The 72,089-nt window shown below is 40.6% G+C and overlaps 2 protein-coding genes and 1 long non-coding RNA gene across 5 annotated transcripts in view; all 3 read left to right on the top strand.

Moving 5' to 3' along the window:
• LOC117753150 overlaps positions 1–347 on the top strand; it is a 1,359-nt gene extending 1,012 nt beyond the window's left edge. Inside the window, exons 2-3 of the long non-coding RNA XR_004612214.1 lie at positions 135–136; positions 337–347. This is a non-coding gene — a long non-coding RNA (uncharacterized LOC117753150). The remainder of the gene's footprint in view (positions 1–134; positions 137–336) is intronic.
• Positions 348–397: 50 nt separating this feature from the next.
• LOC117753295 (tripartite motif-containing protein 16-like) lies at positions 398–3,356 on the top strand. Of its 2 annotated transcripts, XM_034571274.1 has the most exons (2): positions 398–2,043; positions 3,350–3,356. In XM_034571274.1, the coding sequence occupies exons 1-2, from the start codon at positions 398–400 to the stop codon at positions 3,354–3,356; spliced, it is 1,653 nt and encodes a 550-aa protein (XP_034427165.1). The 2 variants fall into 2 exon arrangements, with proteins under 2 accessions (XP_034427165.1, XP_034427164.1); XM_034571273.1 differs by lacking the exon at positions 3,350–3,356 and having other exon boundaries at positions 398–2,088.
• A 20,801-nt stretch (positions 3,357–24,157) lies between these two features.
• LOC117753349 (urotensin-2 receptor) lies at positions 24,158–69,711 on the top strand. 2 transcript variants are annotated; one of them, XM_034571410.1, is made up of 4 exons: positions 24,158–24,729; positions 25,879–26,594; positions 30,087–30,465; positions 69,251–69,711. In XM_034571410.1, exons 2-3 carry the CDS (start codon positions 25,881–25,883, stop codon positions 30,462–30,464), a joined length of 1,092 nt encoding a protein of 363 aa, XP_034427301.1. In that variant the 5' UTR covers positions 24,158–24,729; positions 25,879–25,880; the 3' UTR covers position 30,465; positions 69,251–69,711. The 2 variants fall into 2 exon arrangements, with proteins under 2 accessions (XP_034427301.1, XP_034427300.1); XM_034571409.1 differs by lacking the exon at positions 69,251–69,711 and having other exon boundaries at positions 30,087–31,565.
• Positions 69,712–72,089: the final 2,378 nt, after the last annotated feature.

The following is a 72,089-nucleotide window of genomic DNA, read 5'->3' as shown; positions in this document are numbered from 1 at the left end:
GCCCCCCAAAGGGAAATAATAATAATAATAATAATAATAATAATAATAAAAATTCTTTCAATTTCAATAGGGCCTCATTGTCTCACTGTCTCCCACTCTGTTCGGTGCTTGGGCACATATTATGTGTGCCTTAGTGGTATATAAAAACACAACTTTACTCTTTAATAATATAATATAATAAGAGAACGCAAACGCCTTTAAACAGTGTGGCAACAAAGGCAGCCGCATTTAAACAGTGTGGCAACACTGGTGAGGAGAGGTAAGACCATACTGTTGCTCTTTTCAATAGTGTGTTAAAACGTGGTAAAAAGACGAAGTGAAGGAGAGAGGGAGCAGCAGAGATCTGTTTCTGTTCAGAGGAAGTGAAACTATTCTACAGTCACTGGCACCAGCTGAAATGGAGCAGAAAGAAAATCAACTGGACAGAGAAAGATTCTGCTGTTGGATCTGTCTGGATCCACTGAAGGATCCGGTGACTACTGGCTGTGGACACAGCTACTGTCTGAGCTGTATTAACACCCACTGGGACAAAGAGGAGGAGAGAGGAAGCTACAGCTGCCCTCAGTGTGGACAGACCTTCACACCGAGGCCTGTCCTGGGGAAAAACACCATGTTAGCTGATTTAGTGGAGGAGCTGAAGAAGACTGGACTCCAAGCTGCTCCTGCTGGACCTGAAGATGTGGCCTGTGATGTCTGCACTGGGAGAAAACTGAAAGCTCTCAAGTCCTGTTTGGTTTGTTTGGCCTCTTATTGTGAAAAACACCTCCAGCCTCATCTTCAGTCAGCTCCATTGAAGAAGCACAAGCTGGTGGAGCCCTCGGAGAAGCTCCAGGAGAACATCTGCTCTCGTCACGATGAGGTGATGAAGATGTTCTGCCGCACTGATCAGCAGTGTATCTGTCATCTCTGCTCTGTGGATGAACATAAAGACCACGACACAGTGTCAGCTGCAGCAGAAAGGACTGAGAGGCAGAGAGAGCTCGGGCTGAGGAGACAAACAATCCAGCAGAGAGTCCGGGACAGAGAGAAAGATGTGAAGCTGCTTCCACAGGAGGAGGAGGCCGTCAATGGCTCTGCCGATAAAGCAGTGGAGGACAGTGAGAAGATCTTCACTGAGCTGATCCGTCTGCTGGAGAAAAGAAGCTCTGACGCGAAGCAGCAGATCAGATCCCAGCAGGAAACTGAAGTGAGTCGAGTCAGAGAGCTTCAGGAGAGACTGGAGCAGGAGATCACTGAGCTGAAGAGGAAAGACCATGAAGTGAAGCAGCTCTCAGACACAGAGGATCACAACCAGTTTCTACACAACTACCCCTCACTGTCACCACTCAGTGAATCTACACACTCATCCAGCATCAGGATCCGTCCTCTGAGGAACTTTGAGGACGTGACAGCAGCTGTGTCACAGGTCAGAGGTCGACTACAGGACATTCTGAGTGAGACAGAGACAGAGATTTTACAGATTGTGTCTCAAGTGGATGTTTTACTGCCACAACCAGAGCCAGAGACCAGAGCTGACTTCTTAAAATATTCACAGGAAATCACATTGGATCCAAACACAGCACACAAAGAGCTGTTATTATCTGAGGGAAACAGAAAAGTAACACATATGATAGAAGAACAGTCTTATTCTGATCACCCAGACAGATTCACTTACTGGCCTCAGGTCCTGAGTAGAGAGAGTCTGACTGGACGTTGTTACTGGGAGGTGAAGATGAGGAGAGGAGGAAGAGTTGGTGTAGCAGTCACATACAAGAATATCAGAAGAGCAGGAAACTCAGATGAATGTGGATTTGGATTAAATGACAAATCTTGGTTATTATCTTGTATTGGAAAAAGTTACAACTTTTCTTACAACAGCATCCACACTCCAGTGTCAGATCCTCTGTCCTCCAGAGTAGGAGTGTACCTGGATCACAGTGCAGGTGTTCTGTCCTTCTACAGCGTCTCTGACACCATGACTCTCCTCCTCAGAGTCCAGACCACATTCACTCAGCCTCTCCATGCTGGAGTTGGGGTTTATTGGGATGGAGAAACAGCTGAGTTGTTTAAACTCAAATAGACTCGAGTCATTAAAAGCAGTGATTTAGATTCTGTGTTTAAATCTTTAACTTCTTTTGTCTCCATGTTTGTTGATCAAAGTTCGCCGTGGTGACGTTTCTGCTCCGCGCAGAGATCAGCTATCAATCAAACACTGACCTTCCTTTATCACACATATTTAGTTCTCACTTTGTAAAGACAGAAATCTATAAATACACTGACATGAATGTGTTTGAAAGAACTAATGTTGCTGCTGTTTTCTAAATCAATGTAGAAATCAGGTTCTGTGATGTTTTAGAACCTGTACTGATCCTGATCCTCATCAATGAGCTGATTATTTGTTCTTTTCTTTTCCACATGTGAGCTGGAGGTGAAACAAACTGATTGTGTGTCCATGAAATCAGTGAACAAGAGTCACTGAACAGACTTTACTGATGAAATGATCAATGAACTCAGAGCGTCAACATGTCCAACAGACCAACGACACTCTGGTTGGATTTACAGAGCATCAGTGTTATGGGATGTTTGGTCACAGATCTGCAGCTGAGGATCGTTCAGTGTTGCAGAGCAGCTGCAGAACAAGCCGAGAGGAAACCTGAGGAACATCTGAGCCGCCTTGCTCCTGCTGCGCCCCCTGGTGGCTCAACCCCACTGAATACAGTAAAGAGATTCTGCTCAATGTGTTAATTGAGATGTAAATAAACCATATGAGGGCCTCCCACTGTCTCCTACTGTTCGGTGCTCGGGCCCTAATAATACCTTCACACAATATAAAAATGTATGTTGTAGCCAAAATGCAGTTTATTTAATGTTTTGATGATTATTGTTGCGTGAGCTCATGTGTAAATTGTTTCTTTGCAAACTGGAGGGACTGTTTATGTTTGCAGTTCATATTTGTACAAAAAATAGGATGATGTTTCGGCTATACTCAGGCTCCCTCTAGAGGTGGGATGCTTAATTTTGCCGTAATTTATGAGTCGTGGTCTCGGCTTCCCCATACACACAGCTGTACACGTGTGCATTTGTTGACAAGCTGACAACTTCACTTACGCAGCCCAACATCAAGCAAAACAGCACAAGACATAGAAAACAAGCAAAGGTTGTGGCGTACTTGTCCAATAACAACAAGAATGCCAGGTCGGCATCTGTCCTGCATCTTTTGTCTTAAGTTATTCACTCTTGTTCTGTTTCTAATTCTAGTCACTTTCTCTTTTCTTCTTCCTTGTTTCAACAATGCCCTCTTCTGTTTCTTAAGTGGCTCTTCGATGATATCCAAACTGAGAATGGCAAGCTAGTCGTCTCTTAAAGCTAGCTGCTAGCTCAGGCTCTGGCTGTTGGTGTGTGACGTACGCCATAAAGCAACTTGCACAGTTCCAGCACGGTACACCAGAGCTACATAGTGCAGTTCTAGGCCTCCAGGGAGCGCTGTGGCAATGACAGACATGCCATTCTCCCTGTTTATACGTTTGTGTACCTTTAAAAATGATTTTGAAGCTGCTATTTTAAAAAGGTAAAAAAACTAGGTAGTGTTTTTTATAAGAATGTATATATTCTCATCTGTATTACATTTGTCTGTAGAAGTATGTTTCAATGACTTCAACAGTCTTCTTAGTGACTGTGGAACTTTAATTGCCTTCATACTTTAAGAGCTTAAGTCGTTAGAGGGGAGTCGTTAGAGCGTCACACCAAAGGTTCATTCATTGGAAACTTACCACTTGTTTGCTCAAAATAAAAATAAAGATCTTTCAGATCTTTCTTTCTTTTCTTTACTGGATTAAGAGATCACACAACGGTGCCTGATTTATCCTGATGTACTACTGCTACTAAGTAAGATTAGAAGTTCAAGCTTGCTGATTCTCAATCAAGCTTGATGCCTAAAAAGTTAATAAGAATTTCATAGTTGACAGTCTTTGTGTATTGTTTCTACCTCAGTTTTTAACATTCTTTCATTATTTCCTTAGTGTAAGACCATTATTTTTTAAAGGAAGGGGTCCTTGTTAAAAACTAGAATGGCACTCAGTAGAGCGAATATCCGCCAAAGTCCTACAGTCCCCTAACATTCAATTAAGCTGCACCAAATTTCACTCATAGATATCGGTTCCCTTTATGTGCCTGATATTTTACATAAAGATCCATTCCCTGGAGAAGTGGTGAAAATGCTGAAAAATGCAATGTCTCGCGATGTAAAAGAAAATGAAACAGAAATGGGTTCTTTCCGGCATCACATCCTTCTAATACACAGGAGAGTAGGTCGTCTGTTAAGGAGTGTTTGTGTATTCTTGCTTATAAACAAACAAACGGGGTGAAATCCTCAGCAGAGGGAACGAGGTTATGATCAATCATTTGAGCTTCTATTGTGCTCACCAGTCATACTCCTGCATGAATCTGTATAATTTGTCTTTTCAAGGACACATGCACAAAGCACAGGACAGATGGTGGCGGTTGCTTGTCACCACGGGCCCGGCGCTCGTCTTCTGCCCAGGGTGGGATAACAGTCATGAGCAGTCTTGGGCTACAGTAGCAGGCTTGGGATGTCGTGCATCGATTCTGGGCCAAACAACACCATCCGAGAAACGCTGTGACTGTTTCCTCCACAATTATCCCTTCTGGGACAACTCGAGTCCCCCTGCTGACTCAGTTGTCTACCCCAACACACATACACACGCATACGCAAATACAAGCTTTGCACATAAATAGACCCACACAGCACAACCAAGCTGTCATGAATTCCCATGCTCTTCCAGCTTATTGCTCATGGATTGTCTTTACATAGCATTAAAAGGATTCCTGTCTGTGCGCCTGACTTCACTGCTGAGGAGAAAGGGTCAGAGAGAGGTCAAGGAGGGATGAGACTCAACATGGACTGGATGTACAGCTGAGCCACAATCTACTGCAGAGGAGTCTTTTAATGGTTATAAATTAAGCAGATTCACCTTAAAACAGCCAGGACCGAAAGCAGGAATCACTTCCAACTAATTATAATGATTTACTCAAATTTATGTTTCTTCCTCGATATCTATAAACAATATATCCTCATGATTCATGATTTTTTGCATTATACATTTTCGTAGCCCTGCAAGGCAGGGTTTGGAATAATACATAAAAATAAAGGCTTAATTTATCACTTTTTAATCACTTAATCAAGATAAAAGATTTGCATTAAACATTAGCAAAGATTTTCTAGACAAAAGTATCAGTCCATGGGGACACTGTAGAGGGAATATAGGGGGGGGGAAGAGAAAAGACAATTATTTAAACACGGCGCGTTTGTCACCGCATGTTCAGTGCACGTCTCCCTGCCGAGAAAATTTTCTTCACACTGTCCCCAGGTTCCAATTCCTGTGAAGAAGCATAATTATCCTTAATTATCGCAGTTAAGAGTCCCTGGATCTGCAGCTAAATTTACACAACACCTGTAGCTAGTTCACAACAGAAAATCTGTCAGGTATTTAGCAGGAGATGCGCTCTCTGCCAGCTGTCCCTCTCAAACAGAGAGGACACCTTTTTCAAGGAACTGATTGCTTTTGTTTCTTTGTTTAAGGATTGTGATGTTTGTCTGAATCAAGGAACAGATGGATTGTTTGACCAGATTCTTGTAAATACAAAGCACTAATACCTACATATGTGAGGGTTAAAAGGGCAAAAGAGTGACACAGATGTCATGCATTACTGAACAGTATCCTGCATGTGCAATTAATGGTAGGTGGGATGTGTGGACTCCTCAAACAAGGAGATATACTCTTTGCAGCACCTTCATACTTGTCTTAACCCTCTTTAACATTATCCACTTACAAACCAACATTCAGAAAAGTGTGTTTTTTACAGCGGATTTTTGGATTATGGAAACCAGATGTTAAGAATACTAAGCTATTACCAGACACCCAGATCTCCTGTAATAACAGTGGTCTCTTGCGGAAGGTAACTCAGGATCAAAAAGTCACAACGAGCTCAAAGAGAAACTGAACCAAAGTCAAAGAGGCACCAACATTGTACAAATATTGCTTTGTTATATTGTTTAGCCTTCAATTACAATACAAGGCCTGTAGTAGTTACTCTTGTATGGAAATCCCTTTAGAGCTGAGGCCACAATTCGGTGTAAGAAACATTTCCATGGGATATGGGGGACTATAATAATAATCAGATTTACCACAATGTACTGTTTAATTTGTCAGAGCTGTGTTGAGACTGAGCTCAGGACAGACCTAAACAAACTGATAGTAGTGTGGAAAGATCCTCCCATGGGTGGTACAGTGTGTTTTAAAAAGCTAATGACTCGTGTCCCTGTAAGGATGGTGGGACAGTGCTGGCAACATGACAAGGCCCTGAAACTGAAGCAGCTAAATATAATTCAGCCATTAATCATTTTAGTATTTATCACAATGAATACTTTGCGCTTTATGTCCATGTCTGTCAAGATTCATAATAAACATAGTGAAGACTTTGTAAAATGTGTGCATTGTCAAATTAAGCACATTTATTCTTGAGATTGGCCAAAAATGTGAGTTGTGGGTTCATAGTGACTTTGACCTTTGAGCACAAAAATCAGTCAAAGCGAACATTTGTACAAAATTTGATGGGATTCCCTCAATATGGTTCTGTCTTGTCCTGCAGTGGATGAGCAACCTGAAAACATGAGTCATTGCCGTGGTGGCAGTTTTCAACAGGACTTGTGGAGAACTACATGCAGTAAGCAGGATTAATCTAATGTGAGTTCCTCCACACCTTCATGGTGTGGTTTTCTGTGTGGTTTCACGTTTTCTTTTCAATGAGGAATAGGCAATAAATAATTGATGTCACTTTAAAAGTCACCTGCTGGCTAAGGACAAAATTAAGCCCCAAAATCCCTGGAACCAATTAGTCCTCAGAGGAAATTACAGATGGACTGAACTTTTTTTATGTCATTTTGATGTAATTAAGTTAGTTGATGCTTTAAAAACGGGGTGAAACATTACGATTGAAAGCTGAGTCTGACTCACCCATGTACCAGTGGGACCTTGATACTGTGGCTCCACTCCACGATCACCACTGTGCTGCCGCTGGCTCCAAATGACGGTAAAAGCGTCAGATGCCAGCATTTGTAGCCGGGAGATTTCACTTTCCCTCTCATTTCTCTGAGTTCACGGCAGCGTTCCACGTGCTATTATTAGCATCACGTTAGTGTGCTCCAATACCGATCTCTACCTGACGCAGCAGCTTCATCGTAATGAGGCACCATGAATACTACAGCCTCGCTGCTGCACTTTTAAAACCTCTGGTGTTCTATAAATCTACTATTGTGTTCTGTGCCTTGTGTGTCACATACATGCTTAAGTTGATGGATTGTCCATCAATCCACTATAATGAACAGACTTTATATTTCTATTTTCACATGGCTAAATTCATATCTGATCATAAATTAGGTAGTGCAAGGCAGACAGAGATGAAGAGAGACTGAGGATTTAAACATATATAAATAGGTATTCATATATAATGTGAATCAAATGGCCTGTCAAAATAACCTTTTTGATTCATGAGTCATTTATGTTCCTTGTGAATGCATTTAATTATAACATCTTTTGTCCCACACCTCAAAGGACCTGAGCATCTTATAGCTAAACGGCTGAAATGTTTTGCATCTCTTAGGTCACTGTGACATGTTTTTTTTTCTCCATATCTTTAAGATTTCTGAATGAGGAGGCAGCAGTGAAAATAAAACTGTACATTGCTGCAATCTGCCGTCAGAACGTGCAGAAACACCATCTGCAGCTCGGGGGGGATTCACTGTTCCTGCCTGTACAACTCCACAGAGCTCACAGTTTGATAGATTTGTGTTAATGGGATTCATCTCTGACCTTGGACAAACTGCTGGGTGCAGGTTTGACTAAAGTGCATCATCAACTTTGCCAACTGACAAACAAATCACATCCCGGGTATTGAGAGAACGTCAGGCAGGAGGAGAGTTTTTAATTACAAGTGCAGAAATAAAACAAAATCGAATTAAGTTTCCAATTAACCTGATGTGCAGTCACAAATATTAAGCTCAGGTTATATTCGCAGCTGCTCACATTTGTGTGCCTCTGTTCGTCCACCTGTCTCCAGGCTTTTCTCTCAGGAACGCTTCCAGGGAATTTCAACACCTGCCACAAACATATGGATGTAAAATATTAGAATCTGGTGGTTAAAGGTCAAAGATCAAGATCACTGCGACGTCACATTCTTATAAAAGGCAATATATTAGGCACGTCCAGGGGGGATTTCATTACATCTGGTCCTAACGCTCACTTGGACTCAAAGATGAATTGATTAGATTTTGATGTTAAAGAAAAAATGTTTTTGGCCTTGTCAAAGAATAAGTAAAGGATGACATTTTATGCCCATAAGGTCAAAGGTCAATTCAAAGTGGCACTGTGAGTTTTCAGGTAAATATTTCACACCATAACTCAGGAGCAGACGGGGGGGGGCTGTGACCTGTGACAATATTTCTCACTGTGAGGCAGTACTTCTAGTTCAGCAATGAAACAGCTCATCTTCTCATCATGATGATAAATGAGCTGTTTCACCACTGTCATGTTAGAGCGCTTCATGAGGTCATGCAAGAAGCTGGAGCTGGAAATTGTTTTTGGATTTTCACTGGGCTGAGATGTGGACCTACCTGCCTTCTTTTCCACAGCAGTCATCCGCCTGTCTGCACCAGAAATGGAGCGTGTTGGCTCGTATCCGCTGCTCGTGACTGCTCCTTGTGGCTGCACTTGGACTTTGACTAATATAACAATATATGGAGCGATGCTTGCGAGCTCGTTCAGGAAGCCGACTCGAGCTGCGCTGCTCCAGTCATGTGACATACCTCTCCCTTCACAATCTGTAATACACACCCACTCAATTTGGCCGTCTACTTAAGCTGCAAACATTTCCCATCACTCCCTCTGCTTGTCCTGCTGCTGCGTCAGAATTGCTGCCAGTTACTTCAGCCCCTCCACCACCCCTGCATCCACCTGTAGGCTCCGAGGGGGGGTTATAGATATCTGCTCATCACTCCCAGTATATCTATGTAATAATATCTGGGGGAATGATTAAGTCGGAGTCTAGATACCAAACACTAACATGTTCTGCTGTTGCAATAAAAAATAAAAATAAAAACTGCTGATTTAAAGGTAATATAAATTATTGTTTTCTTAGGAAAGATATAGTAGAATTATGGCGTCTTGAGCACAGCATGAAGTCACATTTTGTTTTTGTGAGCGGTCATGTTCGTGTTGGTGCATGTGTGTCACTACCTGTGAATCCATTGGCCCTCTCCTTGTCTACAAAGAGAAATGGCTCTTTGATCGGCACGGATGTAAACATGACACCCGAGTAAACTATTACATCTGGAAGTATGTGAGTGGGAGTTCAGGGACACAAATGGAGACCGAACCAACATGAAAAAATGGGAAAAATAATTCGAAAGTATTTTTCTAACTTCAGTTTTTCCATTTCAATCTTTTCTTTGAACAATATCATCAATGTCAATGAACAATTATCTCTGGATAATTTAACAACCCTATCGGACCATGTTAGAACCGTCAGCCTTCATTACCATCCCTCATTTCAGAGGGATCGTGCTTTGTCTGTCATTGCGTAATGGCGGGCGCCTCATTAGATCGTAAATAAAATTGAGCCTTGACCACGATCGCTACGGAGAAGAAGCCAGTCGGGTGCAGTAATGAAATCAAAATGCTTCGCTGCTGCGGTGACGAGCAAAAGACGTCAACGTAGCTGCTGAGTTCATTCAAACCAGAATATTAAAGTTTGTTTGTTTTTCATCTGAGTAATCCCAAGAGAATGTTTAGCTTGCTGATTAGATGCACAAAAACACCTCAGGAGGAATCATATTTCACTTCAACCTTGCAAGTATTTACGTGCACGAGCTTGCACCTTTTATTAAATGTATTAACGAAGCAGATATACATTAAGCAGCTGACCAATTGACAGTGGGCTGGGAATAGTGTCTGTAACACCCAGATCCATTAATGAGCCGGAATTACTAAAAGATTTTAATTTCTGATAACAGCTTTTCCCATTAACATTTTTTGCAGACTAACTGTAGACTTGCCTCGTCTTTCATTCCTCATTCATCTCCCATTTTCACTTCCACCGGCCGAGGCTTGCATCCAAAGTTCTCTTTAAAAAATACATTCCCCTTATCAGGGCTAAATCACAAATGAACAGGAGCTCTGTGGGAAAATTCATGCAAAGTACCAAAGATAAAATCAGGTTCTTGCATGTCCTCTGTCCACATTTCACCATCTGTCGCTGCTGCTCTCTGCCGCTCTCACACAGAGCGTCTGGTTGTTTTGTCTGGCTGGAGGTTCTCGTGAAAGACAGGACTTTAAAGTTTCCAGACCACTTCCCTCTAGCTCCCACAAACCAGACTTCCCTGTCAGGGACCTGGCAGCGCGCATCTGACAGCCCTCAAACCAAAGACATTATTGCCATTATGCAGAGTAACAACAACTAAGAGAGCTTGAATAATATTTAGAGTTCACTGACCGGTTGATAAGTAGGTGACGTCAAATAAATTAAAAGCACAAAATTGAGTTTCAGTAAGATTACACAAGAAATAATAAAAACCTTAGTGACCCCCGCCCTCTCCACCAACTGGAAATACCAGAGGAAACTAATGAGGCTGACAAGATGGAGGTTTTGTCTTGACTTTCATTTTGTTATTTCAGTAATAAATCCAACAATGCTCCTTGAAATAAATTCAAAAATGTGGAGTTATTGCAGAGCTGCTGACAGACAGTGATCCGTATCTCATCCCAGCTCCACCACACTCTTTCAGTTCATCTGTGATGCTATGGTCTAATGTAAATGAATGCTAATGTCAGCGTGTTAACATAGTCGCAATGTCAATATGCTGATCTTTATCAATGACATTTTAGCATGTGTTGGATTACTGAATCTCCGCAGTAAATCTCATGCCATACCATCCAATAGTTTTCAATCCATCTAACCTAAAACCACAATAGTAAACCTAAGGGTGGCATTAGAGGAAAAATTGGGGCATTTAAAAAAATCATTAGGATACAGCATCTAAGGACAATGACTGCCTGTGTCAGATTTTGTGAAGATGGTGAGATGTTTCACTGGATAGATACAAATATTTGCTGTCAGATGTAAATTAAAATTCAGGGTATCACCAAACTCCTCATGGTTCATCCTCTTGTGACCATGGATATCCAACGTCCCTACCTTGTACTACTACCACTACTCCACTCTTATTTTAACAGACTTTTATATTCTCAAGAGGATGAATTTTGGGGAGTTTTGATGCCCTGACTTTTTATTTACAGCCAACAGCAGAACTTATCCTCACAAGGATCCATTCTCTTAGGACCATGAATGTCTGTAGCCTCCCCACCTGGTAATATCCTCCTTTCAAATTCAACATCTTCCCTGGTCCCAAGAAGATAAATCAAAGTGAGTTTTGGTGATGCCCTGAATTTTCATTACAGCGACTAGCAGCCACTCTTTTTTTAGAGTGCATCAAATCCACAACCGCTTGAGTGGCCTTTTAAAAATGTCTGTGTTCCTTCAGACCAATTATCAAAGAATTATTGTATAAAGCTTTTGGAGAGTGTTCTCATAAGTGATGAGATCCATAAAGTCAACCAGATATCCCCATGTTTTTTTTAATTTATAAAGGATTATTAGGACTTCACCATCAACGGAAGGTTTATTTGCCAGTAGGATCACTTCTAGAGGTTTTTGTTACACCACCTGCACATTGTCTTCTGTCTGGTTCCAAGACACAAGACAATGTGTTTATGAGCCCCAGATGTTCCACCTGTAAAGGAATACTGATGCGTACGCCAAGGCAGATGTCAAGTTACTGAACTGAAACAGAAAACAAAAAAATTAAAGGCAATGTCAATTTAACAGTGAATATTAATGGGTTTATCAGAAATAAAAATCACTCGGACAAAATCTGCTTAATCTTGATTAGTTCACAATGCTATGACTAGCGTAATGGCTGGACTCAAATTGCAGACACAGATTACAGAAACACAATCTGACTGAAAGTATTTAATGATAATAGCCAATATGCTGTATAGAAGAATGTGCAAAGCGCAGGACTGACCTTTACTCTATTTACCCATACCTATAGTAAACTATAAAACCAAGTCTGAGGAAGGAACGGGGGGAATCCAGAGTCTGGGGGGATGCATACGGAGTGTGTCCAAAGGGATTGAGGGGATTTTCAGAGAAACCAGTGTGGTAGTGTGGCAGAGGAGCTGGCTCAGCATGACAGGAAGTGAGTGTGAGTAGGTGATCCTGGCAGAAGGAGAAGGCCGGCCTAGTTGGCAAGGAGGCAGGCCAACAAGACACTCCACCAAGGTCCAAAAGGCTCCTTAAATTCAATCGAGCACTCTGACTTATTTGCACAAAAGCATATGTATCAGTTTCATAAATCTGTCTGATCTCATTAAGTTCCATGAATGATTCTCTGGGAAATTGATGAAAAAGTCCCCAAAGTCCCTTTCTTGCAATGCATTCCTTTGTTCCTTTGATGTTTCATGGCCCGTGTCCCATCTTTCCACTAAATTTTGCGGAAAACTGTTTAGTAATTTTTTTGCAGTCCTGATCCAAACTAATTAACTAATGGACAGGGGCAGAAACTTAACGTCCTTGGGGGAGGTAATCAGACTAGCGAGCAGGGGTCAGCCAAAGAGTCAATTCCACGAGGTAACACAACATTCTGGCAAGGAGGTAAAGAGCCGACTGGATGTCGTCAGGTGTGGAGTTGATTACTAAATGAATATGAGAGGTGTGGAAGAGGAGTGTAGGGAGGAGACTGAACAGGAGGTCACACCCGGCCATCAGCACACACAACCAGGAAGTGTCTAAGAATCAGCCAGCAGTGAGAGAGAGAGAGCAGAGGAGCAGGAGAGGATGGTTCAGGGGTTTAGTTTCAGCATAGATTTGAAAATGAGTGCAACAGTCCAGATATCCCCTCACGAGCACTAGGCCACCTTTAATTAAAGGGCGCTAACAGATTTCAGCTTTGGTTTGATTTCCTAAACTCTCTATACTTTGAGTCCTTTTCTGTTCAAATCTCTCTTGCACAGTTTATTAAACTTTGATCCTATACTACTTTATTTATATCCTAATGCATGACACAGCACTTAAAGGCTTTCACACTTACAGTCACAGAAGTTTGCACTAAAGTGCGATGTCTGCAGATGAAACGCAGCTCCACCAGAGAGGTCGTTTGTCTTCCAGAAGAAACCTGGGTTTGAAACTGGTTCTTTGTTTGTTTACGTTGACCACGAACAGCCTGTGTCCTCAATCACTCCATGTACAGCCTCAGGATGTCATTGTGTGTGTGTTTGTGTGTAAATGTGAGACATGCAGCTAGTGAGCGGTTGACAGAGGAAAGAAACAGAAAAAAATGCAAAGGAGGCTTCTCTCACGACGCTGTTTGTTTCCATTTCAAATGAAATTGTGGTCGTCACCAGCTGTGAGGTCTATTGTCAACTGTCTGCACACACACACACACACACACACACACACACACACACACAGCGAGGAAGACCTGTGCTGTATGTAATGTAAGCTCAGCGTGAAATCACACAAAAATCAATGACATCTCTCTCTCACTCACAAACATACGCACTCGAGCAGCCTCACCGTGCACCAGTTTAACTCATCAAGACCAGTGGATCCCTGCCAGCTCCTCCCCCGCCTCATGTTTCCTCAACAGGACTCTGAGCGTTGTTTGTTGATAAATACAACAAACAACGCTCAGATTGTCCTCTTAAATATGTCAGTTTTTAACATTTTAAAGTGTCAAGCAAAGTCAGCCATTTGTCTCTTAACATGCTATACATGTCAGTAAGTTTAATTTAATAACAAGTGGACCGCAGATCGTCATCATGAACGCTATCGGTCGACATGCATGTCGATGTGCTTTTCTCTGTGGTCTGACAAACTCAGAAAGTATATTTTGAATTGCTTAACACGGCCTTTGTTATTCAATCAAAAGAAAAAAACATGTTGCTAAACAGATGAGATAATTGATCTAGAGTTTTAAACATTCAGGTGATGAGATCTTCAAACAGAGACTATTGGCATAAACTGATCACCATAAAACTTAATGAGAAACATGTTGAAGAATCTCAGTTTTTATTATTACCCCAACTGGGCCTGCTATCATTAATTACACAATTACACAACTGTTTCTGGTCTCCCTCCTCCCTCCTCCCTCCACCCGACTCCTGTATCCCCCATTTCTCTCCGCTCACCCCGATTGGTCAAGGCAGATAGCAGCTCATCTTGAGGACGCTTTCAAACCTACCCTGTTTTGTCTGAACCTTTGAACTTTTCAGTTTATTCCAAACAGAAATAACAAGTGTGGAAGGTGCCTTGGAACCACGGCCCGGATCAACGGACAGAAATTCAGTCTGACCAAGAGAGGTGGTCTCGGTCCAGATCAAACTGAACCACGGTTTGGATCGTTTGCAGTGTGAAAACATTTTTTGGGGATAGTTTTCAGAGCAGTTGCAGGAAGCTGAGACTGCATTAAACAACTGAACAAACACAAGCTGTAGTTTCTCACAGGAGTGTTTGTAATTTTCGCCTCTGGTAGTATAAAGTTTGAATAATAAGGATGATCATTTTGCTGGTAGTAAAACCATAATAATAATAATACAGTGGCATAGACATTAACAAAATGAGCCCCTTCATTTGTTTTCTCTATTCAAATAGACTACTTTTTTGAATGCACTTACTCCAAAGAGTTGGCGAATACAAAAGCCGTACATGCCGAGCTGAAGACGCGCCAAATTACATATTGCATTATAAGATATCAGTTTCCTTAATATGCCTGATTAAAAAAAATAGAGATCCATGAATTATTCCCTGGGAAAATGTTGAAAATGTCCAAAAATACGGCACCATTTTAAGAAAGTGAAAACAAAATTCCTGGATCCACCTCCTGACCCGGAGCTGCACCAATATTTAATGGGACCCATACTGCATCTGTGGTTGCCTTGCTCACAAACAAACCAACCAGCACAAAAACAGACAGAAGTGAAAATAGAACCTCTTTGTTGAAGGTATAAAGTGATGTGAATTGTTGGAAATTGATCTTTTCTTGGGTACAGCATGATCCATTCCTTTTGAATAAAATGTTGACTTAATAACACAGCATGGATTCATCAGACACAGAGTTTTCATTTCAATAGTGTAATAAAAACATTGGTATTATATTTTGATGCTAGATTTTTACGTTTAACTTCGGATTGTGCCGTGACTGCACAGATTGTGAGAAATATGAGCAATATGGGATGTTTCTGTTTGACCAAACCCATCTCTGAACTCATCCTGGCATTATGGGCTAATACAAGCTGCACTGATATGACGTAGAACAGATAAAATGATCGGTGAATCTACCTGCACCTGCATTATGACTTCCCCTGACTTTCCATATCAATGGGGCCTCCTGATGTTCTGCTTTTATATGGAGGAGTAATGAATTGCAATGTGATTGGCTGCAGATGTGAATTCAGACCCAGAGGAGAACAAAACAATCTGTTGTGCTGACCTCAAATCCTGTCTCAGTCTGGAGGGATGATTCAGAAACAAACCATGACAGCGGTGTCTTGTGTGTGTGTGTGTGTGTGTGTGTGTGTGTGTGTGTGTGTGTGTGTCTTTATTGAGACTGATCCATCTCTGAGGATGACAGTGTAATGAACATCTTCACTGTTCTCTTTCCTGTTTTCAACTTTCCGTCCTGAAAGCAGCTTTGATGTGGCCAATAAGTCCGATCCAGTAATGAAGCACTTGGCGTTATTCACACTGGACGGAGAAAAGCCTCATTTGGATGTAATAACCCAACCACAAAGAAAAGTAGAGCGGCCTGAAGTCAGGCTTTCACTAACTTGTCATGAAGTTCACACTTTGGATAGAGTATAAAAAGACCTGTTCTCATTTCACTGCTAATAATAGCAGATTTAATAAAACTGTGGTCCTATAGTTTGATATGCTGTCCATCATGTCGATGTTCTGAATTCTTTCATTAAACCATTTTAAGATAACTCCTGATTTTCAAATCTCGACTGATTTGTATTATACAACACATACATTATGATGAGCGTATAAAATATGGCCATGTTCATACCAGGCATTAAAATGCATCTTCAGCTCTAAGTAGGTCAGTTGACATCTGGCATCAGAATGCGTCTCCACCTGCATCTCAAGTGACCACTTATAATTGGATATCACGTCCCTGCACAATATGCAAATAAACACGGAGGCCACATTATTGCTGGTTGATAACACCAAGTCCGACAATGACAGACAGGTCTGCTGTCTGTGTGTGTGTGTGTGGGAGAGACAGAGAGAGAGTGTGGTGACGAACTCTGGGGAGAGGGTGTAAATCTTGCACCAGCCCCTACTCGTATCAAAAAAACCAAACAGAAAATCAATATGTGGTGGTCAATGTTCATATTGTGGCCACAAATAAATCAATGCATGTGAAACACTGAGATGTAAAAAAAATATGTTCAGTCTATTGTCAAACTGCATCAGATCAGAGGACGTGAGTTGAACATGGCCCAGGACGGACAGGCTTGGGTCGGGTATCCGCACTCTAATTCACATGAAACAACTATAGTGTAATTTAGAGTTGATGCCTCATTTAGCTCAACAAATTGACTTTGCCATAAAAGTCCATAAAAATCAATGTTTAAGTGATTTAATGGATAAACAGGGATTCAGTAGAAAGTGATTTATTGTTAATAACAGCAACGTTTAAGCAAGGAGATGGAAAAGTTCAGATTCAGACAATTGTAGCTCTTATAACATCCTGGTTATCACTGATTAGGAAAAGGCCATGAGTTTGGGAGTGAATGGAAGATACTCTGGGACTTGGCAGCTATCATTGGGAGTTTTATTATTTCAATAAGTTGAACTGACCAGGAGCCAGCAGGGAGCCTCTCTATCAAGAGATGTTGTTAAGGGTCTTGCTGAGATTGGCGTCAGAAGAAGTAAAAAGCTGATAAATGTAGCTGATACAATTTGTTATCAGTTTCCTGGTCCCTTTCCAATGGAAAATAATATAACCTGTGGTTGTACTCAGGTTTTGAAGCCATCAATAGAGGTTGAAACCTTCAGATCCACTTTAGTGGGAATTGTACCAGATGGACCAGTGTTTACCCTGTCAATAGTTAATGGCAAATATTGCTGTTCCAGCCATACTATAAATGGTTAAATGGTATATGAACTGCATTTACAAAGTGCTTTTCTAGTCATATTGACTACTCAAAAAACTTTGCACTATATACTGTATTCATCCATTCCCACAGTGGTTCAGCTTTATACCCAAGGACACGTCAACATCTTGTCTGGCGGAGCCGGAGATGAACCTCTGGCCTTCTGATTACTGTGCTGCTAACTGTCAAAAGAGCTCACCCCAACCCCCAAGGTCCTGGCCACCTACAATGACTGCAAAAGGTCCTTGAGGTCCATTGAGAGAAAAACTGCTATTGTTGATTCCTTCTTTCCATGAACTCAAGTAGTCAACAGCTCTAAGTAAACACTGTCCATGTATGTCAGAACTGAAGTATGATAAGAAAAATAGTTTGCAGGCTTCACTCCAGTCCACAGTCGTTCTCTGATCTTCTAAACCCATTACCCTTATATTTTCTGTAGCAATTGTAAACTTAACTCAAATATACCACTTCTGTCGACACAGAAGCCCCTGTTACATCTTGTATGTGCACTATTTACTTGTGTTAAAAGGCATTCTAGAGTAACTGGTTCAATGCACCTATTTTTTTTCTCTTTCTCAGTCATTTCCCCGACATTTTTGATGATTCGACCGCCAAGAAGGGTTTTAGAAGATCAGAGATTGGCTGGGGACTGGAGTGTTCAAAGGGACCAATCAAAAAAAGGAAGCATCGGCCAGTTGCGAGCTTGCAATTGCGGAACTGCAATTGTGCTAGTGCAACAGAAAGGCGAGTACAATTCTCTGATTGCAGATACTGATCTGTGCTCTCGTATCACATGCAAAGGCGTGGTTTTTTACTTGTGAAACTTTTGAGACTAAATAAACGCTATAATCAAGCTTGTGCCTCTAGAGGTGCACAGGGCTTGAGGTACTTAATGGATTGCCGCTCTGGATGCATGCTCTGTTGTGATAGTGTACTTTTACACTGTGATGGTGTTACTTTCACCGTGGCCGGGATCTGAACTCTTCCAGCACAGGAATCTACAGATGTGACTTCCATTTTCTTTCTTTTTTTAACTGCTGTTGACATTGTTTTTGTCCTCACTTATATTTTGGGGATTTTTCTTTACTGTTTTGATTTGCATTAAGTTGTGAATTTTACCTTATTTGTATTCCTCCACTGCTCTATCATCTCCTCTCCTCCTCCTCTGTCTGCTGCAGTGACAAACTTCATCCTTTCATCCATAGAACAAAAGTAGAGTGGACAGCAGTCACCGTAGCGCTGCTGCTCATCACCTCGGAACGAGGATGCATTATGTATGTTGTGAGCTCTTACAACATCAAATGGCACACCTGTCATTACACACACACACACACACAAACTGAATCCGAGGCCAACACAAATGTTGATTACTGCACTTTGAGAATGTATTCATGCATTCAGGGAAATTTCTATTCACCACACGCTCAAGGCAAATATGAAGAAGTGTATGTTTTTCTGAGCAGCTGAATGATGCAACTGCCACATGGCAGCTGGTATGATAGTACTATTATAGTGGGCTAAAAGAGGATAAACACAGTAACACATGTGCGCACACACACACACACACACACACACACACACACACACACACACACACACACACACACACACACACACACACACACACACACACACACACACACACACACACACACACACACACACACACACGTATGTAACAGCTGCCAGTTTTGTGGAGAAAATAATGTGGATGTGTGTGTTTGTGTGTGTGTGGGTGGGTTGGTGGGTGGATGAACTTATATCTTTGTGAGGACCACTTTGAGCATAGACCCTATGGAGTGAGGACATTTTTAGGACAAGGGTTAGAATTAGGGAACGATATACTCAAATGCCTGCAGGTGTTGAGTAGGTACAGGCACAGATTTATATATTTGTCCCTCTGATATGTGAAGAACCCCAAAGGTTACGGTAAGGGAACAGGGCAGGGGGTTAGGATATGAAAATAAAAACATAGAAAGGAGGAAGTGAATTAGTAGGTTCATATGCAAATTGGGTGGGGTTAGAGAGAGTAAGGGTTAGGCATTTAGACCAGAGTTAGGGTAGGGGGCTGGGGAATACATTATGCTGATGAGTGTTTTCCCTAAGATAGAAGTTCAAGTGTGTGTGGGTGAATTTGTGTGTGTACGTGTGCTGCTTAATGAGGTGGGTGCCATTATGTAAAGTTATGTATAGTCTCTTCTCTGGCAGTGGCCTGTCTGTGGCCGGCAGTTGTGCTGCATCATTTACTGGGAAAGCTGCGGAGATCCAGCTCTGGTCTGATGGTAATAGCTGCTCATCAGTGCTCCCTCAGTCCCTTTACGCATCGCCCCTAATTGTACGAGGATGACCTCTAAACACACACACACACACATACACAATGCAGAAGGAATTTGACCCCTGCTGTGATAAGATCCCACAGACATCCCTTATAAACTCTAACTACATTCCACATAAAAAACTTTGGACTCACACACACACACACACACACACTCATTACAGGAGAACAGTCCATTACATACCTGCCGATAATTTATTTGCTATTGTTTGTAAAGAACGTGCAGAGAGAAGGCCTGTTTGCCTTTCAACTGACATGTTTACATCCAGTTACAGCTGCTTCGTTCTGATAGGAATACTTTGACATTTAATTCCGTCATTAAAGCAAGTGCATGCTGTCAGAAAGATTTGTGCCTCGCTCGTGCATTTTAAGTGTTTCTACCGGCAACCGTTCATCACGTCAATCCTACCAGTTTGTTGTAGTATTAGGAATACTGCACGGGCACAGGTTGAGAGTGGTGGCAGTTTATTGGCTTAGTTGTGTGGGCTGGATGGATTGACTTGAAACAAAAAGAGGCTTTATTGTTCTGACTGACATTCTGACCTGTGAGGTCAGAAGGTTACAGCAGTAAATACAGGAGCATAAAAGGCCTGTCTGGGGGTCTGTTTCTGTCGGAAAGCTATCTACGTGGAGGCCGGCTCTGATTAGATAAGCAGTAAGTGACAGAATGTGGGATAAAGCTGCATCACATCAGGCTGAATTGACTAATCACAAGCTGCCCACTGGGAGAGGCTGTTCATGTTAGACTCTCACTGGTAATAAGAAATGAGAGCGTTTGACAATCATATTTTTCTCCAACTTTACATCATGTCTGGTGATGAATAATCCTTTTTTGCTTTTTAAATAAACACCAACTTAATCCATCAACAGATGAAGATGACCAAATGTTTTCTCTCAAAGAGATTAAAGTTTTATCTGAGTACGGAATTTTAGCTGCTTCACTTTCTTAGCATTTGATTTGAAATGAATAGAATTTGGCCGTTATATTAAGTGGTTGCTTGGATGTTACTTGATATGGCAATATCAGCCTGCAGAGAAAAGGACAATTTGATTGACTATGATTGCATGAGTCTCCAATAACTGCAAAAAAAGGTTAGGAATGTTTGAATTGGATTTAGTTTCTACCACTTGGCATCTGTTTTGGTGTTGAGTTTTTTTAGAACAGGCATCAAACATAGCACAAGTGAACTGCAGTTTTTTTGGGTAAAAACTATAAACCACCTTTTTTTTCATGCCCAGCAACGTTTCCTGTATTGGAAGAGTTTTGAAAACGTCTGACTTTAGTGTCCAGCTGTGGTATGAAAGTAGACACTGAGAAAGACGACCATGTACTTGATATATAGGGAAGGAATTGACTCCTCACTTCTGCCGATTTTATTCATTTCATTGATTTCAGTCCATTTATCTCATTCTCATCATGAATCACCATTCAAATGCATTTCAGTATGTATATGAGTAAGTGAACCCATCACTGTTAATCCCTTGGTATTTTGTGATTCAGACTGTTTTCAGGTCAGTATGTTGCAAAACTCAGCAAACACTGTGTATTAGGTAAACACTTAGGTGACTCCTACACCTACCGTGGTTTGTCCCAGCCTTTAAACTTTTCAGTTTTTTCCAAATCAAAACAACATGTGTGAAAGATGCCTCTGACTATGGTCCAGATCAAACGAGCCATGATTCATATTATTTCCACTATTAAAAACATGTTTGGGGATAGTTTGGATTCTTGGACCAATAGCAGGAAGTTGAAACGGCATTAAACAATAGAAGAAGAAGAAGAAGAAAGCAGCGGAAGCGGCTCCCAGGATTGCTTTGACGATATAATGTTTGGATCACAAGGATGTTCTTTGTGCTCGTAGTAATAACAAAATTATATTACAGAGACAAAAAATAGTGAGGCAAACGGCTTCTTTCATTTCCTCCATTCAGAGAGAGAGAATTCTATCAGCTGAATTGAGAACATGCCGACATCAGACAAACACTCGTCTTCAATCCAATCAATGTCAAGTGCAGGTGATGACAACAGGGTGGACACAGAACACCAAAGTCTCAAGTCCCCTCCCTGAATATGAGTCCAAAACTAAGTGGATTAAACGTAAAAAATACAACACAGACTTTCAGGTGTGAAAATTGCAGTAGAGTTATCACATCAGCTTGGTTTGAGGTCGTGTGAGATGTGCATTGGTGTATGCACTTTAATCTGCTGTGTCTGTGTTGTGGATCTCTGTCCCTTTCTCTCTGCTGTGGCGCTTGTGTGTGATGTGTTGCAGGTGTGTTTGGCTCAACGGCCGACTGAGTGGATGATTGACTGAGAGTTTGTAGGTTCGTATCCAGGGAGCTGATTGGTTCCAGCCTCCAAGCTTTGCAGGTTAAGAGGCCGGCTTCCCCCCAGCTCCTGTGGTCTCTTCTCTTGCCACTGCCGACCAGAATTGTGTCTTGTAAAGTGTCTTAAGATCTGTTTGTAGGGGTGGTTAGCATTTTTGTTTAACCCTTGTTTTCTTCTGTTTTTGGATTAGGAGTTAGGTTAGTGTGTTTTTTTTTTTCTTTAATTTGAGTAGGTTAGTTTAGGTTGCTTGCCTTAAGGTTGTTTTTCTTTGTTGTTTTGCTGTTGGCCCACCCTGAAGCAAAAAGAGTTTTAATAAACCTTGAAATGGGCTGTCATAATTTGTTGCTGGTAGTTCTTGGGAGCTGAGAAGAGGGGAGACTCATTCATCATGTTGCGACTGGGTTAGGGTTAGGGGTCAGTGATGATGACGATTAAGAATATTTAGCTCATTTTAAAGTTTCATTCATTCTAATACCACACAAGCAGTTAAAAACAACTGGAAAACACTGAGTTTAAAGTCTTTATAACAAGAGGCTGCACCATAAGTTTGTTACTTTCTTCTAAACTTGTCAGACTGAATTTGAAGCACATTCTTCTTTGCACACATTTGACAGCAGTGAACCTCTGTCCACATGGTATCTGCAGCTCGGTGGAAACACTGACCAGCCATGTGTTGCAGATCTGTTCCACGAGTCAGTCTCGCCCTAAAAGTTAGCAGGTACTTTCTGCTATTCTCCTCCAGACCACTCTCTTTTCTTCAGGTGCTGATACTAAAAAAATCTTAATGGTTCAGATTAAGAATGTGAACCAGTATAAATTGTATGGTTTGAAAAGTTGGAGTGTTCTTTATAAATCACTGCAGCTGTAATTTCATGAGTTCTGTCTTCAAAACTATGGCTTCAACAAATTGCTGGTCTTGGGTAGAATCAAAATTGGATTTGATCAAATTTTATTTGTATGGCTCCATATTCACAAATAACAGTTTGTCACATAGGCCTTAACAATCTGTAGAAGGTGCGACATCCTGCACTTAACCCTCCGCTCGAGTGAAGAAAAACAATTAAAAAAACAATTTAACCAATTTGAAAACCAAAACAATTTTAACGGGGTAAAAGTAAGAAGCCTTAGAGGCACAACTGAGGCATTAGAAGTGCAATAGATAAATAAAAGAGCAACATTTACAACATTTATGAGTAAAGAGGGGAGTAACAAGACTATCTTAACTCAAACCTTTATAATCATATGTATGATATTTCACCTCAGGTTGCCCAGCATCAATTTGCATCTGTCCACATCTGCACATGTCTTAACATTAGCTTGATATGCAAAATTCGTGCCACTGAAATTCACTTCATCCTCAGTGTGAACCCACTTAAAAGCCATGAGAAATAAAATTGAAATCTGTAGACACATCAATTGATTGGTGGCTGGGGCTCAGGGAGTTGAGCGGGTCGTCCACTAAACACAATGTCGCTGGTTTGATCCCTGGCTCCTTCATGCCACATGCCAAAGAGTCCTTGGGCAAGATACCGAAAGAAATTGCTAGCTGTTGACAGTGTGATAGAAAATGCCCAGCATATGAGCCTTGTACAAATGTGTGTGAGTGGGTGAATGTGTCTTGTGCTGTAAAGTGCCTTGAGGGTTAGATAGGGCTACACACACACACACACACACAGGTAAAGATATTGCTGTAGATTTTTCATTTGAAAAGGCAGGAAGAGCACTTACAGGAAAGCCTCCATTCCAGTAAATAACTTCATGAATGCATTGTATTCCTGTTGGAGCAGAAATTGAAGGCCAAAGACATTGTTGAGCGTGGATCAGCCCCCTGCAGCAGATGATGTTTGATGACTGTGCTCAGGAGGAAAGCTGCAGCGGTAGGTGACATTGACTCTGGTGCCATTTACAATAATGGATACTGGATATCCCGCGCTGGACAGAATGGGAAGAGTTAGCTGTCTTTTTGATTTATACCGCGTGTCTGTTTGTGGCAGTGGGGTCAGTGTTGCATATCAGTTTGTGGCACACGCATGCATGGAAATAGATGGCACAGGGGTTAAAGACAGAGCGCTAAACATATTCCCCCCCCCCCTTACCCGTTCTCTCCGACTTCCCCCTCCCACTTTGGTTTTCAGAGCGAGAGTGCCTCAGCAGCAGTGCACTCCTCTCTCGCTCTCTCTCTCCCTCTAGCCCTCTGTCTCCCTCTCCCCTTTCTTGCTCTACCCTCTCTACCACCAGCACTCTCTTACTCACTCAGTCAAAGGGGGGGATTCTCCGTTAGCAGCTGTAGCTCAGTGTGAGCCTCACTTCTCATCATCATTTCATTGATGTCCTCTTGTTTTTTTTTCTCTCTCTCTCTCTTCTGAATTAAATTTCTCAGCTGCCGATGTCACAGCTGACATCCAGTGTCTGGATGCTACCGAGGTGCACAAAGGGTGGAGGGAATGGAAGGGAACTTTAAGGTTGTGAAGAGTGCACCTTTCTCTTGAATCCAGACACTTTGGACAGGTTTATTCACTGTTGTACTCAACAAAGGAAGGATTTCTGTTGTAGTGGACGTCTCATATTGGTTATCTTCTCCCCCTCGAGACTCCTGGATATAGATTTCTTTTCTTCGCCTTTGGTTCCACCTGCCTGTTTCCCCTCTGAGATACTCTGCAGAGTCTCTTGTTACTTTTATGGAGTGTGAAATATTTGCAGTAAGTGTGAAGTTTTGGAGGAGCAAAGTGAGACAAATCATGGCTGATGGAAGTGCAGCTGAGTTGTGAACCCTTCTGTTTGCCCAGGCAGCCCAGGTAAGACCATATGTTCTGATTCTAATGCATGCCCAGATAGAGGTGTAATTGTTCACATAAATATATGACATGCATAGGGGGGTGTTGGGCTTATCTGAGCATACCAGACAGGTCTATTGGCAAGAGCTGTAATGTGATATTAACCTCATCGAATTTCATCTCTGCCCTTGATGATTTGGAAACAACTGAAGTTGCAAAGGAAGACTGCACTTTTTTTAGGGATTTCTGTCTTAGCAGCTTGTGGACAAATTGTGACTGATTAAGCAGACTAAGCAGTTCCCTGTGTTCCTCGAACAGTTGCATCAACTTTGCGTGCATCACAATAACTTGCACCATTCTGCCTGTGTACTCTCACAGAGTGACGGTGCATTTCGTCATCAACCCCCTTAGACATTCTGCTGACGTAATAATAATGCTTAGAACATCAACTATATCTAAACCACAAATTTGTTGACAACATTTTTCAGCATTAAGCAATCACAAGCTTCAGAATATCTCTTTCTGTTTTGTTTCAGTATTTTTTTTGTGTTGTAAATGCTATGCAGACCTGTATTTGAATCAAACTGTGGCACCCTATGTGTCATACGCCATTTGAAACTCTGAGGTTAGACACTTACTGTTTAATGACTTGTCCAACATCCCATTTCATGAATAATCTGGGAACTTGTACTTTGTGGTGTTTTCTATTATTCTAAATAAAACATTACATTGAATTTTGCATGAGCTGGAAGATTTGTTTTGCACAGCTGCTCTCTGAGTCATGAAATTAAGGATTTAATGCTCAATATGAGTGAGCTGGTCATCAGGTTTAGACCTCTGCCATCATGCAAGGTTCTTCAACTGACAGACAATGATTCTGCAAACGATCAGTCCTGATGGAGTCTGATGGAGCTTTGCATTGAAAGCAAGCAGATTAATGTCTTCCCTAAAGGCTCCATCTCTCACAAATGCAGAATATGATTAAAGACAAACATGCTAGTACACCTTAGTTGCTCCGCCTATAATATTACCCATATATGCAAGATTCACTTAAGTGACATAAAAGTTGAAGGACTAGTCCAATTTAGAAGACAAGAGCTGATAACCAATCGGTATTTTTCTGCAATGTCACCACGTTCACCACTAACATTTCTGTTCTCAACCATCCAGAGATGACCACAGTGTCAATGGAGCCTGTCGGAGTCCTCGTTGAAAGGGGCGCAAACGCCACCGACCCCCCTCTGAACTCGCATGAGGACGCAGCAGCCACCTTTACCATTGGCACCATTCTCTCCATCATGTGCCTCGTTGGAGTGTCAGGGAACATCTACACCCTAGTGGTCATGTGCCACTCCATGAGGACTTCAGCCTCTATGTACATTTACATCATTAATTTAGCTTTGGCAGATCTGCTGTATCTTCTCACCATTCCCTTCGTGGTCTGCACGCACTTCCTGAAGGGGTGGTACTTCGGGAACACCGGGTGTCGCATTCTGATCAGCATGGACTTCCTGACCATGCATGCCAGCATCTTCACACTGACGATCATGAGCACAGAACGCTACTTCGCAGTGCTCAAGCCGCTCGACACGGTCAAGCGGTCTAAAAGTTACCGGAAGGCCATCGCTCTGCTGGTGTGGGTAGCTTCTCTAATCCTGGCCCTACCAATGATCGTGAGCATTCAGCTAATGACAGTGGGAAAGAAAGCCATGTGTCAGCCCACCTTGTCCCCACTCTCCTACAAGGCCTACATCTCCGTCCTGTTTTGCACAAGCATCGTCGCTCCGGGACTGATCATTGGCTACCTCTACACCCAGCTTGCGCGCACGTATTGGGTTTCACAGACAGAGACCTTCAAACAGACCAAGAAACTACCCAACCAAAAGGTGAGTGCATCACAAGATAGTGTATTTTATGAGATATAAGTGGACATAATTTACACACTTTATAATGGTCACTTTATTTCCCACTCATTTTCAACGATGTATGCTTTGCATATGTGCATGTATGTGTTCAGCCATTTATGTATTTGTAGATACCCTTGATACAGAACGATGACATCATGTGTTCCGAAACCACTACGACCATTAAAAGTTTCCCAGCCTGATACCACGGTTGTTAAGATATAGGTTTAGGCAAAATGAGAACTTGGTTAGGGTTAGTGAAAGAGGATGGTTTGTGTAAAAAGGAATTAAGACTTAAGAATGAAACCAAAAAAATTGGCACAAAAGAGGAAATAAACATACTCCTGTATGAGAGTTTAACATATTATTTTACCCGTCCAACCATCGCAAACTCACCACTGTGTTACATATGTATAAGTAGGATATTCACTCCAAACCAGTCTGGAACCCTGTTGTTATTTGTTATTTGTGGGCAGCATCCCACTTGACCTCTTCCTCCACATCTTACCCTCTCTGGATCTCAGCGGGAGATGGATCCAAACACATCCATCAAGTCAAACCTAATATATTTGTTGGAGGTTTTTTCGTGACTCGTGCTGTACAAACCCCCACAGACATTTGTCTCACGAAGGCTGACTCAGTTGCTCACCTTATGGAAAGTGTATGACTCCTTAGGGCGGGGGCCTATCCTGTAGCTCATGGGTTTGTGACATCCTTTCTTAGAGTTATTGCATGTGCTTCTGCTTGGGCCTAGTTTTGCCAACAACCCTGTCATCATTTCTAATAAAAACAGGTGCTATTAAAGTGTGTGAGCGTCACAGCATCCTTTTGGCTCTCTGCTAGAAGGGTTCCATTATCAATCCTCTCCCTGCTGTTGTCGGTTTTGTATTTTCCATTCTCCTCTTGCTATTTGCTCTTTGCTCATGCTGAGACAAAAACATTTCCAGTTTTCTTCATACCAGGGCTTAAAGCCGGTCAGTTTCGTCTGATCAATGCGATGAACAATGTGGCGAATGCTGCTCTGCAGTTGCATTAAACGGATATCCATAGGGTTCACTTGTACCTTGGAGCTAAAGAAAATGCAGGCTGTCCAACTTGTAAGAGCATCGCTTCTTGCTACAGGAATAATTTATCCTGTGCTGTGTGTTACGTAGAGTCCATTGCTGTCATCATGTGAGTTTGATAATGCACCCTTGGTGTGCATAGCACTGACTGGTAGGGCGGCTTAACCCCTAACTAGAGCCAGATATCAGAGATCTGAAAAGGTTCAACTGGATTTGCTGACAATAAGATGCCGCTTACCAAGAAATTGCAGTGTATGAGTAACAAAAACATAAAGACCTGGGAAAATTACATGTATGTCCACAGCACTGAGGTTATGATATGTTAAACATAGAAGGCGGTGTTATTTGTTGCATTTGACCAGTAGCTAGTGCTGGCAATTGTAAATACAAGTCTTAGTTCCGATTAGTTCATAAAATCTACAATGAATTTACAACCCTATAAGTAAATAAGGTAAAAGTAAATACATTTTCAATAATAATAATACTTCTTTTCCATTCAGTTTATTGGCGGGTGGCAACCAACTTCAAAGCACATATACCACCGTCCACTGTGTGTTTCAATATCCTACTTCCTATTCCCTATTCGGTACTGTATCTCTTATTACCCTTGATATTTGATTTGATTCTTTGTTTGGTCTACTGGTAGGGGGCAACCTGCAGTGCTGGCGCGTAAATCTGAGTTATCTAGGCCATATTATATTCTTCTGTCCCCCCTCGGATAAAGGAGCATACTCCCTATTCCAATGGTAAATACTATTTATCAATCTCAGTTCTTCTACTCCATGCTTTGCAATTTCCCTCTTTAGCTTTTCTCGTTCTCTAACATACTTATTGCAGTGAAGCATTACATGTATTTCGCAGGATTCACATAATCCTGTTTATGAAGTGCAGTGTATTATAGAGTCTAGTATGTCTGTGGCAATTGACCATGCCACCAGGGTCTCCCACACACAGCCAGAGACGAAAGTGTTGCTTTGCAGCATCTTTACTGATCACTTAAAACACGTGAGGAAACATGAAGTCCAAACCAAACTTAAAATCAGTAGAAACTGAGAGGAACAGCCAAGGTGTTGTTACTGACAACAGGACAGTAGGGATATGACTTTTCTGACTTAATGACATGTCTCTCGCTACTTTTATACTGCTCCAAGGTAGGGATGTCACAATATAACATTTTGGTGCCATGATTAGGAAATGTCAGTGTTTTCAAGGTTTTCACGATTATCAGTACTATAGAAGGAAAACGATATGGCAACCAATATATAGCTAATAATATATCGAATTAACTAAAATATTTATTACTATCCAGTTTTATAGTGTAACGTTTGGCTATTTAAAAATTATTTCTGGAAGTTTTTTTTATTTAGTTGCCTTATTGTGGAAGATTTCCTGTCATTATAAGCAGTTCTGTTTTGGGAGCGAAGTGTTGACTAGTTGGGAAAAAATAAACGGCCATACTGTCCTGGTTCAAGAACACATTCTTTTTGCTCTTTATACTATTACCTCAAATGTAAAGGTGAATTAAGCTCTCGGCTATATTTATAATGGTTAATAGGAAGGGGGGGGGGGTCAGCATGTCAGCCGCTCATTCGAAGCTGGTCAGAAACGAGGATTTCTCGTACCATTTTCCACCATATACCTTCCTGATAATGCTTTCCCAATCCTTGCTTGAATAAACCTATCAAATAAAAAGTCTCTGATCCAATTATATGTCCTACCTGCTATCCCATCATGTTTAATTCAATCATTAAACCCCAAATCATCTGCCTTTTGTACATTGAAAACACTTTAGCCATTACAGACTCTTAAGTCTCTTAATTTGTGCTTTCCTGACCTGTTTCCAAGAATATGACCGGGTCGATGGTCCCTCTCCCCCTCCCAAATCCACTCATGGCGAGATAAGATTCCTGCGGCTGGGTTTTCCGCAGGTTCCACTTAAAGTCGCCTTATCTTTGACGATCAGCTCGCAGAGGAAGAAAACTCACTGACGGCGAATGTACCTGAGATGGCATGGAGGGTCATTAGATTATAAAAAACATAAATCATTCCCAATTGGCTGTAAATACAAGTGGGAGTGTCTGGGGCGCAGAGCGCTGCACCCTGTGGAAAATCGGGCAACAATTAATTAATGAGCAGCCTCAGGTCCAGTGGTTGCCAAAACTTTAAGCACTTACATTCATTAGTTAGACAGAAATTAACCAAATACAATTTGAAAACAAAAATCTATTCAGTGGAGCTTCCAGTCTACTGGGATAATTGTAAAAGTAAAATATTATTATCTAATTAAATTATGTTTAACATGTTTTAAGTAGGCTTTTTTGTTCTCAGGATGTTGGAGGGGTGGCGCCCTAGCACCCCGTACTAAGGAGTTTCATTAATGGTTCCACCCTCTGGTTCTTTCTCCCTAAAGGTTCTGTACCTGATCTTCACCATCGTCCTTCTCTTCTGGGCATGCTTCCTGCCATTCTGGATCTGGCAGCTGCTGGGTCAGTTCCACCCGTCACTGACCCTCTCCACCAAAGCCAAACGCAACATCAACTACCTGACCACGTGTCTGACGTACTCTAACAGTTGCATTAACCCTTTCCTCTACACGCTGCTCACCAAGAACTACAAGGAGTACCTGAGGAAGCACAAGCGCTCCTGGACGGCCGGCAGCTACTTCAACCGGAGGAGCCGTTTTCAGCGCTCTCCTCGCAGGTCGCCATCTTCCAGCAGTCAGCAGTGTACTGAGAGCTTCATGCTCTCACATACAGCCTCCCTGCGAGCTCATAACAGCAGTTTGTGAGGTAGGAGCAGCTTTCACTCACTGACATTTGAGATTTTCTGAGGTCATGTGAAAATTTTAAGAATTCATCCTGAGTATTTCCTGAAACATACCTTAGTTCTGCACCAATTTCCTGTATTTTTCCATCCTTGTACTAACAATTATGCATCAGAAGCCGATGAGCCAGTGATATTGTAGGCTTGGCAGCTGTGTTAGAGGTTTCTATCAGAGGAAGGCCTGATTGTGTTGGGTTATGTGACGACAGATGGCATTGATTTCTGGCTCCCTGAAAACAGGTCTGTTTAGGATTCTAACTTCCTGGTGTGCATTGTAACACGTGGGACAAGTGCCTCTTGATGTTTATGTATGAAACTGGGCGAGCTTTGTGAAACGTGTTAAAAAATAATAAATATTCACAAGCGTGGGACATTTTGAAGGTTCGGAAAGGAAATTGCATTTTTGTGCCATTGGGTTTCTGAGATGTATGTACTTTGTCAAGTGGCACAAAGCATGAATAAGTCAAACTCCTATTGCATAAGGGCGGGTCATAGAGTTTCCACTTACATGTGCCTAGAGAGGCAAAACATTTCCATACACATATCCATTAAACTTGTTAATAAGAAATTACATATCTTCTATCTGCGTTCATACTGGCACATATAACACTGTATAAGTTGATTGAAGCTCCACTTACTGACTTTTCAGGGATTTCATTGAATAGTCTTCTTTGAGGCCCAGAACAGTAGGTGGCCGAAACATTTACAATTTCTATCATATCAAAATTGCATCAGTTGTAGTGTTGTTATATATACGTTTCAAAACACCAAAAACAAAGTCTTAGCTGTTGTGTGGTTATGCTGTCTGCCTGTAGCTAATATGACAAAATGTGGTTTTGAAGAAAAATGATATACTAAATATATAAAAAAAAGCGTTTTGTATAAATATATGTGACTCAAAATCATTATTACTGCCACTGCTTAAGGATCATGGCTGCCGGAGGGTCCTCTCATCCTGTTTACTGAGCTGGTAAACGTTTTATTTATTTAGGATGTTTAAATATTTCTTATTCCATTTCAAATGTCAGACTGAATATTCTTAAGAATAAAAATGTCATTGCTCTTTAAAAGGCTGTACTTGCATTATTTTGCTATTATATTAACATTATATCTGTGGCATAAAATGGTCTACAAATGATAATGGTTTCTCGCCATAATTTCTGAAACAGTATATCATCCAACAAAAATAGATAACATGATAGGCCTGTGACAAAATATGTTTTTGAGGAATCATATTAAAAAAAGGCAGATATCCTGTCAATTTTAATACAATAGACTGCCACAAAGCTCGGTTCTTGTCAAGTGTAAATATCTAATGAGTTTTTGAAATGTACCAGTTAAATGTTTCATTACAGTAAAAGCTTTGCGATGAGGATTCTGAGTGTCTGAATGTTGCACATCAGCTTAAATATCAGTTTAGTCAGCCGTTAACGACAGAGTGTGAGAAAGAGTTCAAATAAGAAGCGAGCAGAGAAGTTTAAATGATTAAAAAGAAAACCCCTGCAAGTCATGCATAAATGGTTGGAATATGTGGCTAAAAGTTATGGATAAGTGGTATTGAAATAGCCATAACAGTTAATGTTTTCTCACTCTTTTTTTCTATAATAAAACTACATCACAGGTGGAACCTCAGCAATGAGAGATTGCACTATTTTGTCTAATTAATTCATGACAAACATTTTGAAAATATTTACAATGTTAGATTATAAGCATTGACCTCTTGTTCAATTACTAGAAAATGAATTTTTCTCAAATGAATTTTTCTCAAATCATTAAGGACCTCTTAACCTCAAAGCATCAATTACTTTTTTAAGTGCATCTTCTGTCTTGTTGAATGATTTTTCTCTGGGTACACATTTCAGAAGATTACTATTTACAAAGATAAGAAAATGCATTATTCATGGGGCGCTTCATTCTACATGCAAAGTATCATAATTTGCAATTATTTAGCAAATCCTTTTTCTAGCTTTACTCTCAATTATGTTGTGTATTACCTCTATTGGACTTTCCTGAAGCGAGCTATAAATGTACCTTATGCCTAAAATATTCTCCTTCATTTATTTTATTTGATATCGCATCAAGGACCCGTCTTAAGTTTTTTTTTTTTCTGTTCATATTACAATGTGATTTTTTTTTTTTTTCCCACATGATTCTTTCTTATTTCGGTCTTTCACTGACTGAGTTACACTTTCAATAACCCTGTTTCTTTAAACTTCAAGGACTGATCCATGGCTCTTTTTTGGAACCTGTATCAAGTTTGAATATTTCTCAGCAATATATCATCACCAGGTGTCCCACTTTTTGCAATATCATTTTTTTTGGGGTATATTTATGTACGTGTGACAGTCTGCATAACTCACACATACATCTCACACATTCGATGTTGGTCACAAATTTTCTTTGCAGAGAAACTTACAGCACTAAATCATAGTGGAGCAGATGGGGAGGGAGGGAGGGAGAAGAGTAGGGTGAAGGGTGAAGGGCGGGTTGGGTGACAGGATACACACACACACACACACACACACTTGCCACCCAGTTTGGTAGCATAGCCGTATAAATAACATATAGTTAGAAGCCAGCTGAGACACACAACACATTTGATCCATAGTTCTTCTTCAGATGCCAACATCTGCTCAACTAATATCTAGCTAAATATTTTTACAATGTGGAACATAACTAAATCCAGAATGGAAGTTTACTGCAGTTTACTTTGAGTATTTATTTCTCAGGGAAATTGTACATCTGTAGTTTTCAACTGTAAGCACAGGCCAGGTGTATGCTTGGCGGAGCTAAAGTCAAGAAACATGTTTAATACAATAATTAAAATGTAAAATATGTCAATTACAATAAATGCAGAGCAGAACACAGACATAGTCAGCAAAATAAAACAGAAACAGACCATGATATGACCAAAATGGACAAACTAAAAACTAGAACAGCACTCAGTAGAGCACATGCCTCCACCAGGCCCAACAGTCCCATTAAAGTCAATCAGGCTGCACCAAATTACACATTCCTTATATTTTTCATCAAGATCCTTAAAGCATTTCCCTGGGAAAAAGATGAAAATGTTTCAAAACAACCACCTCCTCCCAATGTCCGCCCCCTGATACGGATCCACACACAAAATTGAACTGATCCTTCCCTGACCATACGTCATCCTTCCACCAAATTCCGTGGAAATCGGTTTTGCAGTTTTTGTGTAATCTTGCTTATGAACAAACCAACCAACAAAAAATGGATAGGGGTGAAAACATATCCTCATTGACAGAGGTAACAAATATAACAGGACAACAGAAGCATCGAGGGTAAGTCAAGCAGCGGAGCAGTGTAGCAACATGCACATAGTTTATTGACGGACATTTTTGGACGATGAGAGTTTGGAAATTATAGTGCTGACAAATTAAGTGCTCGGTTTAGCAATGTTCTTATCTGACTGTGATTGCCGAAGTCCCTGATGTGCACTGGTTCAGCAATCCATTCATGTGCGCCTTTTAGATGAAAAGGCAGATTGATCGAAAGCAGCAGGAGAACGCCATTTCCTATTGTGACACCTCTTGTCATCTGATTTGTATTTATTTGTTCCCTCACAAAGAATCTCAGCTCGGCGGGAGCACGCCAGCAACAAAATTAACACATATCAGGTTCTCTCACCTTAAAAAAAAAAAAAGAAATATTTCCAGATGTTACAGTGCTGAGAACTATTCGATATCCTACCATTGGTTTTTATGGTTTATTGAAATAAGGATTCAAGTGGCCTGTTAAAGGTGACCAGCTTGTTAAACAGTGGGTTGGGTGCAATAGGATCCTCAAAGAAATGTTCATTCTACCAGCGATACAATATTTTATGAATCTGAAACTGATTGTGATTTGTAAATTCGCTAAATTATACTTGACCATTGAGAGGTGAAGCAATTACAGACCAAAATAATTCTTTGACAATTTCTAAAATGTGTCCAAGAGCAAGTACGTGTGCCAAAACAGTAATGCTAGTGTGTTTACTTTCTTTCCTCATAAACTATTAAATCAATCTAGACAATTTTATTTTCCACTATAACAACATTTTTCATTCCAATTCATCCCACAAGAGAATAAAAATCCAATCCCGTTCATAACTTTGCACAGAGCTTCAGCTGTATTGGTAGTGCTTTACCCTTGATCACAGGGTGGTGTATGTCCAGGCTGTTTGCACAGAGAGTAGCAGCGAGTCATATATTACCACTGTCTGCCTTGGAATACAATGCGCTGAGTGACACCTCCCATAATTCACAGGGGCAGGGAATATGGCTCCATATTTGCGCCAGCACACATGGAGACACACATGGAGACACAGAGGCAGGAGTGTCTCCGATACACTCATCACCAACACCGCTGCCAAACTCAGTCCAGCACATAGTGTGTGTTTCATCGACAATCTTTATTTTTCAAGTGTTGGTCAGCGACGTACAGTGTAGCCGTGTTCATCAAAAATATAATGCAAATGGTTTCTAATTGAGTAAAAAATAACTGACATTAATTTACATCAAAAGTACAATGACAATGTTTCTCACGTTGATTTTGTTTGGTCAACATGTCTTCCACCTTTTATTGAGCACGTGTTATAGAAACAAGACATTGTGCTTTAACAAGAAGCAGCGCTCGAGTTTGAAAGCATTTACTGACCATCCAAAGCTAGCTTTATATCGGAGCCAGTCAACTTTACACATTTTTTTTCAGTAACAAGTAGTGTAAGGAATTACCTTTTGATTTTTACGCCCTTTCCACACTAATGCGAATTAAAATGTGAAATGAAACAATCAGCTTTCTCTGCGTTTTTGGCCTCTCGTCCACATGCAAAGACATTTTAAGTCACTAAAACAGAGAGTTTTACAAACACCCTTCAAAGGGTTTCTGTGTGTTTGTGTGTACATGTTAAAAGGAGCATTTTGGGAATGACATCACGGCGTACTTCGCACATTGCTCTGTTTCAGAAGCATGTGCCAGAAACAACAACGTGGCTATACCCCAGCTTCTCTACGTTTGGTTGACACTGCTGGGTCTAATTCTGCAGCTAAATTTAGCATCAGTGCATCACATTCACAGACGTCTGCCTCGCCCAATATTACTTGGACACAGCTTTGTTCTCTGGTATTTGAGACATCATTGATGTCGATTTTATTGCCACCCACTAGCCAGGCATGGTTGTTGGAGTGTCCGTAGTCATTTTTGTATTCTGATCTGGACGGAGATGTTTTATAAGATGAAAGTTGTGTGGATGGAGATTTTTGGCCTGACCACAGATCATTTTAAGATCAACATGTTCATGGGCAATAAATATATACAAAATGTAACTTTGGCCACTAGGGGTCTCTCAATGAAAACAATGACAAAAGATCTATCTTGATGACTTCGTGAAGCAGCGTGGCATCATGGGAGTTGTTGTCTTCACCACCATTTTTTGCACCATAATGTTCTTGAGCTTCAGAGACAGAACGCAAGATCCATTATGAGATGCCAACACAAACTGTGGAAGAATAAAAACAGCTGACTGCTTGCTGGCCTGCGATGTGTTTTTCCTTTCTCATGTTGTTTGCCCCAAAAGTTAAAACAGAAACGGGACAAAGCAGCGGGTGCTTATGACGCAGTTAAAAGGCAAACAAATTGCAACATCCTGTTTGAACCAACGTTCAAACCCAGAGAAATGCAATGAAGAAGTTTTATGTAATATAGCTTTATAATACGGCTGTGGCTCGGGAGGGAGCAGACATCTGCGCTATATAAATACAGACCATTTACTATTAAAGTTTGGTGTGGGTGCATTTGCTATGTAAACAACGTTGGCTGTGGGTGGGAAATAAAAAATCTGTTTGTCTGAAACTAGTAAATAGGACAGAGGCAGCATTTAAATGCACCATTGACTAAACTGGGCAGAATAACACAACAACACATATGTTACCAAGCATATAATGCAGGTAATTCAACCCCCTTTTACGGCCGAGTTATCTAATTACTCTCTGAATTGAATATACACAGTATTAATGAATACATTTTTGATTATATTTTCTAAAATGACTAATGTCTCATACAAACTGAAAATGCAGCATGACTGCAGTGGCTCTGTGAAGCTCATATGTCAGTCTGAAGGTCGTTGTTCGGCCCTGTCTCTCTGCCAAGCGATCTCAGTCTGTCCCCGATGAAGTTTGATCTAACCCAACCAGTAGGAAAACATCCCAATGCTGTTTTATTTTACCAATAACAATATACAGAATGAGCTTTTTAATTATAAGGACATATAAACAGTTATTGTGCCCAGAAGAATAACAGAGCGATTTTACTGCTATCACAAAGTTGGCGACCCACCAGCTGGAAAATCCTCCTGCTGCGAGAGGATAAATAAAAAAGTAGTTGTAATATCATACAGAGAGCGGGGATTGATTTCATATCATCCTGCTGTGGAAATTCAACTGTGAGGAACAGAAGCTCAGATCCAACCAGATTCTTTGAGCATGATGCCGTAACAACTTGTCTGCAATGACAAGATTATAGATGAATATTGAGATGACTATAATAAAAAGTATAAACCCAGGTTAAAACGTATCTATTCTGCTCTGACATTTTGTGTGTTTTTAATTTCTCCATCGTTTTATAGTCACAGCTTCCCTTCCCTTCCTATAGGCCACCTCACACTTGGCTCTGCGCTGGCTTGGAGACGCTTTAGCACAGTATGTTTGAAATAGTTTAGGAATAAGTGAGCTGTTGGAAAACTGAGATCATGAAAAGGGAGCAATATATATCTCTCTTAAAACGATTTAAAACTTACACCTTGATTTTTCTTTTTTATTTGTTTTATGGGATCCACATGTCTTTTATTGCCCTCAGTGGATTTTTTTGGGGGGGAAAAGAGAAGATTCTGAAATGGCTACTAAATGTTTCCTCAATAAAAGGTTGCAGGCTAAACTCCTGCGTCTGCAGTGACGGCTGCCTGGCAGGCCTTGTGAAAGTGCCCTCAGCTCCCAACGCACGCTGACACCATCATGTGCTTACGGCGGCGCAGGGTCAGACGAGGAAGCAGCCAGCAGGCACAGGAAATGGTAGGAAGGAGGCATTTTTAGCTGTTTATGTGGAAAACAAGTGATATATGTCCGTGTATAGCAGTTTTATAGAGCTGTGGTTTAACATTCACCGCAGCAGTAAGTCGATGTCCCCTTTGACTAGTTTAATTATTCCATACATATAAAGAATGAATATTCCCACAGCCTCAGGACTGAGATTACCCTGAAATATTGCCGTTCAAGTGTCACCAAGTAATTGACGAGGATAAGAGCGGCTGAAGACATTGTTTAAGTTGTATTGCCTTTTCCCATGAGTGGCAATTTTGCAGTCTGGAATAAAGTAACTACAGTAAAAAGCTCACACGAACAGTGTCTGGGCAAAAGAAACACACTGTGCCTGTATGATTATGAGTCACCTCCACTGCCTGTAGCATGTTCAAAAACATACAAAGTAATACATCTTGAATCTTCAGTGTTGGAGAGACATGTGAAAGTGGTTTCCCCTTTCCTCTCAGCTAGTGAGAGGAAATTACTCAGCAAAGGAAGTGGGGATTTGAATAAATAGAGATTTTAGAATAATATTTCTCTCTGCGTCAGAAGGTCAATAATTCATACAAGAGAATAGACAAATCACTTCAATAAAACCTCTAGTACATCCATATATACAGTAGTCTTCATTTCTTTAAATGCAGTCTTACAGTGTGTATATAGGAATAATTGGTGGCTATGGAAAACACAATTCTAAAGGCACAATTCTAAACAAACCCAGGAGCTCATCTAAACCACATACCATATTTACATCTACTACAGGTAAGAGCTATTTTATCTACAAAGGTGAATTCACTTAATGTCCCACCATGTTTTCCACCTGCACTTTACTGCACCAAGCACTTATAGACCTGTGTGGAGCTGGAGGCAGAGAGAAAAGTCTCTGATCCATATGTATAACGTACATACATTACATTACATTTCATTTAGCTGACGCTTTTATCCAAAGCAACTTACAATAAGTGCATTCAACCATGAGGGTACAAACCCAGAACAACAAGAATCAAGAAAGTACAATTTCTTCAAGAATGCCAAACGACAAAGTGCTATACGTAAGTGCCATTTAAAATAACATAAATAAAACAAAAGAACAATATACAAAATATTTTTGGGCCATTTGTGTAAAAGGGAGGATTTCCAGTGTAAACATGATCAGATCTATGAAGTTGAAGTTAAAAATCTATATATAAAATAACAATTCTTCAGTATTTGTAAAATTGTTAGATGTTTTCAAATCGCTCATTAATTGTTATACATTTTTGTATCTGTTTTTTCACATATCCATCATGCAACACACATTTCATGACCATTCAGAGTCTAATTTCCAGTCACAATTACGCTACGCCTGAAACTGATGTCAGGCGATGAGCTGAAGATGAATCACGTGACTGAGTTGTTGGAATTCAGAAACGGTCCACCTGTGACGTAAGAGTTTTACCCTGTTATCAATTCAGACTCAAAATATAAATTATTTAACAAGAGCTGATGTGACCTGTCATTTTTGATGGTTTTTATTTTAACTGGTGGAAGGAAGGAAGGAAGCAAGCAAGCAAGCAAGCAAGCGTGTGTGTCTTAAAGGTGCATCCAAATCACCTCCTATAAAGAATCCTTTTAGTGGACACAAACATTACAAGCAAAGACGATATTAATATAACAACCATCTTTTTCTTTGATAGCATTTTCTTTCAAGTCCAATTATTAATGTAATGTTTCAGTTTTTGGATTCAGGTGAAATGGTACGACATCATACAAGTAGCAATCAAACACTTTCATAACCAAATTTAACAAGGAGGCCACATAAACCCATCTCCTGCTTCAGTGTTGATTACAAGTAGACCAGAGGAATACAAATAAAGGGCAACAATCAGTATAGTATTATCATAGACAGAATAGGAAATGAATAAAACATTTTTTTAAAAGGGGGTTCTCATTACATCACATCCAGGCTGATATTTCCCATTACTAAGTCTCGGAGGTTGGTCTAAGAGTCACGACCTATACACAACACCACACACACAAGGCCAGCCACAAAGTCAATCACCAGCCCCCATGGGGAATATAACTTGTTAGAGGAGCCTCTGACTTTATTTTTTTCAAATTTTTCAATTTGCAAGTTCAATTTTTGATCTTAATTGTTTTTTCCTTAATATAATATATCAAAATCTTCACCATTCTCAATCTGCAGTTGACCTTTGCATGTCCAAAAATTTACAAAATGTCTAAATTGTTTGTAAAAAAATAAAATAAGGTAGTATTAACTATTTTTGTGTGCCAAAAAAGAGTAGGTATGTATAAGGTTTGTGTTTCGTGCTTATTAGCAAATCTTAGCATGCTTACCTTGCTAAATTAAGAAGGTGAACACACTCAACATTATACTTGCAAAACATCAGCATGTATTGTCATTTGAGCACGTTAGCCTGCTAATGTTAAGGTTTTGGCTCAAGCTCCAGTCCTTAAGTGCAGGCTACATGCACTTAATACTGATCTCCGTCCACACAAACGTTATGCATTAGTAATAACTCCAATCCAAGACACATTACATAAAGCAAATGCAAAAATTTGGTGGATTAGTGAAAAGTAAGATGAGGTATTTACTTTCTTGGACAAACAATGCAGTGAAACTGTTACTGACAGTAAGTGTTTCACTAACATTTTGCCGTCACTGCTGGTTGTGAAGTCATGACTGAAGAATTAATCCGGAAGTCAAATGTCTTTGATCTTGCCCGTCCAGACTACAACACAACCCTGGAGTTTTCAAATTAAAAGGGGGCTGGCAGCGTTTCCAGAATCCTCAGTTTTATACTCTGTGTAAACATAGCAGCGTTGATTTGCCCTAACCCTATGGCTTCCAGCCCTTGGTCTCGTTCAAGTCATTATAAAGTTAAATGTCAAAGTTAAAAGATTATCGAAGAAGTATAGAGGGTAGATTGTTGGCATTAATCATGCAGGCTATCAAATCATAGAGATTTGTAAAGTGTCTACAAGCAGAGACACACAAATCCTGCCCCATAAAGTCCATAAAGATTAAACGGGGGAAGCCTTGACCACTATTAGAGTTGGCTATGAAAAATTATTCCCTTCATCTTTAATTATAATTGCTTTAATCCCATGTCTCGAGCTGCACATGTCAGCGCTGCTTTCAAGCCATCCTCATCCGTCACAGCCTGTTTCTGACTTTACGCTATAGAAATATTGATGGAGGACTCATTAAGTTGGTTATCTTCTTATTGCCCTTTTCACAAAGAGCTCGCAGCGGCCCGTTGGACTGCGAGGTCACCTCTGTAAAGGTCACCCTCTTTTCTATCTGTCATGATGGTAAAAGGAATATTGATCTTCCAGCCATATATCCGAAAGCTGATTGCATTGACTCGGCTCATTTTGGGAATTGGAAACAGGAATCGCTGTTCTCCTTCCATCAGCGATGAGGAGGCTGATGAGGAGGCTTTGTGTGTAATAGCTATAGGCTACATTGCCTGGGAGAGTCTCCATTGTGATCAATAAGCACCTTGACTCACCCCCCACTGCTGTTCTACAAGATTGTATAGACTGGGATTGATGGAGTGTACCTTTTATCTTACCTGGGTTAACGTTAATGTTCCAACCTGCGCTTAGAAATCTCTTAAGCTGATGAAACACGGAACATTTACTTTTCTTTCCCTTATTCCCATGAGACAGCTCACATGAGGTAAGATTGAATGAGTTTGTGCAGAGTTTAGCAAAAAAAAGCAGGCAGGGAAGTGATGATAGGAACCTCCGGCGAGTGAAAGCTTTTCCCTTTCACTTTTTCTTTTTTTGCTGTGAGCACTCCAGCCTTGAAATAATTCAGCATTTCGTGACAAGAGCTGCACGTTTGACATTTAAATGATAGCTAAGATGTCACAGCTCAGAGACTCACACTGCAATTTTCTGCCAGCTGGTTGTAGATCCAGCACAGACCCCTTCCCCAGTGACCTCTGGATGGATCGGCTGGCAGGCAAAAGAAAAATATTGGGCCCCTACTCGTTCATCTACCTCCCACCCTGTCTGCTGACAGTGTGTCATGTCGCCCCCAACTTCCCATCAGTTACAGTGCAGGCAACACATGGCAGTTCTGTAACTTGCCCACGCACCCAGACATCAACAAAACCCTGTGCCAGAACACTATCTGGATTTTTGTGTCAGACATCTTGAGTTATTTGTCTCAACTATATGTAAAGTTAGTTCAAATAATTAGTTGTTTCTTAACTTAGGTCTTTTTTCTATCAGTTGCAGCCATTCTGAGTACATAGTATGTGTCCTACATAAAGATTCAGGAATGCTCAGGAATTTCTGGTGGGGAAAAAAAACCCCATTTGATTCTCTTTAATCCTTCCGAAGTTCAATTTTAAATAAATGATTTCCAATGCTTGTTTTTAAAAAACGACCGAGGCAGGGAAGGAGAAGAAAAAAAAAACTAAGAATTTCCAATATTAAAAGTCGCACATTTACGACTCAACTTCCAGCCTCATTAGTCCGTCTTAGGCTTTGTTCCCTGCTCAGTCCCCCGCTGACTGGCCAGTCATCCAGTCCCGCTCATAGCTCAGCCTCCCTTGGCTCCATCCTGCAAACTGCCATTCCCTCTTTGCCATCAGCCTGCGTCTGCCAGGACCTTCAGCTCCTCCTCAATAAATCTTTACTTTCTCACTGGTGGCTGCAGTCTGCATTTAGTTTCCACAATATCTAATTCTGGGCTACAATGAGGTATTTCCTTGTTGCTGAATTGAAATGCAAAGTATACAAATAAGACTAAGTGAACCACTGCAGGTGGTTCGGTGACAAAACAAGAATTTAGAAGAAAGGTTTTTCAGGCACCTTAATAGGCTGTTTGTTTTCCTGTTATTAGGCTGTTTTTGTTGGTTATCGGAGCTAACTTTATAGTGGTCTCTTAGGGCAGTTTTTGAACCTACAAACAGAACTATTTATTTGCAGTAAAAACAGTTATTACTTACAATTCCATTTTAAGCACGATTGTTTCTGATGCTTCACACAGGCACGGTTGTTCCTTAGAGCTTAATGCTGATTACAGGGCACATGCTGATGTTTAGCAGGTTTCCCACGTCCACCATGTTAAGCGTGTTAGCATGTTTAAATACACTGATTAACAACAGAAACAAACAACAGCTGGCGCCGATGGGTACATTATCTTGTGAGACTTCCTCATGCTGCCATTACTCATCAGCTTCGGTTTTTATTTTTATTCCAAAAGTTGAACATGTGAAAAAGCAATTAAATACCAAATTTACATTTAATGTCCTATAGTAATTTTGCCAAAATGTTTTGAATTTATATCTCTTTTTTTTGGTTTATGCGTTTTATTTGTATCTCTACTTTGTATCTCTACAGTATCTCCTCATGGTCGTTGTGTCTCTTTGAGATTATTTCATTGTCTTTCTGCTGGCTGCCCCTCCGGCTCCCCCCTGTTTAGGAGACTGGAGGTGCTGCTTGTCCCATAATACACTGTGTTGCCAGAGTTGGTTGAAAAAAGGTTGAAACAAATATTTTACAAGAACGAATCATATTAGGAACTTAAGCCGGACCTGTCATACTTATATTTTGTAGTTTGTGGTACAAAATCTTGACAAATCTCTTTAAATTACATACAATTCATGGACACTGAAGGATATATAGTGTACTATATAGTATATTATAGTAATCCAATACCTTGTGTGTTTGGGGGCCAACGGGGAGCTGTTAAATTTGCCCAGTTGGTAATCTAGTTTTACAGTAGGGGTATAAACACTGAACCCAGCCGGCTGTGTCACGACTGTAATGAATCTTGCTGGAAAACCACTGCGGTGTGATGGCATGGGAACAGAATGACAACCCAACACTGAAGGTAACATTTTTTATTAGGGGAAAAAAAGACTGCTTATGGACATGTGGCTAAAGTGATATGAACCATTTATTAGCACTTGAAGCCCTGGTTCTCATGGCTGATGCATAATTTCTACATGCCCATGAGCACTTCTTGAGGTGTAATGCTCTGAAGATTCCGAGCTCGGGGAAGCAGAGATAAGGCTGAGAAGAGGAATGATAGGAGGATGAGAATAAGTTACATTTTAATAGAAAGATGAGGACATGTGAGAATTGTCGTCCACCCCTTTTTTTTTTTTTTTTGTTCTGTGGTCCTGTCATGACAAAGAAGGATGCAGAAGGAATGGAGGAGGCAAAAAATAGATTCAGTGGGATGAAAAGAAAATAGATTGAGGTTCTGTGTCGGTGAATAATAGAAAAGCCGACGCGCTGTATATATGGTAGATGAGCTTAGGAGATGTTTGAGAGGTGAAGCTAAGCAGAATATGAATTAAGATTGTTAAAGAATTGATGTGTGTGTGTGTTTGTGTGTGCTGAACAATGTGACTGACCTATAGGGCAGCTGTGTGTGTTTATAGTCCTCAGGTCCACATGGTTGTAAATACTTATCCTCTGACCCTGGAAAAAGTGTCTGGCATCTGCACACAGTTTGGCAACCTGGACAAGGAGTACATTACGACACGTATGCAGGCAGCACCGTGACATGAACACTCAGTCCTGTGCTCAATTCAGGTTTAATCACTGTCTACTGTCTTGAACACCTCTACATCCTGCAGCTGGCTTGTGTTATCACAGTCTTCCCCTCCAGCTGTTTCCCTTTATGTCCCTGTTCTCCAGTAATAATGGAAATGTTTGTGTTTTCACAGAGGAGGACGGCACAGCTCTGTGTAAATAATGCCATGAACCGCGATAGAAAATTAGCATCTTAACAGTTTCTGTTCCTCTCCTTTGCAGAGTTTGTGTGTTGAAGTGTGAGGATTCTCGCTGCAGCGAGTCAATCAATGTGAATTATTACTGCGTCTCATAACTGCAGTAAATAGAACTGCAGAGCCATCAGTTTTCCGTGTGCCGGCTGGTGCTCTGCACGGACACTGACCTTGTGAAAGGGGCAATACTCTTAAGATCAGCTGAGTTCTATTGACTGAGCAAAAGTAGAGTCGCTCTGACAGTTAAAATTTGTTATGGCCGGTCACCTCTTCTCTCCCAATTCACTGACCCAAACAGAATGTGGATAGAGTGAATCAGCGTTTTTCATGACTGTGATATTACTTACATCATGGTTGTCTATATCCAGCTACAGCTTAAATTATAAAGTTCTAAACTCATCTTCCATTTATGTTCTTCTTATATTCTTACACCTAACTCAGTTACACCACCAGAGGAAGCAACAGGCATAGTATCACTCACATGCTGATTTAAAGCACCTCTGAGAAGCCTAACCTACCAAAAAATGTATTACATTTCTTTATAAAAGGAAATAATATTGTCATACGTTTGTACCATAGCCAGTCACCATGGTGACATCCCATTTGTTTTGCCACACTCCATAAATAGCACAACAGTTTCTCAGAATAGCAATACAAATATGAGATGAGATAACACTTCATTAATCCAAAGAAAAAGGCTAATGCCACCACAGAGTTATAAAAGGTATTCAAGAGTGTTTCCTGTGTTGAATTCATGCTCCATAGTTCATTTCAAAATTCTATAATAACTATGCATGAATGTTGTATCCAGGGCTTGTGTACCACTTTCAGGACATTTCATAGCTTGTATTTATTTGATTTTTGTAAAATTCAAAAGATTGTTAAAAGTCGAGCAGCATTGGCTTTGAGCAGCTCCTGTTTGCAGTGTGTCATTGGAGGTACAGACAGCGATCACTGGATTATGCAGATAAGGAAACATGATGATTCTCAGGCACCTATTTTCTATGATTTCTAAGCAGATTTGCTTATTTATAATGGACACGGGAGATAATTATATCTCCAGATATGTGTCAGTCACACTGGATCTTGGGTCTCATGTCCGTATGCTCAGATGATGCAAAAAGTACCATATTATATATTACTGAGTGTTTGTTATTGGTTTGGTAGTGAAGTGGGGATTATTTAATAATATGACTGAGCCCTTTTCAGGTAAAATACATTATGGGCAAAAAAAAGGGCTCAATTCAGAACATAAATTGTGGCTCCAAGTAATTGAATTGCCCCTTTTAGCTATATCAGGAATCTGTAACCCTATGGGAATTCAGTCATTATTGATATCACTGGTTATGCTAATGCCTTGCCTGATGTGAAAGGTCAACAAGCTGTAAAAAGCATCCTGTTGTCCTTGAAAGTGCGGATAGGACAACTTCTCAGGGAGACTTGTCTGCTTGTCCATAAGATATCACATTGTTCGGTACAAGTCCAAGATTTTAAAGTTCCACTGGAAGCACGTCACGACGGATTAAATATTTATCATGGAGGAGGATTCGTCTGAATCCTCGTGCATTCTGCTGTAATGACATCCCTGAGGCCAGGCGGGGTTAAGACCCGACACCTGGATCCCTCAGCGACAGCCTTTTTCCTGGCTGCAGGAGCATGTTTGATCCTCTGTCTGAGACCAGGGAAGCTCCAAATGAGGAGGATTCATTATTTAAAACCGACCTGAAGCAAAATGCTCCCTGTTCCCTTTCTTGTCGTCCACTGTTGAGGCTGCTCTGAATCCCGATTTACTGTTTCTGTTTTCTGTCTGTCTGTGTCTTGTGTGTCCATCTCCCTGTTTAAACACAGAAAATCAATCCGGCTGAATCAAGGACAGGTTGAACAGGGAAACCAAGAAGCTCCACTTCACGTTTGAAATCGTGTCCTCTTGCTTAACGAAGGTTGAACAGGGTTCCAAATAGAGCTTCCACTAGAGTAAACCACGATGTATCTGCATTTGTTTGTGTGTGGCTGTTTGCTGGGGTCTGCGCTGCTACATGGGGATAATCTGGTGCAATAAATCATAGCAGTGATGTGAAGTTGATTTAAGAAGTGTGGTCGTGTGCTCACACATCGGCCTGTAAGCAGAATTTAACTCTTTCTCTCTATCTTTCAAATACTTACACCACATATACACATAGTATATGGACGGCTAAAGTACTGTAAAATAAAGACAAACTATGTTCTTGAGCATAACTAAGGAGTGGAGGACTTAGACATTATTACATTAAATAGTTTCCTTGCTTTGACAACTCCTGATAACTTTCCGAGTGAAAGCAACACTGTGTAACTTTTACCGAGCAGCAACGCCCTCTGCAGCCACACGTGATGGTTGATTCTGTTGGGCTCCATGTCTTGGCGATCAAGTGGTTTTCATGTAGAGAAGAGTCAGAAATCCCCCGTATCTCCCTGATAATTTACAGACAGTCCCTGACTCACGAGTTGCCCTGTAAATCTGCTTTCTTATATTTTTTGCATCTGTGCTCCGTGTCCTTTTTCACCCCCGGCCTAATCGACCTCCATCACATCATGTGTCTATCCAAACTTGGACCATCCCCCTGTAATCCTTTAGTTTAGCGATATGCCTACAAATATAGCATCGCCCTTCTTTTGTCACCTTAAGTCAGCAAATAAAGGGATCAAGTGATCCATCACCAGGGAAACGTGTAGTTGTCATTGAGTGTATAACATTGACTCTTTGCACTGTTTAATCTGCGTTTAATAAAACCAATACACGGACATCTTGAAGTTTACCCTATCATTGGCACTAGCAGCCATTGGTCCTTGCAGTTGAGGAAACCTTGAGGCATGGGAGTGCTGGAGCTGTAGCACAGGAATACTATCAAGCCATGCTGACCCAGTATCATTGTGTAGTATTTGCTGATCATGCAAGCAACATGGTGCTCCACATCCGAGAGGCCTTTGTTGTTTTTTAAATCTGGGGATTCAAACAGGGATTTCAGGCATGAGCTTCTCTTTTGAGCAGCTTAGCCGAGATGTTCCGCTCATAATCACGTGAGAGATAAAATGAAAACTGACAGCACAGGTAATAAAATGGCAAATCTAATATGTAGACATGAAATTGAAAAGATAGGTTATCATGTAGATTGGAAAATGAATTTTGAAAGCGAATAGCAAAATATAAAGTGGTGCTCTTTGTTACTCATTCTATTGTGTGCAGTGCTGGCCTGATTTCACTGCAGAAAGCCTCCCACTGTGAAATCCGGGCATCATTACAATCACCAGGCTCCCATACAGGGAAGCAATCATGAGTCGATACAGTATAATACATACAGTCTGGTTGATTTCAAAGTTGGATGGAGGGTATGATCACCACTATTCTAAATCTAAAAGAAACCTTATCAAAAAAAGGTCACAGCTAGTCTTAAAAGGTTGTCTTTAAAACGAATTGAAATCGCCATGATTAGTGGATTCACTTGTGGGAGGAAGAAAACTTTGATTTTTAATGCCATTGATCAATAGAAGGTCGTCTTGACAGAGCTGCGAAGCTCAGAGACATCAACAGCGAACCCCTACAAAGCTTGTAAGCTTGAAGAGCTCTTCTTGTTTTGTTTTCACACGTCAACTATTTCGAATCATATGTCACCCAGAAGTGACTAATGCTGACGTAACTATAGCGAATGCTCCATTAGACTTTGACAGCTAATGTACAATGAGCTAAAAACAACTTGGAGCATCGGGAAAACACATTTATAACGTGTATTTTTTGCATTCACAAATATTTCAAGGCAGCTAAAGAAACCACTGTGGATCCAGACAAGGTTGGTGGTTAACCCTCAAACCTGCTTACCTCTATAAGGACACTGCCTGAACCAGTTCTCAGGCTTCACTTCATTCCTTTTTGTTGACAGTGCTGATGAAGTGATATCTCCTATCATTCAATTACTGTTGTTTTCCATCCTGTGGTGGGATTTGACTGATTACATTAAACAGTAATTTAATAAAAATTATTTGATGTTTAATTGAATTGTCTCTATCTTGTACTGTATTTTGTCATTGTCTTAATAGCAGCTCTGACACTCTGTTATACTTACTCAATTATACCTTTTGAAGCTTTTACACGACTTCATTCTAGTTCTCCCGCTCCCGTCTGTCCGTGTCTCTCTGCTAAACTTTTCTGAACGGGACTGTGATCTTCGCCACTCCTCGAAACTCCGATGAATCATTGACGATAATAGTTTCAGCGAACATCAGAGTTGGCCAGAGGACAGTGAAACTAAAAATGTTGCATGAGTCTTATCGTTCTTTAAGCACATCAGCCATCAGCAAAGCCATTTGGCAACAGGCCTGTAGCCCAGGGATATCAACTCCACAGTCCTGTAAGGACAAGCTCAATGTGACTAGAGGTTTATTTTTAGAATTTTTCATCTTCTAAAAGTTAGGTTTCATTGCTTTTATTTACATTACTGCGGTTTACAATGATGGTTGTTTTTGTGGGTCGTATAAGTCCGTGGCCTGATGTTTCTTTAGTTCTTCCTTAATCATCCTGTGAGCAAATTTGCAGTTGAGAGAATCAATAAATCCCATTACAATTCGTGAGCCCCTTATTTGCCAAAATCAATGGAGGCTCAAAGCCTTGTAGTGTATTTCCAGCTTCCCTCCATCTATTCACCCTGCCAGCTTTTTCCATACTCATGCCTTATTTATGCATGAGTCACTGTCTGAGGGTTTGAGCTGTTTGAATAAATTATTAGATGTGCCTAATTAGCAGATACTGAGTGTACTTTAGTGTTAACTGTACGCTTTGGTCCATTACAACATCCATTAATGCAGTGAAGCAGAGGACGTGAGGACATGGTATTTATTTCTGTTTAGGAGGCATCAGTCTGAAGAAAGACAACCAGAAGATCAATTGTTGTATTTTAAACCATAAATCAAGCACTTAAACATTATAATTGTAGCTGTAAACACCAGACTAAAATCAAATAAGGGAAAAACTGTGATTCCCAGGTTAACACTCACAATTACAAAGCTAAGACCATTTTGTTTGGCAAGAATATTCATGCTCAGTTTATCATGTTAGGGTGCTGCCATGTATACAACATGTCATGGCAATCTATCTGATAGTTGCGGTATTTCAATCTGGTGCAGCAGCGGCCACGGCAAGTTACAAAGACTATCAAACTTCTATGTTAGTCTTCCAAGGCCCATATAGAAGCTGGAGGTGGTGACATTGAACAGTATATGGTGGATATGTAAGACAAAAAACAAGGTTGAGGGCAGAGCAGTGAGCTTGGAATAAAAAATACACTCAGGGTTTATGCTTTTCTCCTGTGGCAAGTGAACCGATCCTGAAGTTGTTGAAGGTGTTGGAGGGATGTGGAAACCTTATATGTGAATGAACACACACTCAAACAGACTCTTTCACACACCCAGCTGCCTTTGACATTAGAGCCTCCAGAAAGGCCACACTGATAGATGGGGCTGTAGCCAACCGGAGAGAAGATAAATGTTGCCTGAGCAGAACGCAGTCCCATTGCACGGACCTTTTAACCTCATAAAACACACCGAACACACACACACACTCACAAAATTAGCCGGCAAAGTGGGGACTGAAAGGGTAATCGAGACATCTGAAGTGGCAAAAGGATAGAAACAGGATGTAACAGATCCTCTGCGTCCCTGTCTGTCGTGAGCGCACCCCTACACACTGCCCCACTACAGAATGAAACCCCGGCCAATCAGTCCCCAGGATTAGGGGGTGCGTCAAGTGGGAGCTAACCGCGACCTTTGTTCTATTCTATTTTTTTAATAATAACTTTATTTATAGAGAACTTACAACAGAAACAAATAGTTAAAATACTGAAGTACATAAATAGATAACACCAATAATAGCTGGCACCCCAAGTAATTCATTAAGACCCTTACTGAGAAAAGTAATGTCTGAGATGTTTCAGACAATTCAGTCCAGAGCCTTGAGGCCCTGATGTACAACACTTCTCACGTGCCGGTATCCTGCTCTGGCCGCCGGCGGCAGCCCCAGCGCCTCAAACATCTCCAGGAAGGACTGAGGGTCGTCCGCCTCCGACATTTTGTGGCGTGTTATGCCTGCCAACGGGGAGCAGGCCTCGGGGGACGGAGCTACCGTCGGCCGGGAGATGAGATGCTCCATCTGGTTCTGGAGCATCCCCAGGAACTGCCTATTAAAGGCCGCCTGCTCCCGCTGCATGGCCGCGACATCCCCCATCATCTGTCCGAGTGCTACCGCCGGCTGCATCGGGTTCTGGTCCCGCTCTTGGTCCATGACGAGTTTAGTTGGGCGCCAGTGTAACAGATCCTCTGCGTTACCGTGAGTTCCTCGTCATGAACACAAGGGGAATCAGGCAGGTGTCTTTCAATGTCTTTCTTTATTGCTCCACACACGTCAACAAACATAAACTTAAATCATACATCAAGCAACTAGCTTGGTTACTCTGAGGTTATAAGTCCGGGAGTGATCGCCTGGTTCCCGGGCCCCCCCCCTGCGCCCCGTGCTGATAAAGAGGAGAGAGTCATTAGTTGAACTGGAACACCTGTGTACAATCAGACTCTCTCCCTGGCACCGATCCCAGAACCCCATCCCCACTCCCTCCCTCCTGCAGCCGACGCTGACCACGCCCCACTACCACACAGGAATATCTGGCAAAAAGTCTCCAATCTGTAACTTGAGAAATAAATGTACAAAACAGCTAATAAACCCCCAGGAAGGAGCGGCCACAGAATTAGATAGAGATGATTAATAATGCTGAATATTTTAATGTTTAACATCCATCAGAGTGTGAGATTAAATGGGTCTCAGTAATAGTTCTTACAGACTAATTGTGCCAAGAGACTCATTTCCTTGGAGAAGACCACGGCTGCAATTAGTGTGCCATGTACACAAAAACAATTAGAAGGCTTCCCAGGGACAAGTGTAATGACTTGTATGGTCACGTGCATTTACAAGCAAACCAGAAATCCTATGTGTACGTAGGTTGATCTTGAAACCCACTGTCATTAACCCATTTGAGTAATGGGAAAACAAGGACCGGGGGGGGGAAACTGTTCATCTCAACAAGCCGTGTTTTTAGTTTTGAATTTCTAATTGTTTTTATTAAGTTACTCAGCAGGGTGAGATATGTTTTTGCTCTGTTTCCAGCACAAATACGAGACATCATGATATTTATCCTTCCAAGAAATCCAGTTTAAAACAATGTATGTGTATGAATGTGTCTCAATTGTGATGTTCGCCCTAGTGAAAATCAAAAAGTCCCGATTTGTGAGAGTATGGCCTCACTTTCCTTAAATCAATATAAACACTGGCATGGAGCTCAGAAATACGACTCCCACTAGTCGCCAGGATAAACACACGAATAAAGCTTCAAGGAATTTTCTTTTAACTTGTAGGTAATCCATTTTTAAACCACGGTACTGTAGCCTTTGAAAGGGTATTCCAAACCATTTGTTATTGGACTTCCATAAGACTGGATGTTTTTAAAAGAAAGATAAAAAACCAAGAAGCTGCTAAGACCAAAATATTCCGAATTGTAGTCTTTAGTGTTGGTTAAAGGATAGAAGTTGAGATATTTTATATTTTTCTTGATGTCATCAAATACAAGATCAAAAGCCAAAGTTAATGGTTCCCACTAACAAGGGCTGTGTGTGTATATCTAAAGCCCTCTGTGGGCTCCATTCTTGTCCAATACCTCTCTGTCATGGATTTGTGGTCTTGGAGCTCAAGCCAAGATAAGCTCCTCATGATGTCATCGGGGTTATTTTCTTTGGTTGACAAATCATCCACAGTGGACATTACACAACTGCTTTAACAGTCTGAGTGGAACTCCTAATGATGAGGAAACTGAGAAAATGACGAGTTTCTTCAACTATTTTAATATTTTGGTTTCTAGACAAATTGCACGTTACTGGTGCAATAGAACTGCTGCTTTAGAGCTCTTTTTCATGTGGATTAGCTGAGTTCATTATTAAAAACGAGTGTATTGGGTGTATTTATTAGATTCTTCAAAGACTGCTTCATTTTGTCCAAATGAGCCAGGTTTGTTTTAGAAAGTCTAGAAACACTTTTAGCCCACATGATATCTGCTCTGATGTTGTGTCTCTGTGAAGAAGCTGCAGTTAGCATCATATTTTTCTTCTAATCAACTTTATTTAAACAGTGAGCCACAGCCAAAAGCCAAATCTTCAACTCAGGCTTCGCAGGACTGAAATAAATGGCCAACTGTGAAATAGAGAACAGCACAAAGGAGCCAGAGCCCAATGAGTAATGGCTGTAAATACATTTTAGTTTGCAGCTCTGCGATAAGAGATTATAATTGGACAAAATTAAGATTGTTAAATTAAAGCCATAATTATGTATTTATCTACTTTTAGACCTTTTACTCACAGCAGCAAGTCACAGAGAGGGAAGATGACATTCAACACAGTGTGTAAAGCATAATTCAAAGGACATTTTAAGTGCCCCCCCCCCACACCCCTTTGCCTACTGAGGCAGCAGTACCCTTGGAAGTTCAAGTCTTTTGGAGATTAAAAGACTTTAAAAGGCCTGATTACATCAATAACCTCCTGTAGAGAAGTGTTACCACTTACTGGGATTCAGACTTGCACCACAGTGACGTTGTATACAGTGTTTGTTCTTACAAATGACTCTCAGCATGTTGCATTTCAATTATGAACTCCCAGATGCTACATTGTAGCTAAACATTTTCATTGTCGACACAGACATGATGAAATCTCATAAACATGCCGCCTGTATCAATCCCACCCAGGTAAATAGATTACCCATTAGAATTAAGTTGTGAATCGAAGCAGTAAGGCATGATGGGACCATATGTGAGGGGGGGGGGACCGAGCCTTCTGAAAGACAGGAGAGAGAAACGTGGAGTAAGGTGGGGATGGGTTTTTTAGACAGATGCTGATCTTATTACAATCACACCACATGGGGTGAAGGTGGGATGGACATTGCAATTTGCTTGCTGGAACATTTCCCAGCTCCACGGACAGCCTCCTTTTACACGCAGCCAAAACACACAAACAGGGACATGCAGCAGATGCTTGCCTGCCACACACACACACACACACACACACACACACACACACACACACACACACACACACACACACACTGTTTTCAGCATAAAATGATCAGTTTTTCATCCAGTCACTCCAGTGACCAGTGGACTCAACAGTAGCTGCACCTTTTGGAGAGCCACGAATCATTTCACTCAAAGGAAGGTATGAGCATTTCCACTGTAGCAGGATTGAACCATTTTGACAATGAACCACGTGTGTGTTAAAATTATCAAAAGGTAGGGCTGAATCACTCAGGAAGATGCATTAGAGACATCTCTGCAATCTTGCCTGCTCTGGTTGTCCCTTGTCCCACCTCAACAAGACCTTAACACTTCACCTCTTCTCCTGTCAGTTCAGTGCTGGTGGGTGAAAATAACACAGGAGCTACAAAGATGAAGGAACTCCTGTAAAACTACTCACTCATCTTCTAGTTCACATCACCCAGATGCATCCTTATTAGGCCCTGCATGGTCTAGCCTGTCCCTGTATTGATGAGCTTTTGAGTGGGTCATTGTAGCATCTAGTCTGCCCTCAGATCAATATGGGAGAATGAAGAAGGAGTAACTGCGAGGACAACAACGGACAACACAATTTGATACGGCCAAGTCCAAAGCAAGTCAGAACAACAAATCAACTACTGTTTCCATGGCCAAGAATAAAATGTCAGGCTCAACACATGGGCTACATTAATTTGTCACCCATGGATTAAGTTCTAACCCCTCATGCTCCTGATAAATCAAAACATTGATGTTTTTAATGACATCAGTTTGACCTGAAGCGAGGAGACACAGTCAATTCTATTCCTCCTGAATTCTAACGAGGTCATTTTAACGTTTTTCAGTAGAAGTGAATAAACTTTAGATTGCAAAATAGTCTACAAATTACAAGCTGGAGACACAAAAGGGAGATGACAGTTTCAACTCTGTCCTTTCTCCCACAGTCTGCAACAGTCGAGTGAGGAACGGCAGCTTCAAACAGTTGGGGGAGTTTTCAAACTGCCAGCAGCTTATGACAGCTATCTCATGTTCTAACACTAGACTGGATTAATCCCGCTAAGTCCTGACGTCTACAGTCAACTCTTTCCATGCAAGTCTGGTCGTTGAGAGAATAAAAGGAGGTTAAGAGTACACTTTGCACTGTGCTAAATGTCACAGGCAGTTTCTTTGGAGTGTTATTCATGAGGTCATCTGCAGTGCCTTTAAATGGATCTGGTGGCTTACCCGACCTGTTGCCTGTCAGGACAGCTTCTCCTCTATCTGTTGTCACTTGCTGAGACAGGGCATCAAAGAGCAGAGGCCTTTGAAAATCCCACGGCATGTTGTTTGCAGTCTCCTCGGCATACACCACCGTCTTCATCCGCACATTCACTTACTTCAAAGATGCCGAGCTCAATGACAGCAGAGTTGATTTAGCTTTTATGGATCTTTTAGCTTTTTGAATTAGCTTCAGTTCATTTACAAGGTGTATTATGTTATGTCACTTATGCCTTATCTCTGCATACAGCTGTATCACAAATCGCATTCATTTAAGAATAAAAGGACATTTTTATCATCTTACTTTGAAGTTCTTACCTCAAAGAGCTGAGCTGAACTATAAAGTAAACACAGATATTGTGTATAGCGTTGCATTTTCCATTTGTCATTTCCAATGTCAGCTCAGATTGGCTTCATGCCCACCTCAAAGGATTAGCAGTATAGGTATTTGATGGATTGACATTTGGGATTGAAGGTCTGGTGGCTTGACAGCGTGTGTCACGGTTTGAGGTATTATTTAGAAGCTTCTACTTTCCATGATTGGTTGGAAAGTTGTTCATCACAACGGCACAAATATTGTTATTGAGAAACATATGACGGCGTTTCTTTTCAGACAGGAGCAAGGTCATCAGTAGAGAGAAACACACACAACTTGGGGACATAATGAATTGGATACTTCAGAAATGGAAGTCTGGCATGGATACATTTTCTTGTACAACAACAAAACAATTAATCCAATGACATGCAAAACCAAAAGTAAAATATACAAACAAAGCAAGAGGAAACACTCCTGCAGAGATAAATAACGAGGACAAGGAGTCTGGAGGAATGTTTTTTTTTCCTCTCAACATCAACGTGGAATTGTAATCAATTACAGGTTTTGTTGTTCGGTTAAGTTGCGGGGTTGGGAAACTCTTAGGAATGACAGGCATTAGTTATTTTCCTTTCATTACCAAATCAAATGGTGGCTGTGTGCCCTCCGCTGGAGCTCATCGAGAGTCTGAGCTGAATCCTCTTCAACTTCTGTTCATTAGACTGTATTCAGTGCTGATAGGATTTGGTTTCCCACAACACTTGTTTGAGTATTTTTGTTTCAAAAACCCTCTCTCTTTCTTTTCCTGTAAAAACAACTTTTTTTGGGATGATCCATACTGAACTCTAACAAGGCTACATAAAGGCATCCAACGAAATGATAACTCCCCCCATCATATCAAACAGCAATTGATCAATAATGTTTAATTAACAATCAATATCATATTATAGCAATAGTAGTAGTCGGTGTGTTGTTTGATTTCAATTTCACAATGTGAGAGAAGGAGGTGTGTGTGTGTGTGTGTGTGAAAGTGACTGATTGTATGATACTGTAATGTAATATTCTGGCCTCAAGATCAATAATCAGTTTCCCTCTAGATCTGATTCAGTTTCCAACGATATCTGACAAAAATGCCTTGAACTGTGAGACGTCACGTCACCAGCTAGGTGCCGACTTTGTCTGTTTGCCAGTGAATGTTGGGCTTGTGATGGATTCTTTTTAAAATAAAGGATAACGAGAGCAGTGAGAGTGAGTAAAAACAGTAAAGCTGAGGTTAGTAAAACCAAAACAAAGAGCTGAAAGATGCTAAAAAGCTCTGTGGAACTGAGATGAAACTGGAAGTGATCATCTGTAGACTCATCACGACAAGAAACCTATTTGCATTACACAAAGTCACTTGATCCACCGTTAAAATTAAATATTTAAAGGTGCAGCTTCGAACAGAAAGCTGTTGTTTTCTTCATAGCTGGATAAGTGATAGATTAAATGAGTTTGTAAATATGCGGGACTCCGTTCAAGTAAGACGTAGAAAGACTATGCGGCTCTAGGATTTTGAAGACAGTAATTTTGTATTATTTTAAAATGCATTTTTTGCAGAAAACTGAGTCCCATATTATGTCCTCTAATATAAAAGAGGACCAGTGTGGCATTTATGAATTCTGAACAGACTGTTAGGAAAAACCTGACATATATTAATTATTAAAACAAATGTATATGTACTTTCTCGCTTGTGCTTCAGTCCTGCTCCTTGCCCACTCGCTGCTTCAGTGCGCTCGCAAAACATCACAAAAACTAGAATCTCTGGTATGATGATCAAAGACATTGCCTCGTTGCGTGTATTTCTATTTTTGTCCTTCGAGATGAAAAAGACCCAAATGTCCCTCAAAACTGCCGGGAGAGGAACAAAACAAAATTTGTGTAATGCAGCTGACCCAGACTGACCCAAGTGCAGAGGAAACAGTAACACTGGCACCAGCTCAGCAGTACTGAAGCAATTTATAAGTAGATGTGATCAAAAGGGCCCATTAGCATTTTAATTCATTTTTCCAGCACTTCAAAGTTCACAGTCTGAAAAACATTTTTATCCCCCTATAATTATGACGTAACATGTGAGTAGACTTGCTATTGTGTTTGGATCACATAGGTATCAAACAGCAATAGAACACGCACACATGGACCCAATTAGACCGAAAATATTCTGGACTTGTTTACTGGTAGCCATGAAGCTTTGTTCATTTTAACTACCCATACCCATTTATAATATTAAGTGGGAAATACAGACACACACCGGAATAATACAGATGCAGAACTTTACTTATTCCTTAATATACTGAGCCCTTTGTACTTCAAGCACAGTTTCATTTTAAGCAAAAATCAGCTTGAGAGACAAAACAGGAGGAGAAATTCAAAAGATTTGGAGTAAAAGCAGAAGGCAATGGAAAATAGTCAAGTGGCAGAGTGTTTCATCGGAGGCAGCACCTGCACCTGCTGTACTGACACGGACAGAACACATGATGAAAGCCATGAAAGTCAATGCGCACAATAAAAGCAGCAGAATTAGGTTTGAAAGGAAGCTAAAAGGCTGAAGTGTCCTTAGCCATTTAAACCCAATGGAATCAATATTGTGTCGTTAAGAGCAAGTACTGTATATTCATGCTCGAGTACCACATACCTCAACTGTGCATAATGGAGGCACTTCTGTCAAACAAGACATAATTTCAGTTCACAACACTGACCTGGTTAAAGATGGTTCTTCAAGGACTCTGCATTAAATGGCTGTATCTACGAATACATTACAGCAAGAAAACAATAATGATTAGTTGATAAGAAGTACCAAATCAAATGAAAGATTAAATATTGAAATAAGTAATTTAGTAAATTCTCAATTAGGATGGTTCGACTGTTAAATCAACATGATATTTGAATGGTTTAACAGTAACCTTCTTAATCTCACAATCAGTAATGCCCCCAGCCCTTTGCTTCCTGCTGTGTTCAAGGAGCTGCTCTCGCCAGCCTTGGACTGTCAGTCATATATCCTTCATGTTAGTGGATGGGACATGGACCAAATTAAAAACCTCAGATAATTCATACTCAAAGATGGTCAGTTTTGATAGCTGTTATCGTGCTGTTGTATGTTTTAATTTCTCCAGTGAGTCATTTGATGTTATAAAAATGCAATAAAACGATTGACATTTTATTTTGGCCTCATTTTTGGATAGTGGGGGGGAGTAGACATGTCATACATCTGTATTTATAGTCTGCACTAATATGTTTTTATTTCAAAGAAAAACGAGATGGGCATTTTTGCTTTCTAATGGAAATAATCTCTGTCCATATTTACACTCCAGAAAATTAATATCACATGACCATCCACATACACTGGGCATGCACGCGTCAGTGTAAACAGGAAGCTTGTTGGTTGCACACTCGACCAATCATGACCAGGGATTTCTTTTTCTTGAAAATCAAGGTGGAACTGTTACTAACGGTCATAAAAAGCTTGTTTGCATCCACCATTGGTTGCCGAGGAAACCTTTTGTTTACTTGACGTACTCTTCTAGATTTAGATACAGCCCCGCAGATTTTTTAATTAAATGGCACCAATAGCGTCAGAGGTAAACATTGCAAAAGTACTGATGTTCAAAACTAACAGTGTGGATGCAGCCTAGAAAACTGCACAAAGGAGTTAAAACCTTGTGTCAATCAACATCCATTAGCCTGCAGCCCGAGAATTGGAAGAAAACTGCACACAGTAATGATAAAAAAAATGATGAAAGGCTAGGATCAATACAAATTGTAAATTGGATGGTGGTGCCACTCAGCTGGCAAATAATGAGAAGAAGATTCCTTGAAATTAAACTATTTTTGTTCTGAGAGTAGATCAAGATGTGTGAGGTAGTGATGCCGTGCTTGCGAGTCTCGCCCGGCCCCCTTTGCTTTGGGTCCAGTGAAATGCGACACGTGGATATAAAGATATCCACGCTATGTTCCTCCACCTTGACACAAATAGCCAAGGGGAAAGACATGAAATGAAAAGACACAGGAGAGATTATAGGAGAGCAAAGAGGGAGAGAAGGATAAAAGGGAGCTAATAAACCCAACCTCTGATCTTGTTAGAGTGAAATCAGAACGCTAAAGAACAGTTGTTCAACAGGTGTGGGGGGAAACACACCAAAAGAACAGTAAATTGGAGACGAGAAAGCTGCGTTTACTGGCAAACCCAGAGGAGCAAGAGCTCTCCTGTGTTTTCCACTGTTGGTCTGCTTTGATCAGATTTGAGTTAGTTTGGCCCAGGAATAATAGAGGAACAGAGAGGAATCGCAGGTTATGCAGAAAAGTACATTTACTGGTCCACTGCCTGAAGGAGAGTGTGAGAAGTGGTGTGGGGCTACAGGAGGACAAGGCTGAGGTGTGAGGGAGGGGGGAGGGGGGGCACTTTTATTAAGGCTGGTGCTGCACATGAGAGGTTTTCAGTGAAACAACTTCTTACGTTGAGTTTCATCATAATAACAGTGTTGTGATGTCATGTTAATAATTGTTAATTATAATGTTTACAATAATGTTTTCAGAGGCTTAGCCATCATTTATTTTTTATTTTAAGAGGAATACCTTACAACACAATAAATCTCAATCTCGACACTTGGCATTTAATCACTCCCTCCATTTACCTTGAGAATCCAGCTCTGCCAACATGGAAATAGATCCCTGAAGAGCACACCAGTTTGAAACTTAAAGCACCTACCAGAAACATTATTATGTCAACAATGGATCACATGACTCATGTTGTATGTACAGTATAAAGCAATATTTACAGCTTCTGCTCTTCGGCACACAACATTTGATCCAAACAAAGGAGGTTATTTGTTCACCCTTATCTTTTCTTTTTACGACAGGACAACTTTTAACTAAACCTGGGGGAGGGATGTAGACTGGGTCAGGGAAGAACCTATTTAAGTTTGGTGCGGATCCTGATCAGGGAGCAGATCCAGGATTTTCTTTTTAACTTTCTTATTCAACTTTCTTTTTTGAACATGTTCACTGATTTCCCAAGGGGTCATTCATGGATGTAGATGGAAACAAATCTGACAGATTTATGGAACAGATCCATGAGTGTGTGAGATTTGGTGCAGCTTGATAGAATTTAAAGACACTGTTGGCGGATGTATGCGCTCTACTGAGGGCCGATTTACATAGTTTCTGCAGCTTTGTTACATATGTATTTTTTTCGTGGATGCCATCTATAGAGGTTAAATACTTGCTTAAACAGCCAACTGTTCGCGTCGTCATTTTCGGAAGGTGGTCGCTGCACCCTCTAGTGTTGTTGGTAGAATGGCTCCTCCTATACCTACTAACCACTGCTGCAATTGTGTTTCACTTTAAGCTCAGTAGCCTAGTTATGCTTTTGTTTTTACTTGTACTTGTACCATCTGGGTTTCTTACTTGTTCAGTCCCTTTGCAAAACTGTGTGTGGTAGCTATAGGTAGCTGCTAACTAGAGCAGTACATATGAGGATCTTTGGGTAATATCGCTGACTCTCTGTCTCTTCTCCAGACTATTCCTAGCATTTTGTATGTAAACATTGGGTTATTTCAAGAGTAAACAATAAGCTCATGAATAAATAAGCCATCATTAGAAGATCTATTGTTTCGATTTCTTACTCTTCTGAAATTACAATTAGCAATGCCTCATGTAGATTGTGGATAAAACTGGGCTTTTATTTGAAAAAGACAAATGAAGGACAACTTAAGATGATTGTAGTGCTCGGTTCTATGTTTGAATAAGCAACAACACAAGCATGACAAAGTGCAGGAACAGTTCTTCCTGGAGCCTGATCAAAAGTTGAGCTATGCTCATTAAACTTGCTTTGACTTGCAGGTCTGCTCTGCGACACACTGTACATTACAAGCACAAAGTCTTGCAGCACGTGTTCTGAGGTCTTGATCCATTGATTCGTCAAAGTTTGATGAAGAGACATTTAAATATGAGATGGGATCAAAGTCCTAGTCAAGGTTTTCTCTTTGACGCATCCCTGGGGTGAAACAACTCGCAGCTCATCCCATATTCTGTGATGCAAGAATAATTACAATTGTCTTTCTCTCCGACTTTTAAAGGGAATATTTGCCAGCGACCTTTCCTTACCTCCCTTTGTTCTATCATAGAACAAAACCTCAGCCCTACTGTAGCAAACATCCAGGGGATGTAGACACGTGGAGAAGCTCCTGTGATCTTGTCTGCTTTTATAAGACAAGTTCAGGTTCATGGAGGAGAGAGGTGAATGCATTATAACGACTCTTTGGTTAGTGACTTGGAGTCTCATGAGAAGCCTGCCGCATAACATGTAAGACACATGCTGCACAAAGGCATAACCTCCATATGACATTTCACAAACACCACAGAAGAGAGAACTACAAGTTCTTTTAGCTTGATTATATTTGTTTAACAAACTGAAATTGTAAATTAGTTATACTGTCCTTTCAAAAATTACTGTTATAAAGTAACTGATAAATGTATATGTGTTTATGTCATGTCAGGGAAATAAACTAAATCATATACAGTATGTTTTAATAACATGAACATAACTTTTATTCATCAAACTGACTTCATTTTAAAGATTTGGGATCATGTCAACACATGCAAATAATCAGTTTTTTTATTTATTTCTATTTTATTTTATTATCACTTTAATGACTATCCAACTTCTCCTATTTGAAGGTGCTTCCAGCAGAGAGCAGGTTATTAACCCATAATCCACTGCGTGTTTCTAGATTTATTTAAACAGACTGTAATCCTTGTTTCTTTGGTCACAAGTTGACATCCAAATATTAAAGAGGGTTTCCAAACATTCCAGGTTTGTTTTGATGATATAGGTTACACGCTGTGTATTGTTTTACAGACACAGTTCATGTCGTGAGTAGCACAGATGTTTATTCCATCAGCAACAACACAATAATACCAGATGGTAACCAACAGTTTCATTTTACTCGTCAACAGCCACATGGAATATCTCAGTTGTATTGTTATACCACATATAAATGACAAAATATGCACTATATCTGCTCCTAAAATCAATCAATAATCAAAGGCATGATATTGATTTATTTATTGATATTCAGGGATCTCAGATTTAGTGAGTCAGTATTCAAGTCCTTTCAAAAGGATCCACACTTGCAAGTTAAACCTAGCGTCTATAGCAGCAAAGGAAAAGTCCTGCATGTTAAAGCAGAAATCCTTAATATCTCAGTCCTGGTTGATATGGCAACACGAGTATTTCCCCTCTTCAAAGCAAGTACAGTTAAATACTACAGCGAAAACATGAGCAGCATTTTTCTCAGAGGTACAACAGAGGAGCAATTAGTGTATCTGTTTACAGGGCAGCCAAACAACCTCACACTTCTTTAATGAAGAAGTCGGTCAGTAATTGGCGTTCTTCCACGATGCCATGAGCGACCACCATCTGATTTACTGCTGCACGTGTCTTGTATTGTTTACCACACAACAGCAGGGCGCAGGGAAGTCAGTTAGGTACTTTGCTAATAATGACTGTTGTCTGGAAGAATTTACTTTTAAGGAACAATCAGTGTCAGCGCTAAGTCCTGTTACTGCTTCACGTGAAAAGGCACCCCAGGGTTACCACACATAAAGACAAATAATGTGAACTGAAAAAGTCTGTGAAGCAACGGCAGTAATTTAAACTGAAGTGATATCACTTAGTTAAATTAAAATCATGTAACACTGAAATACTGAACATGCTGCATCACTTCCTGCGAATCTCTCGTTTATGTGAATGGAAACGCTAAATGCAGGAGGAAAGAAAATACAAAATGGAAAGGTCATTACTAAAACTTATTTGAATGCTGTCGAAAAATTGCCCACCATAAATCATATAGAGAAATGGAGACTCATTTCGTGAATGATTGAAGGTTATAATTTGAAGCTTTTGCAGCAGAGACTTTGACATGACTCCATGTGAACCTTTGGATTTCCTACTGTCTGTGTAATAGCAGTATGAGGCTGCAGCCATATTATTTTTAAAATGACATTCTGAAACAAATTAGATTTTAATTAGGATAAATTTCAGCATATGCCTGGAGTGATAACTCTTAGATTTATAATTTAAAATTTAAACGAAATTATACACATTTGCTGCATGTGGACACTGTCACCATCTACCCGGTGCCAATTATGTAAATTACTGTAGCGTAAAATGTGAACATTAAAAGAAATAAATGAAAAGCTGAAGAAACTGTCCCATCTGCGCAAATGTTCACATGTAAACAGAGGCACATGTGTGCATGCACATAATACTGACACGCTTGTTATTAGTGGTTTGTGTGTTTTGGTGTCGCTGCATGTGTGGATGAGGCTTGTGGAGCTGCAAGGCGGAGATAAGGACCAGCCGGGGTGTTGTGTGTGGGTTAAGCCTGGCAGGATAAGCCAGGCCTGCATGTGTCCTGCCAGAGAGGGAGCCGAAAGGCAGAAGCAGTAACCGCCAGCGCCACAGACTCACAGGCCCTCACGGTGCAATATAAAATGTGCTTTTAACACATATCTTACCCACAGAAGCTCAAAAGAGCAAAGATACAATTTCAGACTTACCCACCTCTGCGGGCGTCTCTGAAGTAGAGAAGTGTATTCCAAATTTAAATTGGCTGCCGTGCAGGTTGAAGGTGGGCCAGGCTGTGTGAAATACATAATAATAACAGCTCTAATCACCACAATAATTACTCTGTAAATCTTTCTGAGGGTTATGCCATGGAGATTTACACTCCTCTGCTTGCTTCTCTTTGCAGTCAGCATTATTGAATCTGTTACTACTCTACTTCAAATATTTTTTATATAATAATGCAATTCTTTGTAGATGCAGGAAGAAGGAAACATGCTGAAGTTAGATTTTTTTTTTTTTTGTCCCGCTGAATAATTTACATCTGTGGAGTAACAGGAAATTTCAGTGGAAACCGCTCTCGGTCAGTGAACCTTTACTACCTCAGCAGAATGAGATCCACTCTTGTCTCTGATGAGCTTTTGATGATGAGGCCTTGGCAAAGAGGGGCAAGTACGCACTTCTCTGCCCGATGGCTGCTGCTGCCAAGTGGGCCGCAGGGTAGTTTGGCTGCCACTGAGGGAGCAAAGGAGGTGGAGTGGAACGGGACAGTAGCAGAAATGAGGAGGGGGGTGATGAAGGAGAGACATCAGTGGGAGGACGCACAGCCAAGTCACCAGCAGGCCCAAGTCAACAGGTGAACAGTTTGACTGAGGACTGGGGGAGCGGAGTCAGTCAGGTCTCTGTTCTTACCACTGCTATTCAGAAAGCAGAAGATTATTGCTGAGAGCATTAAAGAGACAGTCAGCAGCTTCAGCCCCTCAAAGCTGTTGGTATTAATGATGCAACCACACTGTCATCAAATAGCCACAATATTTATGTCCCTCTTGCCGTTGATAAGGAATTCGTCTTTACTTTTTTGCCCAGAGTTATTTGAGTGAACTACTCTGCTGTAAAGAAAGCTGGGTAAAGTTCTCAACACTTTACGCAAGACACAATGTGGACTGGTAAAGTTTAAGCACTTACATTTACTCTCGTTTGGCTTACGGTCAACCAGGTGCATTATAGGAGTCAAATATTGTTATAGAATTAAATTATGTATAAAATGTTTAAATAGGCCTGCATTCTGACTGTCACAGTCTCAATCATATTTTCCTGGGTGGCCTTTTCCAAGTAAAACAAACAAAAAAAAACTAAAACAAGCAAACTACCATTGACACTGTGCAGAGAGCAACCCCGTGGGCGTCCTCTAATTTAACACACTGGGATGTACCAGCTTTGAAGGAAAGTGCTTTAAAGCTGCCAGACTGAGCGGCATATAGTTTAAAACTGAAAGTAGAAAAACTGAGGCTATTATTTTCAGACTGTGGTGAATTGACTCACGGTAACTTTAATTTGACACACAATATACCCTATTGATTCTATGCAAGACAATTAAACTGTCACAGTAGATAAAGTATAACAACCCAGTACAGATGAGTCACCTCTGTAGGTATTTTTAACCAAGCAAGCTCAAAACAATGATTCATTACTCAAGCTGCTGCAAAAAAAACCCTGTCCTGTATGTTATGCTGCTACTGACCCTGCACCTATAACTGAACTGCATAATGGATTGTTACTGAACAAACAGTTTACTCACATTTATATTTAATCTTATGAGTCAAAGGTGACTTTGGACGCGGTTTGAATGAATGAATCAGGCATGATGTGTTCAACCTGATTGTGGGTGATTACTGTGTATATTTGAATAGACGCACCAAACAATTCTCCCTGGTACTGAGAGCGGGTCTGCGTCATAGGCTGTTTTTATTTTTTTCTGATATAGAGGACATCACGTCTCAAGGCTCAGTCATCCACCGCTCCACTAACAGTGGGAAAGGTTGATTTTGGCACACGGAGAGCTAAAAATATTCAAACATAGAGACGCTTGCTCCAAAAGTTTTAATCATTCAACTTATCAAGAAGTCCAATCAGTCCTCGGATTGTGGCTGTGCATATTAGATAAAGTCAGGGAAATGAATTGGATTAGGAAAGGGGAGATGGAGTCAAAATGTAGTAAAATGTTGAATGAAAAAGGGAGTGTAGATACTTTCACCAGTTTTCAGGCGAATAGCAGCAGTAATAAGGGCATATGGCCTGCAGGACATTTAATCATAGGCGACTGAATGTTATTTTTCACATACTTGCTTATCGGACACATCAGGAAATGGTGTCTCATTCTGCCAATGTGGCCCTGCTATTTCTGTCACTTATGACGTGTTCCTGATTATGTGCCCAGCATCCCTGTCAAGAAATTGCTATTGCTCTGACCTTTATGTGAGTATTGGATCATGTTTACGCATCACATTAATTTTCCGAGGATGTGCACAACCTACACACTAAACGGATGCAGAATACGCGAAGCAGCCATCTTGTGTACGCGTAATTAACCGCAAGCACGGGCTTATGAGTTATATTGGTAAAACTATAGGACACCTTTCAATTTCTATAATAGAATTACATCAGATTAATGACAGTGTGTTTTGGAGGGAAGCCGGAGAACCCAGTGACACATTTTTACTAAAAGCACGAATAAATAGACATAAATGCACTGAAGTGAAAGGAAAAAGTACCGTACATACTTTTCAGTAAGTAAGTTATTGCTTTTAAATATGTATTAAGAGTATGTTTAAACTATTCCCTAATGCAACAGTCAACTGCATCATTAGCATATTGAAATGTTTGGCTAATTTGCTAAACCTCAATGGAAATAGGTTTTATGTAGCTTCTGATGATAAACGAGTCTGTCAACAACTTCACTTACATTGCCCAACATCAAGCAGAACAGCAGGAGACATAACAAACCAGCGAAATTACTCTCTCATCATTGATTACTTTTTAAAATATATATAAAAAATACAATATGAACAATGTAAAGCTTTAGTGGAGTAGAAGGTACAGATATTTGATGATACTGATATATGCAATGAAATACCCAAAGTACCTGAAAATAAATCCTTTAGTAAGTACAGATACATGAAAAATGTATGGGGGGGCATTCAACTCCACACAGAAAGGCTTTGAGGCCACAGTGCTAACCACTCCGCCACATCCTGGAACATTTTTCCCAACGGAAAGAAAAAAATGCTGTCTTCACATTTTAGTTTTTGTACAGATTAAGCAAACGAGACACAACATCCTAATCAGTGAGCTTTAGAGGGTGTGGTAGATGGATTTTGTGTTTTCTTTGGACAGAGCCAGACGAGTTGTTTGCCCTCTTTGGTGTTTATGCCAAGATCAGCAAACTAATACTGATACATGCATGTAGTAATGTTGTGATATATTATTATGCTATATATATATATTGTTGTATTGCTAATGGAATGTACTGTATATGTCATAGCATGCAGCCATGTGTGCTGAAAGCTGAATTATAAGTGAAGTCGTGAACCACACTGGAAATTAGATGGAGCTAAATATACTGACTATAATATATAATTACTTTAATAAAATAACTCAAATAATTTTTTGTCTCTGTAATACAAACAAGCACACATACTGTGGTTTTTTTTTAACCACAATGAGTCTAATGTGAATAGAGTAATGAAATGTATTAAGCAATGCCATTTCATCTTGTCAACATCTTTTGGGGGATCACCAGCCCAGAATGCTGTAATGTGTGTGTGAGCGGGCGAATGTGACTTGTGTGCACGATAAGACTAGAAAAGTGCAACATAAACAAAGTAAAAAGGCCCAACTAAAGCAAGTAGAACCAGAAATTAGATGGTTCTAAATATTTCCATGGCAATACTCATTATCATGTCATGTGTTATCTCATAGTACTTTGTACCATTTTTTTTTATATCAGCATTTCATTATACAGAAGGTACTGTGATTTACTGTTGACTATGCTGAGATTTATAAAGGCTAATGTGAGCCTGATGACGTGCATTATGTGTGTGTGTCAAATCCAGTGAATATTTCATGCGTTGTTTGTGTAGAGGGGAGAAATCTTGAGAAACATGAATGAATGAATTTGCATGTGACCTACTTCTACTGGTGGTGTTGTTATATGCACATAGAGGTGTATAAATGTGAGCTGTGAGAAGACATTTCAAAGTTGTCATTAAACATTCATCACATATGCTCAGGTTGTAATGGCTCAAATGGATTTAATGGGTAAGATCTTCATAGTGTCGCTATTGGTTGTACAAAGTGTGGGGAGTAGTGACAGCCCATTCTTTATGTTCAAACACATGCAACTCTTTCATTGACAAATCATTTTATCCTATAAGTAGTAAAGTAGCACTGCCAAATACTAATTGAACCTTGAAATGATTTTATTCACAAATATATGCCTCAAAAAATGAGTCTGCAAGCTCCTTAACGAAGGCAGACATCTTCTAATTCAGGAGAAAATCCATCAAAATGGGAGGATGGTGGGAACCAGGGAGAGAAGAGACATGGAGTAGCCTGTAGTGCAGCTTGTTGTGAGCTTGCAGCTTTACAGCTTCACAAGCTAACCATTCCACCTTCCCCAGCGCTGCAGATGCTGTTTGGCCATCCGATAACCAACTGGAGTTTATACCTCTGCCAAAGACCAACAGTCTCCTTAAAATCAATCAAGCTGCACCGAATTTCAAACACTCATAAATATCAATTCCCTAAATGTGCCTGTTTTTTTCCTCTAGAACCATGAATTATTCTCTGAGAAATCAACGAAAATGTTTTTGACCACAATGTTAAAGAAAGGGATTTTTTCCCCCTGGAACAGATTACAATACAACAGCTTTACATACAAATACATGCAGCTGTATAGATGAAAATGTCTGTAATGAAGTAGTTGTGTAAATATTGGAAAGGTTGGTTTTGGAAAGTTACAATAAATGTGTTTTCAAAGCTCAAAAGGTGAAATTAAGTGTCCCTAGAGAGTACCACATGCAGGTGAGTCGACTTCTTAATAAACATAATAGTAACATAGTAAATAAAAATCCACTTCAGGGAGAGCAAAGCCGCTGCGTTTGTGCGTGTGCTGCCATCTTGAAGCCAACGAGCACCAGGCCAACTGATTGCTTTGTCAAGAAGCTAATCGTAGTAAATAAGGTAATCCAATCCATTTAGAGTTTAAATAGCTGTCTCAGCACTTTGAGTTTCGAATGAGTTTTAAAGTTGCAGGAAATGGCGGCAGAAAACTTTCTCTCTTTCTCAAAGTCACGTTTGCGCCTCTGAGATGATTACAAGATCTGCATATATAGCTTGGTGTATATATAGCTCTGTATATGCAGCTGTGGTTCATCTAAAGTGATTATACATAATGTATGAGGATAAACAGTATTTTGGTGTAGAAATTCCCGGGGGACAATGACGGTGAAACCAAAGACAGTTCACAGTTAATCTGATCCTGCCAGGCAATCCTGTTAACTGTGCCCTCCAAATCACAATACAACCATCGCTTCGAGTTAGAATTCCTTGTGTGTGTGTGTGTGTGTGTGTGTGTGTGTGCGTGTGCATGTGCATGTGTTTGTTAAAGCCAATCAAAAAAAAGCTGTGCCAACCTCTCTATGTGCACACAGGAACTAATGACTGCTCTTCTATTTTTACCCGCGTGCTTTTTCCAGTGAGAACATGCTCTGCAAACAGTGCTGAGTGTGTATGCATGTGTGCACTGGGAGGATTTACAACCTCTGTATTAATAGCCACGCTCTGTCCTGTGTCTCCCTGATAGGTAAGATCTGAAAGCTGTGCTGTGCCGAGGAAGAGGAGGAGGAGATGACACAAACGGTAGTGGACTCTGAGCGCCTAATCACCACTGCTGTGAAGGGAGGATGAAGATAGAAGTGTTATTTTTTTTTTTGTATTTGTGGCTCAATTTGCGTGGACGCAACACCAGCATGGAACTGAATGAGGGGCTTGCTGCTGCTGTTTGACATATTGTCCAACATAGACATGTCTGTATTTATTTTGTGACTGCCAGGACCTCCTGTGGCATGAGGAGAGAGATCAGCGTCTTACAACACAAGAGAAGAGACTCTTGTATGTTTACCCTCTTTCCGACTCATGCTGCGTTTGTGGCGGCCTGCATGTGAGAGTGTCTCTGAAACTGTTATTTCTGTAAGTGATAGAGAGGACATGTGTACACAGTGACTGCAGGGGAGTAATGCAGTTGGTTCAAAAGAAATTTGAGGACGACATTACTGAAGCGTCAGTGGTTAGATTTTGCAAAAGGAAAACACAACATTGCAATAACCAATGTCAGTCAACAGAAAGTGAAAAGAAAAGCGTCCACCGTGATTCTGTACATAAAAAATTCCAAACGGTGTCGTGGGCGTACATCTCCAAATATTTTGGGAAATACACTTAATTGTTTTTATTGTTAAGAGTTAGAAAAGAAGCTGGATGTACCACTCTTGTATTGATAAACGATGCATCTCCATTTGTACTTTTACAAAAATGAAGCTGAAATATCCCAGAGACGGGTATCGCCATGTTGTGCTTTTGTAGCCAGAGTCTGCGCGGTACTGATTGAGGTCCTGCTGATACACATGCCCGACCAATCACACGATCACAAGTCAGACTTAGTTCTCATTCACGACATTTCAACCAGTTTTTAAATCATCAAATTACTTGACTATTACTATAATTAGTTAAACTAATTTGATTTACTAAGTAAAACCAAATGTAACATTAAAAAAGATCAGGGTAATAACTACTTAAAATGACAGAAACCATCCTTGAGAGTAACTTATTAGACATCGGCTCTGTCTTTTTATTTTGGTCCAGGTGCTATCCACTAACACGGAGGAGGCAGGGTTTATGACCCACTGAAAAACAAATACTTCAATTGGTAACACACAAATAAATGATATTGTTAAAGGTAACATGTTATTTTCAAACAGTTGCTAAGTTTATAAAAATACCAATTGAAGTCATGTTTTCTTTAAGTGTATATTGCAACCAGCCACCAGGGGGCAATCAAGATGATTCAGCTTCACTTATAGGCATGTTGTCCATCTTTACATACAGTCTGTGGGCTCCAGTCAGCGACTGGTTAGCTTAGCTTATCACAAAGACTGGAACGAGCGGATTACATTATAGCTGTGTACAAAGATATTAGAATACATCTGGCAGCGAACTAATCATCCATTATACCGCTTATAACTTTGAGGCTGAAGCCAACCTGACATAGGGCGAGAGGCAGGGCACACTCTCCACAGGTTGCCAGTGTATCACAGGGCCGACTCACAGAGCCAAAAAACATTCACTCTTATATTCAATTTAATGTCTACAATTACCCTAACACCACTCTGCATGTCTTTGGACTGGGGGGGGGGAAACCCACACAGAACTGGGATTCAAACCTGGATCTTTCTTGCATGTGAGGCGACATTGCCAACCACTGCATTTACTGGTATGTGGCTTTTGTTACCTTTTGACAGTGTTTGTCAGAAAGCTAAGCGAGCCAGCTGCCGATATTAGCATCATATTTACAGTCCAGACGTGAGGGGGATGTCCGTCTTCTCCTCTCACTCAAGAAGGTGAATAACCTCATTCACCAAAGTGTCAAATTATCCCTCTGAAGGAAAGGAGATGCAGAGAAAACAGCCCTGAAGACGACTCGTTTATTTGAATAGATTCGTTGTTTTGCTCCAACGAAAACAACCTGACTCAACCTTCGCAGCAACATAATATTAAATGACTTATTGCTGCACCTGGACTTCTGGTAATGCAGCCGCGGTTTCAGCGCACTTTCTCTCCAAATACCCATTAAAGCTGTTGAAATTCTGTATTACTCCTACATTCAACAAAACCATCAAAAACACTTAAACCAACAACAATTTGATCCAAAGAGTCGTGCGTCTCACCAAAGGCAATGCCGTACATCATATCCCTCTGTGACGTGGAGCTCCATGTTGTCCAAAAAGGATTTAAAACATATCGATGAGCCACATTGTTTTAGTGCTCAACCCACTGTGCAGGTTGTTTTGACTCAGTCTCACCGACACCGTCCTGATGACAGAAATGCTCACTATAGACTGAAGCACCAGATGTGTATCAACATAGTCCAGGTGTTTTGGATGAAAACTATACTCTTGACCCATTTTCATCTTCAGGAGTGTTTCAGGGAGCGTAGAGGTTTCCAGTTCCCCCTTCATCCATTCAAATCTAAAAATCTCTCTTTAAACGTTGTAAAATAGACTCTAAATCCCAATATATCATCTGATGTATTTGATCTGTTTGCATGTTGATGCTGGTATGGAATGCTTTTGTGAAATGCTATCAACTACAACATCCAGACTAAACACTGAAAAAGCCAAAAGAGCATTGTTGTTTTGTCTTTTCTCTGATTGGTGAGGCTCTTCTGGGGTCTTTTATTTGCATCCCATGCCAGGTTGATTGTTATGGCTTGAAATCTTCCCCCTGGATTCGGGAGGTTTGTATGCAAGAGCTTTAAAAACGGGATAAATTCATCCAGATCTCACCATGGGATCTGTACATGGTCTAAAGCCCTTTTTTTTTAGCCCTGGCTTTTTTTCACCCACTGGCTTTGTAGACGCCAGACAAAT

Source organism: Hippoglossus hippoglossus, chromosome 19 (genome assembly GCF_009819705.1).
Source record: "Hippoglossus hippoglossus isolate fHipHip1 chromosome 19, fHipHip1.pri, whole genome shotgun sequence".
Lineage (NCBI taxonomy): Eukaryota > Metazoa > Chordata > Actinopteri > Pleuronectiformes > Pleuronectidae > Hippoglossus > Hippoglossus hippoglossus.
The sequence above is the reverse complement of the archived record's forward strand: the minus strand, read 5'-3'. Positions and strand labels throughout refer to the sequence as shown.

Coding starts and splice junctions, on each gene's coding strand:
- LOC117753295 (XM_034571273.1), top strand. CDS start 398: ATGGAGCAGAAAGAAAATCAACTGGACAGAGAAAGATTCTGCTGTTGG.
- LOC117753349 (XM_034571410.1), top strand. CDS start 25,881: ATGACCACAGTGTCAATGGAGCCTGTCGGAGTCCTCGTTGAAAGGGGC. Junction 26,595..30,086: donor AGAAACTACCCAACCAAAAG/GTGAGTGCATCA, acceptor TTCTCCCTAAAG/GTTCTGTACCTGATCTTCAC.